Consider the following 71,640-nt stretch of genomic DNA (forward strand, 5'->3'; position numbering starts at 1 on the left):
GTCATAAATTTATGATGACCAACAGAAAATAGCTACAATTGCAAAATGCTGAAAAAGCACAAAAGACGCTAATAACCGATTAGCGATCGCACCTAGTGGCTTCCTACAGTCAGCCTGGCTCTGATACCAAGCTTGTCACGACCGGTTTTTCAATAAAATATTTATTGAGAGACCAATCCCTTTTACGGACCAGTAAAGAAGAATTCCTTCTCACTGGTAGACAATATCTTGGTCACAGAAGAAAAAATACCAGGAGTACTGAATATAATACAAGGTTGAGCGGAGACTGCTCAACAATTTATTACATGAACGCCGATAAAACATAACGGCGGATAGGGTGGCATGACTACTAACTCACGATAACAACGGTGGTGGAAATATCACCGCGAAGTGGGTGATATGACTCCTGAAAACTACAGCTCTTCGAGCGTCGGAGTGAGGCTCGAGGAGACTTATTGCGGGTGGCGGAAGCGTATATAATACAAGTGACCAATATCCGGGATCGCACAGGACTGACTGGGACTCCTCTAGGCGTCGGACGCACTATCAAACTCTTCATCCAAGAGATCGCCTTCGTCAACATCTGGCCAAATCAACAAGCCAGGTGAGTACTATGAAAGTACTCGCAAGACAGTTCGGACATAAGATATAACAAATGTAAACATGAAGCATATGAACAGATTAACAAGTGCGTTCAGACATAGAGATAATAATGCATGGGAAAATAACAGAGAAGTCGGGCGGTAGTCCTCCCGAAATCCCAAAATAAATACTGGGTGCCAAACGAGGGTCTGAATGACTCCTCGAGAGGAAACTGCAAGAATAATAATGCCGCAGTCGGGCGTCAGGGCGACACCACATAAAGGGCTTATAAAAGGAAATAAAAGATAGTGCATGCCACAGTCGGACGTCTGAGCGACATCACATAAAGGGCTTATATCAAAAGTAAATAACCAATATGCCACAGTCGGACGTCTGAGCGACATCACATAAAGGGCTTATACGAAAGTAAATAACAAACATGCCACAGTCGGACGTCTGAGCGACATCACAAAAAGGGCTTCATAACTTAACATCTTATTAGCTCAAGAATTTAAATCATATCCAGAGAATAATCAGGCATGAGATAAACAACAGGGTTAGTCCATCCACAGGAGTAACGTTCAGCTATACTACTCATGCTCACTTACCGGAAGGAAGAACAAACCACGAGGACTTGATATAGATATGGATACACTGATCACGATACTTGACCATGGATACGATGACTCGAAAGGATTTGACTCTGCAGAGTTTGTACTTTAACCACAGCCAACGGATTTCAGTAGTCACGGGGACTAGTTCCGTCTACGGTGTTTTGGAAGAAACACGTCTAACCAGTACACACCCATTCAACATTCCGAAGCCAGGAATCACCCTCGGCAACGTTCAAGAAAAACCTTGAGACGGGGAGGCTACAACCTCGCGTAGCATGGGATCAAAATTTCTATACGCGCGCTCTAAGGGGTGCCCCCCTCTCGGTCCCAACCGGAAACACCCATGCCCCCTGACCGGATGACTGGCTTTAATCCAGGGCCATGGAACCATCATCCCGGCCCCTCTGTTTGGTGTGTACACGGAAAGAGGTTACCAACTTACTAAACCGCATTCTGGCAGAAAACATGTGGTAGCACGGAAGGGGGAAGAACGATAACGTGACTCCGTCCACGTTAACGTCGGAATTTAACGGATGACGTAAGGCTGGCATGCTACAACAGTACCACCTTACTGCCCTTCATGTCACCACATGACTAGGCCATCTCTCATCAGAGATCACCGTAACTTTGGAACACACGGGTAGTTGCCTCACATGCAACGAGGTGCTCACCGATACTCGTATGCCATGCACAACCTTTCACGCAATCATGCAAACACCTATCATATCAAAGGTTCAAACATGCTTGCCTGGTTCGGAGAAGTCGGAGTCTAGCTCGGCGAAGTTCGCGGCTCCGTCACCTCTTCCGGAACCTACGGTATAGCGAAAAAGCATACTAACGTGAAAACCAACGCGTGCATAAAAGTTGTTCCAAAATTTTTTCAAATAAATCCCATAAAAAACTAGACAAAATTTTAAGACTGTCAGAAAAAGAATCACTCAAAAATCACTTTTTATTAAAAAGTTATAAGGGTTTCTGTCCAGGGACTCATCTGTAATGAAACAGAAAAGTTCCAGGGGTTTAACTGAGAAAACAGAAAACGGTTCGAATAGAAACGCGCAAGCCCACAGAGAAAACGTACTCTGCCCGAAGGCGCCAACAGAAAACGGTTCGCGGGGAAAGAAAGAGAGGCTGACGTGGGGGGTCCACATGTCAGGTTTGAAAGACCTCGCCGGCGCCCGAAGGCTGCGGTGGTCGCCGGCGTCGAACCACGGCGAGTCAGGGAGATCGGAGTGTACCAAGAGTATCAGCGTGTCCTTCCGCGTCGGTGGGTGGTGGACTTGGGCGTCGGGGAGCACCACGTCGACGGCGACACTTTCTCCGGCGGACGGCGGCTCGGGCGATGGTGGGGAACTCCGGTGGTGTGCTGCAAACTTCGAATTGAAGCGCGGGTCAGAAGGAGGGATGCACTAGAGAGCTACTGGCAAGAGATGGGAGGCAGAGGTGCACGCACGGGAGCGAATCGAGCTGGATCCCGTGGCGGGTCGCGGCGGCCGGAGTTGAGGAAGGAGACTTCCTCGGGGCTCTTCCAGTGGCTAGGCAGGGTCTTGGTGGAGTGTAGAGGTGGTGTGGGCACTAGCTGGAGCTCGGGGCCTCTATTTATAGGCGGCTCGAGGGGGTGGCCGTGAACGGGGTTGCTCCGGCGAGCAATTACGGCGAGGCAGCGGCTTGGCAAGGAGTTTAGGTGGCCAGGCAGCATCAGTGGGAGTTACTGGTCCCGTTTTACTGCTAAACTCGATCGGGCATGGCGTAATGGCGCTGGTCCTCGTCGGGGTCGCCATACTGGCACGACGGCGGCAGAGAGCACGCTCCGTGCCCAGCGGTTCACGACGAGGGTGGCAGCGCGCACTAGGGAGTGGAAGACCACGCGGCGACCTCCGGTGGATTGGGCGGCGCCGGACGGCGCCGTCTGCGCTGCGCCACTCTTCTGACGGCCGCAAAGCTCCGCTGGCGTCGGTCACGGGGCGGCGCACCTTCTGCTGCTCGTCGCCGATGTCTGCAAGCTTCCAGGCGCTCGTGCGGTGCAGAGGACAAGCGGGAGGGGACAGGAAACACGGCGATGCCGGGCACTGGCGAGATCGACAACACACACTGAAGAAAACGACAGTGATTCAGCCACTGTTAACTGAATTTGACTGAACCTGATATTGACAGTGCTCTGAAGGTGTTCGATGAAATGATTAGGTATGAAGAAAAATTTTCCTGGAGCTGGGGCTTGGTGAGGTGACCACTCAATGCACCCAGAGGCTGCCTGATTTTACCCAGAATTTTTGGAGAAGGATTTGAATGAATTTCATCAAATTTGGCAAATCTGGTCCAAACTTGCAGCAAGTATAGTTTGAAAAATTTGAACTGGAGACCAGTGGATCTTCATGGATCTTGGTTGAGGGTTCAAAGGACTAGGAAGGGAAAAAGGTTTGGGGGCAAAAATCAAAGCAGAAAGAGTAGTTCCTTTGTAAACCTCCAATGATCAAGATATAAGGTAGAAATTGTTTTGATAAGAAATAAGTGGAAAATAAAATATGGAGAGGTTCAACTTGCTGGATTTGAAGTAAATCATGATCCAAAGATAGGGAAAGGTTTATGAGAGTGGATTTGCACTAAGGTCATGGCAAGAGAGATTTGTTGAAAGTGGTAAAGGATCATTCCAAAAGCTATAGAGCATTTTCAAAGAAATTTTCAAAAGACATTTTTCCCAAGTGAAAAGCATTTTGGCTTGAGTCCAAAATAAAAAGCAAGAACCTCCAAGACCAAAAACAAGTCTTGGGTGAATCCAAATAAAACTCTTGCCATAAAAAAAATATTTTGAAAGGGAGGGTTCTTTTGAAAAAAAAAATTAAATCACCTCCCTCAAGTCAAGTAAAAAATTTGAAAAATCCAAATGAAATTTTGGGTGTCACAGGTGCAGGACCCGCTGCAGGAGCAACTCCAGACGTTATGAACGTCTGGCAGAGCAAAGCTGATGACTACTCGATAGTTCAGTGTGCCATGCTTTACGGCTTAGAATCGGGATTTCAAAGACGTTTTGAACGTCATGGAGCATATGAGATGTTCCAGGAGTTGAAGTTAATATTTCAAGCAAATGCCCGAATTGAGAGATATGAAGTCTCCAATAAGTTCAATAGCTGTAAGATGGAGGAGAATAGTTCTGTCAGTGAACATGTACTCAGAATGTCTGGGTACCACAACCACTTGACTCAACTGGGAGTTAATATTCTTGATGATAGTGTCATTGACAGAGTTCTTCAATCTCTGCCACCAAGCTAAAAAGCTTCGTGATGAACTATAATATGCAAGGGATGGATAAGACAATTCTCGAGCTCTTCGCAATGCTAAAGGCTGCGGAGGTAGAAATCAAGAATGAGCATCAAGTGTTGATGGTTCACAAGACCACTAGTTTCAAGAAAAAAGGCAAAGGGAAGAAGGGGAACTTCAAGAAGAATGGCAAGCAAGTTGCTGGTCAAGTGAAGAAGCCCGAGTCTGGACCTAAGCCTGAAACTGAGTGCTTCTACTGCAAAGGGACTGGTCACTGGAAGCGGAACTGCCCTACGTATTTGGTGGATAAGAAGGATGGCAAAGTGAAAGGTATATTTGATATACATGTTATTGATGTGTACCTTACTAATGCTCGTAGTAGTGCCTGGGTATTTGATAATGGTTATGTTGCTCATATTTGCAACTCGAAACAGGGGCTACAGATTAAACGAAGATTGGCTAAGGACGAGATGACGATGCGCGTGGGAAATGGTTCCAATGTCGATGTGATAGCCGTCGGCACGCTACCTCTACATCTACCTTCGGGATTAGTTTTAGACCTGAATAATTTTTATTTGGTGCCAGCGTTGAGCATGAACATTATATCTGGATCTTGTTTAATGCGAGACGGTTATTCATTTAAATCGGAGAATAATAGTTGTTCTATTTATATGAGTAATATCTTTTATGGTCATGCACCCTTGATGAGTGGTCTATTTTTGTTGAATCTTGATTGTAGTGATACACATATTTGTGGCACTTATTTGTAGTGATACACATATTTGGATCTTGTTGAATCTTGAACATAATATTGAAGCCAAAAGATGCAAGGTTAATAATGATAGTGCAACTTATTTGTGGCACTGCCGTTTAGGTCATATTGGTGTAAAGCGCATGAAGAAACTCCATGCTGACGGGCTTTTGGAATCACTTGATTATGAATCACCTGATGCTTGCGAACCATGCCTCATGGGCAAGATGACTAAGACTCCGTTCTCCGGAACAATGGAGCGAACAACTGGCTTGTTGGAAATAATACATACTAATGTGTGCGGTCCGATGAGTGTTGAGGCTCACGGCGGGTATCATTATTTTCTGACCTTCACAGATGATTTGAGCAGATATGGGTATATCTACTTGATGAAACATAAGTCTGAAACATATGAAAAGTTCAAAGAATTTCAGAGTGAAGTGGAAAATCATCGTAACAAGAAAATAAAGTTTCTATGATCTGATCGTGGAGGTGAATATTTGAGTTATGAGTTTGGTCTTCATTTGAAATAATGTGGAATAGTTTCATAACTCACGCCACCTGGAACACCACAACGTAATGGTGTGTCCGAACGTCGTAACCGTACTTTATTAGATGTGGTGCGATCTATGATGTCTCTTACTGATTTACCGCTATCATTTTGGGGTTATGCTTTAGAGACGGCTGCATTCACGTTAAATAGGGCACCATCTAAATCTGTTGAGACGACACCATATGACCTGTGGTTTGGCAAGAAACCTAAATTGTCGTTTCTTAAGGTTTGGGGCTGCGAAGCTTATGTGAAAAAGCTTCAACTTGATAATCTCGAACCCAAATCGGAGAAATGTGTCTTCATAGGATACCCAAAGGAGACTGTTGGGTACACCTTCTATCACAGATCCGAAGGCAAGATATTCGTTGCTGAGAATGGATCCATTCTAGAGAAGGAGTTTCTCTCGAAAGAAGTGAGTGGGAGGAAAGTAGAACTTGATGAGGTAATTGTACCTTCTCCCGAATTGGAAAGTAGTACATCACAGAAATCAGTTCCAGTGATTCCTACACCAACCAGTGAGGAAGCTAATGATGATGATCATGAAACTGCAGATCAAGTTACTACTGAACCTCGTAGGTCAACCATAGTACGATCCACACCGGAGTGGTATGTTCTGGAAGTCATGTTACTAGACCATGACGAACCTATGAACTATGAGGAAGCGATGATAAGCCCAAATTCCGCGAAATGGCTTGAGGCCATGAAATCTGAGATGGGATCCATGTATGGGAACAAAGTATGGACCTTGGTTGACTTGCACGATGATCGGCAAGCCATAGAGAATAAATGGATCTTCAAGAAGAAGACTGACACTGACGGTATTTTATTATCTACAAAGCTCGACTTGTTGCGAAAGGTTTTTGACAAGTTCAAGGAGTTGACTACGATGAGACCTTCTCACCCGTAGCGATGCTTAAGTCTGTCCGAATCATGTTAGCAATTGCCGCATTGTATGATTATGAAATTTGGCAAATGGATGTCAAAACTGCATTCCTTAATGGATATCTTAAAGAAGAGTTGTATATGATGCAACCAGAAGGTTTTGTCGATCCTAAAGGTGCTAACAAAGTGTGCAAGCTCCAGCGATCCATTTATGGACTGGTGCAAGCCTCTCGGAGTTGGAATATACGCGTTGATAGTGTGATCAAAGCATATGGTTTTATACAGACTTCTGGAGAAGCCTATATTTACAAGAAAGTGAGTGGGAGCTCTGTAGCATTTCTAATATTATATGTGGATGACATATTGTTGATTGGAAATAATACCGAATTTCTGGATAGCATAAAAGTATACTTGAATAAGAATTTTTCTATGAAAGACCTCGGTGAAGCTGCTTATATATTGGGCATCAAGATCTATAGAGATAGATCAAGACGCTTAATTGGACTTTCACAAAGCATATACCTTGATAAAGTTTTGAAGAAGTTCAAAATGGATCAGTCAAAGAAAGGGTTTTTGCCTGTGTTACAAGGTGTGAAGTTGAGTCAGACTCAATGCCCGACCACTGCAGAAGATAGAGAGAAAATGAAAGTCATTCCCTATGCCTCAGCCATAGGTTCTATCATGTATGCAATGTTGTGTACCAGACCTGATATGTGCCTTGCTATATGTTTAGCAGGGAGGTACCAACGTAATACACGAGTGGATCACTGGACAGTGGTCAAGAACATCCTGAAATACCTGAAAAGGACTAAGGATATGTTTCTCGTTTATGGAGGTGACAAAGAGCTCGTCGTAAATGGTTACGTCGATGCAAGCTTTGACACTGATCCGGATGACTCTAAGTCACAAACCGGATACATATTTATATTGAATGGTGGAGCTGTCAATTGGTGCAGTTCTAAGCAAAGCGTCGTGGCGGGATCTACGTGTGAAGCGGAGTACATAGCTGCTTCGGAAGTAGCAAATGAAGGAGTCTGGATGAAGGAGTTCATATCCGATCTAGGTGTAATACCTAGTGCATCGGGTCTAATGAAAATCTTTTGTGACAATACTGGAGCAATAGCCTTGGCGAAGGAATCCAAATTTCACAAGAAAACCAAACACATCAAGAGATGCTTAAATTCCATCCGCGATCAAGTCAAGGAGGGAGACATAGAGATTTGCAAAATACATACGGATCTGAATGTTGCAGACCCGTTGACTAAGCCTCTTCCACGAGCAAAACATGATCAGCACCAAGATTCCATGGGTGTTAGAATCATTACTATGTAATCTGGATTATTTACTCTAGTGCAAGTGGGAGACTGAAGGAAATATGCCCTAGAGGCAATAATAAAGTTGTTGTTTATATTTCCTTATATCATGATAAATGTTTACTATTCATGCTAGAATTGTATTAGCCGGAAACTTAGTACATGTGTGAATACATAGACAAACAGAGTGTCCCTAGTATGCCTCTACTTGACTAGCTCGTTAATCAAAGATGGCTAAGTTTCCTAGCCATAGACATGTGTTGTCATTTGATGAACGAGATCACATCATTAGAGAATGATGTGATGGACAAGACCCATCCGTTAGCTTAGCATAATGATCGTTTAGTTTTATTGCTATTGCTTTCTTCATGACTTATACATGTTCCTCTGACTATGAGATTATGCAACTCCTGAATACCGGAAGAACACCTTTTGTGCTATCAAATGTCACAACGTAACTGGGTGATTATAGAGATGCTCTACAGGAGTCTCCGAAGGTGTTTGTTGAGTTGGCATAGATCGAGATTAGGATTTGTTACTCCGTGTATCGGAGAGGTATCTCCGGGCCCTCTCGATAATGCACATCACTATAAGCCTTACAAGCAATGTGACTAATGAGTTAGTTGCAGGATGATGCATTATGGAATGAGTAAAGGGACTTGCTAGTAACGAGATTGAACTAGGTATGATGATACCGATGATGGAATCTCGGGCAAGTAACATACCGATGACAAAGGGAACAACGTATGTTGTTATGCGGTTTGACCGATAAAGATATTCATGGAATATGTTGGAGCCAATATGAGCATCCAGATTTCGCTATTGGTTATTGACCGGAGATGTGTCTCGGTCATGTCTACATAGTTCTCGAACCCATAGGGTCTGCACGCTTAACGTTCGATGACGATTTGTATTATGAGTTATGTGATTTGATGACCGAAGTTTGTTCGGAGTCCTGGATGAGATCACGGACATGACGAGGAGTCTCGAAATGGTCGAGAGGTAAAGATTCATATATTGGAAGGTTATATTCGGACACCGGAATGGTTCCGAGTGGTTCGGGTATTTTTCCGGAGTACCGAGGGGTTACCGGAACCCTCGGGGAAGTTAATGGGTCTTAGTGGGCTTTAGTGGAGAGAGCGAAGAAGGGCCACAAGGTGGCGCGCGCCACCCCCTGCCCAAATCAAATTGGACAAGGGGTGGGGGCGCGACCCCCTCCTTCCTTCTCCTTCTCCCCTCCTTCCTTTCCCTCCGGTGGAAGAAAGGAAAAGGGGGGGGCGAATCCTACTTGGACTAGGAGTCCAAGTAGGACTCCCCCCTTGGCGCGCCCCTCCTGGCCGTCGGCCTGTCTCCCTCCCTCCTTTATATACGTGGGCAGGGGGCACCCCAAAGGCACAACCGACAATCTCTTAGCCGTGTGCGGTGCCCCCTCCACAGTTTAACACCTCGGTCATATCGTCGTAGTACTTAGGCGAAGCCCTGCGCCGGTAACTTCATCATCACCATCGCCACGCCGTAGTGCTGACGAAACTCTCCCTCGTCCTCAACTGGATCAAGAGCTTGAGGGACGTCATCGTGCAGAATGTGTGCTGAACACGGAGGCGTCGTACGTTCGGTACTTGGATCGGTTGGATCGTGAAGACGTTCGCTACATCAACCGCGTTACTAAAGCTTCCGCTTTCGTTCTACGAGGGTACATGGACACACTCTCCCCGCTCGTTGCTATGCTTCTCCTAGATAGATCTTGCGTGATCGTAGGAATTTTTTTGAATTACTACGTTCCCCAACAGACATGTCGACGATGGACGAGCAGGTCAAGGCGTGGTACTTGGCGGAGCGCGGCCTCATCTTGAACCAGATGCCGTCGACCACGGCGCCCCCAACGCTGACGCCCAGCCCGAGTGGTGAAGCCATGCCGGGGCCCAGCACAGAAGCCACGCCGACGCCGAGCAGCCCGAGCACAGAAGCCACGCCAACGCCGAACAGCCCGAGCACAGAAGCCACGCCGACGCCGACGCCGGCCAGTCCCACGCCGGAGGAGCCCGTCGTTTGATGCATTCCTTTGTCTACACGTCCTTCCTTTTGAGCGTTGAACTATCGTTTATGTTTGATCGCCGAACTGTGGCATGGTGATTGCCGAACTTTGTGGCAGATCGCCGTTGATTGCCGAACTTGTGGCGTTTTTTTGGCAGCGGGAAAAGACAAGTTTGAATTTATGTGCGTCTTGGGGCCGAAACCTGGGGGCGCGGCTGGAAACTGCATCGCCCCCAGGGCAAAAAAGCTGCCGGCGCATTGGCCAAACCGCTATCGCCGGGTGCGCTGGGGGGCCGAACGGCTGGAGATGTTGTTATATGTCTAAGTTGCCCGACAGCCCTTAAAGCTAGCCCATATTTGAGGCGAATATGGGGAGGTCCAGGCGCTCCCTGATGCGTCCGCCATGTCGGATCCGACATACCGAACCCATGCCAAATCCCTCCAAGTACCTACTCCACCAAAATCGATCGCCCTCCTCCCATCCTCCAGTTCTTGCCTGTGAACCGTCGTCCACCCTTGTTGCCCCATCTGCACCGCTGCTAGCGTCTGAGTCGTTGTAGATGTCGTCACCGAGTACCCCGCCCCCCATCGTCCGCATGGATGATTCCTCGGCGCCATCCGTGGTGTCCCATCTGTGGGGGTCAGTTGCAAGGTGAAGAACATCGCCCGGAGGGAGCGGCGAAGGAAGTAGCGTGAGTGGGAGGGTGCGACGAAGGAAGCTGTGGACAAGTAGGTGGTCGACGTCGACATTGACTATCCGGTCGTGACTGAGGATTCAAGGATCATGTTGGCCGACGCTTCCCTCTTGGACCCGGAAGAAGAAGAAGAAGAAGAAGAAGAAGAAGAAGAAGAAGAATGCAAGTGTCAAATGATTCGTTCTTGTATCACCTATCTACGAATTGTCATATGTTTCTCTTGGCATGTGTTGAACTGTGCTTTAATTTGTTTTGTTGCACTGTTGAATTTGTTGGATCGTTGATGAAGTTGTGCTATATTATGACGTACATGGATTTGAGGAGATGTTCATGAGGGGCGTTGTGTTGTCGTGGGACGTTCACCACTTGACATTTTATTAGCAAGAAGAGAATATACTAGTGGTAGACTTGATCTGCCGGTGATGGCCTGTGGGCTGGGCTCTAGTGGCACATTGCAAATGTGCTGGCACGTACTCCCTCCGTTCCAAAATAGATGACCCAATTTTATACTAATTTTTACTAAAGTTAGTATAAAGTTGGGTTATCTATTTTAAAACTGAGGGAGCAGTAGTGACAGAATGAGCTCGCAGATGACGACGCATGATGGAGGGACGAGGCCGAGGACCAAGCTATAGCTGTAGCTCTTGTGAGGGAGGTCTCCCTCCCCGTCGCCGGCTCTGATGTTGACCTCGGCATAGCCCGCCCGCTCGCTAGGGTGGTCGCTTTTTGCAGGACTGGCGCGCGCATTCCTCTTTTCAAAAGATAGGCAGGCAGGAACTGGCAGGCGCATGTGTGCTTGCGTCCGGCCCGAGGAACTAGCTAGCGCGATCGACAGCAAAATTAGAGAGGACATACAGGCAGGGAATTCTTTCATAGGGATCATGAGTGTAAAGCGACGACTAAACACTGCCGGCACGCACACCCACGGAGCACACATACGCCCACATAATGCGTCCCGCGTCGCGTCCTTTTCCTCCGCCTCCTCCCTGCATCATTTGCGACAGAGAGGGAGGAGAGGAATCTCTTCGTCCAGATGGCGGGCACGGCTGCAAAACGCAGGCTAGCCGGCGGTAGCTTTTCCTCCTTTTATCACTTTCGTCGCCGGCCAGGCCAGGCCAGGCCAGCCAGCCGGAGATAGATCGACGCATCATCGCCATCCATCTACCTATCGATGATCAGCACATTCATGAACAGCAGCTTTGTCTGCGCAGAGCCAAGGAGCACAACAGTCGCCACGCTGCGCGATGCCGATGCGTGCCACTATTGCTCTCGCTCTTGCCCAGTCCACTCCAGCGCAGGGGCAGCGGCTCCTTTTCTCGCGGCGCATGCATGCGGACGCGGTACGACCTACGCTCCTCTTTTCCCTCCTCTACTGCCGCGCCGCGGCGCTTTTCCAGAAAGAGCCATTTTGCGCCTCAGCTTTCATCTCATCCTCTGCTCCTGCATGCTGCCGGCCCGGCGCTCGCATGTCGTCCCTCCTTTCTGCCTGGCTCGCCCTTGATCACGATTCGCCGTTGATGCGCCGGTGACAGGCATATACCCCTCCTACCCTGCTTGCCGGTCATCCTGACGTCGTCGAAATGTACGTTCTAATCACGCATGTTTCGTCCGTCTGCTCGTACACGAGCAGATAACGTTGGTTGGTTTGTCAACATTTTATTCTAATCAAATCAAGAAAGCTCAAGTGCCATGGATTTAGTGCGTCTTTGGTGACTTGTATCCGAAAGGAATCATCTCGATCGGAGCCGGTAGGCGAGATCGTCGTACCACCATGCGAGCAGTACGTGCTACTAGATTAGTCTAGCGTTGCCGGTAGTGTGTCGTCGTGCTAACCAATATTCTTCCTATTCCTAGGCGCGCAGTAACTGGATTTAGAAGGCTCTAATTGTTTTAAATTAGATTCGGGTGGTCCACGCCGTTTTGATGTTTAGCGAGATGTGATCAAGGAGATATATGTAGATTATTGCGGCCTAACGACAATGACACGGTAGGAGTAGTAGTATCATTTTGCTGACGTAAGCACCTGTTCTTGCCCCAAAAAATGAACTCGACCGGTGTAGCGCTGCATGGTACCCACGCAGGCAGGGGATCAATCTTTTTTTTTTGTTTTTTGTTTTTTGCGGGGAAGCAGGGGATCAATGGAACCGTAATATTATCACAAATCAAGTGGGCAGAGAAATGGACGTCAGAGCTGCTGTACGCATTATACTCCTCATCTAACGAGTGATTTAACTCCTTGAGAAGAAGGAAGACGAGTGAACAGGGCAGGAGCAGCTAACTGCCCCGTGTAAAAACGATGGAGGGGGTGCCCGCGCCAAATCTGAGCACGCATGCCCGTGACGAGCTGAGCAATGATGAATCGCCGGTCATTGTCGCGATCACGGGACGTCGCGGTCGGTCGGATCGGATCGGAGGCCGTCGCCGATCGACCACCGCCAGCGTACGACAGGGACGTCCATTTTTGACAGGAGGTTCCCGGGTCAGACGACCGGCCGGATCACGCGGCGTCTCGCTCGCTGATTCCGCGAGCCAGTCCGTTCCGTAGCTCTTCAGCCGGGAACAACCATGACCGGGTCAACTCGATTTCCCTTCACCAATTGGGCCGCTCTTGGACTACCTACCTTGCGGTCACCGTAGCCTGGGCTGCATGCGTTTAGGCCAGACAGCGACTAAGCTTAATTTGGGCCTCAATAGGTCCACGCGTCACTCTATATAGGCATTTTTGGTAAATAGATTCCAAGGGTGGTCGTGCCGGAGTGGTTATCGGGCATGACTAGAAATCATGTGGGCTTTGCCCGCGCAGGTTCGAATCCTGCCGACCACGTCTCCTTTCTTTCTATTTTTTTACGTGCCTTCCATTTTTGGGTTTCCAAATATTTGGATTGCTTACCATATTTAGTTTCACTAGCAAACATGTCCTTCTTTTTTTTACGTGCCTTCCATTTTTGGGTTTCCAAATATTTGGATTGCTTACCATATTTAGTTTCACTAGCAAACATGTCCTTCTTTTTTTTACGTGCCTTCCATTTTTGGGTTTCCAAATATTTGGATTGCTTACCATATTTAGTTTCACTAGCAAACATGTCCTTCTTTTTTTTACGTGCCTTCCATTTTTGGGTTTCCAAATATTTGGATTGCTTACCATATTTAGTTTCACTAGCAAACATGTCCTTCTTTTTTTTACGTGCCTTCCATTTTTGGGTTTCCAAATATTTGGATTGCTTACCATATTTAGTTTCACTAGCAAACATGTTCGTGCATTGCAACGGGAGAAAATAAATATTGTCCGCACCTAACTTAATAAATATCCCCCCGTTCCGAAATATAAGTCTTTCTAGATATTCTAACAAGTGACTACATACGGAGTAAAATGAGTGAATCTACACCCTTCCATTTTTGGGTTTCCAAATATTTGGATTGCTTACCATATTTCGTTCCACTAGCAAACATGCCCGTACGTTGCAACGGGAGAAAATAAATATTGTCCGCACCTAACTTAATAAGTATTCCCTCCGTTCCAAAATATAAGTATTTCTAGATATTCTAACAAATGACTACATACGGAGTAAAATGAGTGAATCTACACGAGTGAATTGCAGAAAACATCGACATTGAAGGCTAGGGTTGCAGAAACCACGGTTCTACAATTTTGTGCCAAAAATCACTAATTCTGAGGCTAATTTTTTTGCAAAAAACACTAGTCACCGGCTTAGGACGTTTTGAGCACTATTATGACAGGTGGGTCCCACTGGATAGAGTGACGTGGCAAAGGAAAAGGCAAATTACACCCTGATACATTTATGATTTGCAAAAAGACCCCTGAAAAGAAAGCAATCGGGTCCTCCGTGACGTTCACCTCGCACCGGTCCGGTGGTGGACGCCGGCGGCCACTCCCTCTCCGGGAAGCTACCGTTGAGAGCCGGGGGGAAGGTGGCGTGAGGTCGCCCCTGTCGAAAGAGCAAGAAGGGGCGGATCCTACCGGATCCAGTGCCTGGCAGGGACGAGGCGGCTGTCGGGTTCGCTGGCGGCCAGCCCCCAACATTGAAGGTCAACGGGCGGCGGCGGCTCGATTCCCGACCGAATCCCGCCGGTTCCGGTGCAGCACCGACGTTGTGGGTATTCGCGGCCGTGCAGAGCAGCACCCGGCGTGCGGGGAGGAGGTTGAGGCCGGCCCTTAATTCGAACTACAGGCCTTGGGAACTCGCGAGCGAGGTGGCCGGCCGCGGTTTCTCGCGGCTGGGGGCGGAGCTCCGGAGGCAACCCGAGGAGTTGGCCGTGAGCGACACAGGCAGGGGCGAGCAGCTCATGGAGAGAGAGAGAGAGAGAGAGAGGAGAAGGGATGTAGGGGAGGCGGGGTGGGGCGTCCGCCGGACGGCGGGCTCGCCGGCGAACTTGGGCGTCCATGGCCAGGCGGTGGAGTGAGCTCGCCGGCTGGGCAGCGGGAGGCCGAGGCATGACCTTGTCCTCTTTTTTTCACAGCACCAACCTTATCCTCTTAGTTCCTTTTTACAGTTTGGTCCATGCAATTTTGTCTATTTGTGATATGTTATATCGTGTCACCGCCACCCTGTTAAGTGGGACCCATCTGTCATAATCGGACTTAAAACGAGCGAACCGGACGACTAGTGTTTTTGCAAAAAAATTAGCCTTGGAATTAGTGATTTTTGGCACAAAACTGTAGAAGTGTGGTTTCTGCAACTCTAGCCTTCAATGTCGATGTTTTCTGCAATTCACTCGAATCTATACCCTAAAATATGTGTACATACATCCTAGTCCATTTTAAATGTCTAAAAAGACTTATATTTAGGAACGGAGGGAGTATGTCATAAGACACCTCCTGCACATATGTCCACATCTTCTATTTCAATACTATGAAGTCTCACCTCAACATGCAATCATGCATGAAAAAGACCACCATAACATTCAACCATGTATGGAAAAATGTTTTCTTTTCAATTATTCTACTTATGTTCAGTAAATATTATTACAAATATACCTAATCAAATATAATAAGTCATATGTATTTCAAATTTTAATTCTCATGCTATGAACCCAAATTTTCAACCACCAATTGTCGCAATAACATGTGGGGTATTCTCTGGTTATAATAGTTTGTGGCACAGATCACTGAGATAAGAACGATCGGTCAGATAGCAGCAACAAAAGGTCACAGTGTCTAGGATGTACGCTCTCCATGATCTATCCAATATATCTCCTCTTCATAGACAAATAAAGTTTTGTATAGTCCCAGGAAAGCAATGCTTGTATATACAAGTTTTGTATAGTCGCGACGGTGACCGGGACCGCGAGGACGCTGAGCGTCGCGGGCGACACGGCGACCGCCTGGGATCCTGGCGCGAGAGGTTCTTCCGGAGCCCTTCGAGGGCTCCGGAAAGGAGGCCGGACGATGGGCGCCGTAACGGGAGGAGGAGCTCCGGGCGCGACAACGGGCGTCGGCGCGGCCGCGCGGTGGAGGACCAGGGCAGGCGTGTCGACCTCTCCCGCGAGCAGCTGCTGCCTGATGGCACGGTCATCCCTGCCTCGGGGCATCGCCCACGCGCTAAGTCCCCAGTTTCTACACGCCGCCGGAGTTCCAGGACGGTGCCGAGAAGCCCTGAGTTCCAGGATCGTGCTAAATCCCCGCTGGCGGCGCTTGCCTGGCGCATCAAGAAGGCGTCCATGGCCTGCCTGGGTGGCCGACCTGCCACGGCGGTGGTTACCCCGTCGCCTGCTGCTGCGGCCCTACTTTCTGAGCCGCCGAAGACTGCTTCTGCCCTGGCAAACCAAGGGCGGCAGGTGCAGTTGTTGCTGCATGGTGGTGGATCGGAGTGTGCGGCTGCGATCGAGGCGGCGGCTAGGTCGCCTTCCACGCCGGTGTTTGTGCCCTGCTCGCCGGCCCCTTCCATCACACACGAGCCTTCTGACACGACGCCCATCTTGGCCACCCCGTTGGCGACCCCGGCATCTGCTGGAGCTGATTCCACGCCAGCTTTTCTCAAGAGAAGGTCCCCTCTGCTGCCAACACCGGTGACGTCCAGGCCGAAGCCGACCAAGGCGAGACGCAAGACTCTGGCCCCTGGCTTCTCGGTCAACAGGAGGAGTGCGCGCCTACAATCCAAGAACAGGTCCACGCCGGTGGCTCAGATGGCCGAGAAGATCCTTTGTCGTAGAGTCGGCATTGTGCAGGAAGGCGACCAGGTCACTGAAGATGCTATCGCGAAGTTCGCGGAGCTGTGCCGGGGCAAGCTTCCCCCGTTAGCTGTTGGCGCACCTCGGGCCCTCTTCCGCCTCGACTGCGACCTTGCGACGGCCGTTGAAGAGGCGCTGATCGAGCATGGTGGGGCTGCTGGTCTAGACCACGAGGTGGCTGATCAGGTGGACTGCATGGCTGCAGTCTAACGCGTCAAGTTGTTGTGTTCCTGAGTCTGTTTAGTTCCAATGTTAGTTCAGAACTTCTGTTTGCATGTGTGTGCCAGTGTTCCATGTTGGATGGCCGGACCTTGCTGGGTGTGTGGGCTTTGGCACCTGCCACTATCATCTAATACTATGTACTGCGCCTTGTTCCATTGCTGCTGTTGTGCTTTGTTACTTTCTCTGGTGCTGGCGTGACTCGCGTTTCGGCGGCTGCTGCCTGATGACTCATGCTTCTCAATGTTAGACCACAACTTGAACGTCATTAGCTGGTATGTGAGGGGACTCAACTGTCCGGACCGTCGAGCAACCGTGCATGAGGCCATTGCCGCATCCTCTTGCAATCTCCTGTGCATTCAGGAATCCAAACTGGCCGTGCTAGACGACGCTTCTACCGCCTACATTGGTGGTTTCCTCCTGAAGAAATACGCCACACTGCCGGCTGTAGGCACCAGGGGTGGGATCATACTTCTGTGGGATGGAGACTGTCTTGACACCTCGGATATTTCGTTGGGTGAGTTCCACCTCTCAGCTACGATAAGGCTGCTTGAGTCCGAGGTCGTCTTCAAGCTCACTACCGTCTATGGGCCAACAGCTAGCTCTCGCAAGGATGATTTCTTCACCGAGCTAATAGCGCAAAAGCCGGCGGCGGGACTCCTCTGGCTGGTGAATGGCGACTTCAACCAAATCCACAGGGCACGTGACAAGAACAAGCGGAACGCTAACATATCGCGCATAAACCGGTTCCGCAACATACTGAATGTTTGTGAGCTTAAGGAGATCCACTTACAGAATCGCAAATTCACGTGGAGTAACGAGCGCTCTAACCCAACCCTCTGCAAGCTGGATATCTTCTTCTGCAACCCTGAATGGGACCTTCAGTTTGGCTCTCATGTGTTATCTGCTCTGGCAACCTCGCTCTCTGACCATTGCCTGCTGTCTCTTTCGAGTGATCGCGGCCCCAGGCGCCCTCGGAAGTTCAAGTTCGAGAACTATTGGATTAAGCTCCCCGGATTCGGGCAGGTGGTGGCCGACTCCTGGGCCAGGTCCACATCACACACGGAGCCTTGCCGAATTTTGCCTGAGAAGTTGCGGCGCACTGGGATGGCGCGGAGACAATGGAGTAATGGGTTCTTCTCACACGCGAAGCTGCAGCTCGCCATGGCCTCGGAGGTTATCCTTAGATTGGACATGGCCATGGATCTCCGTCCGCTGTCGACGGAAGAGCGTGACCTTAGAATGAGACTCAAGAGACGGGTGATAAGCCGAGCGGTGTTGGAAAGAGCTAGGAAGCGGCAGGCTTCTCGGGTTGCGAATCTAATGGATGGGGACGCGAACACCAGGTTTTTTCACCTCAAGGTTAACGCGAGAAGAAGAAAGAATTTCATCCGCCGCGTACGGAATGGAGCCGGTTGGGCTACGGCCCAGGAGGACAAGGAAAGGGTGGCCCAAGAACATTTCTCGGCCATGCTTCACAAGGACGTACGCCCGTCGAAGGATTTCAACTGGGACAATTTTGCGTTCAGTCAGTGTGATTTGGCTTCCCTTGCTGAGCCTTTTGAGGAGAAAGAGGTGCTGGCACTACTAGGAAAACTAGCATTAACGATGATGTCCCATAAACGCTTGGTCGTTAAACATTAGTATAAGTTGAGTCCCCGCAGGTAAAATCAGCCTCTGCCTAATAGCTACCCAGTAGCACACGCATATCCAACCTTTTTCACAAATATTTGGTGCTCGATTAAAAAGTAAATCGGACTTCCATTGGATAACCCTCTGTAACAGCCAGTTTTTAATCCATTATTATAGGATCCCGTTCATCTCCCTACGCAGCTTTCTTCTCTCCTTCCTTCTTACCTCGAGATCGCATCTCCCTTCTCTTCTCCTATGGCTATCCGCGCTGAAGCCTACACCTCGCCGGTCGCCTTGACCCTGGCGCGTCCGCGCTGCTGCCTGCAAGTAGGCGGCCGCCTCGACCCCGTCGCGTCCTCATTGCTGCCTGCACCTCACCGGTCGCGTCGACCCGTCCACGCTGCTGCCTGCAAGTCGCCGGTCGCCTCGACACATGGCGTCCGCGCTGCAGCCTGCACCTTGCCGGTCGCCTCCACCCCTACGCGTCCGCGCTGCCGCCTGCAAGTCGCCGGTCGCCTCGACCCCGTCGCGTCTGCACTGCCGCCTGCACATGGCCGGTTGCCTCGCCCCAGTGCGCCCGAGCTACCGCCTGCATATCGCCATTCGCCAACGCTACATTGGTTGGTTTCCTCCTTCCCCTGTTTTGTTGTTGTTGTGGGTCCTTCCTGTACGCAGAACAGTGGGGTGGCTATACTTTAAGAAGGGGATCATGATAATACAGTAGTACGATATTATAACATATTGAGAGAGATAGATGAGCTGCAAAATTTAGGTGTAAGGCACTAAGGCGTCTGACATCAAGTTTTCGAACAGATAAGGACAATCTTTTTAAGGGATGTCACACAGTTGTGCAAAATCCATCACGTCATGCTTATAATGTACCACACGGACATTCTGATAATGTACAACCAAAGACGACTTGCTTCAAAATTTGGTTCTGTACTTATGCAAATCTTAATCTCTAGTAAGAGAACAACATGATGCCAGTAGTTTATGTAAGCCTTAATCTGTAGTTATCCATATGCTTCCTATTTCAGCTTTTACCTTATTCATAAACAGTGACACAAGAAGTCTTGTACTTACCTTTTCTTAGCGTTCAGTACATCAAACATTCACTTATTTAATTTAAGTTTACTTCGCACAGACTTTCCACACACTTCAAACTAACACTATAGGTTATCACAATGAGGCTCATATGCGAGAAGAGCAACTATGGAAAAAAAATATGAGTTAGCTACAAAAGGTACTACACAAACCTAAAAATATCATTCAAGATATAATGTGGTTGCTTGCTTTCCTAGATACAAATGATGCGCCGACAAATACTCTTGTTCAGTGCAAATTGGGATGCAGATGATTCCAAAAGTGAGTTTCTTACTAGTTTGTACTGTATGGAGAATTTGTTTCTACATTTAATTGTTTTCAAGTTACTCATAATATATTGTAGCTATGAAAGATGAAGTTGATGCTAACAATGACAGTGACATAGGAAATGATATGTGTGAATTTGATGCTATGTAAAAATGTCATTTTTTTCCCTAGCAAGTGAAACTTGTACTTGAAGAAAAGTCCAATGGCGTGGTACAAGAAGTGTCAGAAATTAAGTGGCTTATGTTTGGTACATCTCTAAGTGATAGTTCTCATGAAAGCCAGCATGAACAAGTAAGTAGTTCTTATACATATATTTTATATGCCATGCGTTCTGTCAATTTATTTACATGGATTGACTTTCATAAAGTACTCAACGTTTTGTAGGACTGATGGTCCATCGTAAATATTTAGAAGCATTCGAAGGAATTGTAACCGCCAATGAAGAATGATATCCATTCAAGCAACACGATGGTGTCCCTCGATTGAAGATTATTAAATATTATCTTTTCTAGTTTCTCGTTTTCCAGTTAGACATGAGAAAGTACATTGGTCATATAAGCAATGCTTTTGACTCAGATATTGTATATTTTAATTCCAGAATCGCATGTCAGAATTTTGTTAATTTACCTGATTTCTATTAAGAAAAGTGGTTATCTTTCAATTCATATACTTATGTTTCTATGTTAATGTGGATGTTACTATTCAAATGTCGAAAGATTCATAAAGTGATCACTGAACGAAAAGTTATTACTGAATATAAGTTATTCGAAGGATATCATAATAGTGAAGAGAGTGGATGTTGATACTATAAAGAGGTTGTTAAGGATACTTTGGTAACCATAGGAATATTATTAGCGATGAAAAAGGTGGTCGTTAATACTGAGTGTGGTCGTTATTTCCACGGGATTGACGACAACACACTACCCCGTCGTTACATTAGTAACGACCACAAGATGTGGTCGTTATACTTTTAACGAGGGAGCCTATTACGACCAGCAAATTGTGGTCGTTAATGACCATTAACAACCACAATCCAAGTTTTAGCGACCACATATACCGTCGTTAAAAACCGTTTTCCTAGTAGTGTGGATGCCATTGGGGAGATGCCAAAGGACAAGGCTCCGGGTCCGGACGGGTTTACTGGAGCCTTTTTTAAGGCCTGCTGGGAGGTTATCAAGGAAGACATGATGGCCGTTGTTAACGGCTTCTCCAACCTTCGCGGAGATCATTTCCAGTGGGTCAACATGGCTAATATAGTGCTTATACCCAAGAAAGATGGTGCAGAGTACATCTCAGATTTCAGGCCCATTAGCCTCATACATGCAATGGCTAAGATTGTGGCGAAAATGATGGCTTCACGCCTTGCTCCTTTCATGCATGTGCTAGTTTCCCGCTCCCAGAGTGCCTTCATAAGGACTAGAAGCATCCATGATAACTTCATGTATGTGCGCAACATGGCTAGGCGGATGCACCGGTTGAGGAAGCCTACTCTCTTGTTTAAACTGGACATCAAAAAGGCTTTTGACTCAGTGCGGTGGGACTATCTGTTGGAGCTTCTCCGTCGCCGCGGTTTCCCAACCAGATTCAGAGATATGGTTGCTGTCCTATTGCGCTCCTCATCCTCCAGAGTTCAAATCAACGGTGTTCCATGTGGGCCTTTTTGGCATGGCAAGGGCCTTCGACAGGGAGATCCGTTCTCACCTCTCCTGTTTGTCCTAGCAATTGACCCCATCCAAAGCATCCTTGACACTGCCACACGCAAGGGCAAGCTTCACCAGATAGGCGGGAGGAGCACCCGCATGTGCACCTCCCTGTACGCAGACGACGTCGTAATCTTTGTGGCTCCCTTCAAGGAGGACGTTCAACAGTTTACCTCCCTGCTGGAGGGCTTTGGTGAGGTCACGGGCCTTGTGACAAATTTGGAGAAAAGCTTGGTGGCCCCTATTCGTTGTGATGGCCTCAATCTTGACGACATCCTTGAGTGCTTCCCGGCTACTCGCGTTGCCTTCCCGCTGAGATATCTTGGGCTGTCTCTTTCGGTCCATCGTTTGTGGAAGGTCGATCTCCAACACCTCGTGGACAAGGCTGCTGGGAAGCTGGTGCCTTGGCAGGGTCGGCTCATCACGACTGTGGGAAGGGCTGAGCTCGTCAAGTCCGTGCTTTCCTCCCTGGCCACCTTCCCTGCCACGACGCTCAAACTTTCGGAGGGTACTATCTCCGACTTTGTGGGCATTGAGAGAGCTTTCCTCTGGGCTGGTTCGGATAAGGTCTCCGGCGGCCAGTGCAAAGTCAGCTGGAAACTCGTGTGTAGACCAAAGAGGCTTGGTGGGCTGGGTATCCTTGATATTCGTATGTATGCCCGGGCTCTGAGGCTGCAATGGCTTTGGTATGAGTGGAAGGAGCCGCACAGGGCATGGGTGGGCATCGAAAACCCATGCGACACCACTGACAGAGATCTATTCTATGCTGCCACGATGATCTATGTCGGCGACGGTAGGATGCACGCTTCTGGCTCTCCCCCTGGCTAGATGGAATGAAGCCCAAGGACATTGCACCGGCCATTTTTGCGATCTCTGCCAACAAGAACAAGTCTGTGCGAGAAGCCTTGCTTGAAAACCATTGGATCCAAGGGATCAACATGTCCGGAGGTCTCTCGGTGGAACACATTGAACAGTTCTGCGCCCTTTGGGGGAAGCTCACTACGGTACACCTACAGGATGACATACCCGATGATATCAAGTGGAACCTCACCGCCGACGGTATCTATTGCTCGGCCTCGGCCTATAGGGCCCAATTCGAAGGTGCGATCGCCTCCAACATGACCACGGTGGTATGGAAGAACTGGGCACTGCCCAAGTGCAAGTTCTTTGCGTGGTTAGTTATCAAGGATAGAATTTGGACGGCCAACAGACTGCAAAGAAGAGGGTGGCCCAACTGCAATTTGTGTCAACTTTGCAAGAGGGAGCCAGAGACCGCAGCTCATCTTCTCTTCCAATGCAGGTTCTCTGCCCGCATTTGGAATGCAATCAGAGTTTGGGTGGATGCCCCCGAACTGGATGTGGCGGCCTGGAACGGGATCCCCACGGTCAAAGAGTGGTGGTCGGCAGTGGTCCTTAGGCGTGGACATAGGAGGAAGGCGATTTCATCACGCATCATGCTTGTTACTTGGGAAGTGTGGAAAGAGAGAAACGCAAGGGTGTTCCAGCATGTATGTAGGTTGCCAAGCGTGTTGGTCGAGGCTATTAAAGCGGAGGCGAGGCTCTGGATTATCGCAGGGGCGAAGCATTTGGGTTCTTTGATGCCGCGAGAGTAGAATTGTATTTTCTTTACATTTGTGTGAGGTGTAATGGCCCTCTGCAGACTTTGTTATTCCCCTTCTTTTTAATGAGATGAGGCAAAGCTTTTGCCTCCGTTTCAAAAAAAAGACCACACTCATGCAAGTTAGCCACCGCCAGAAGTGGTGCTGGCGATGCCATAAGACCCAACAGTCCCGTGTTCACCCATCGGCAGGCCTCGGCCTTGACCGTGTCGATTAGACTAGTAGTGTTGGTTTGTGAACCATCAAAGATGACTACATTGCGTGCTTTCGCACCATGGAGGACCCCTCTTCGTGGTGGTGGAGGTGATGTCCTATTGCGAAGTGTCTATAAAATACTCACCGGCAGCAGGGACCATCCTAGTTGGCCTGATCCTGAAGAGCACCTGGTGGCACAAGGCGCACAAGAAAAGGAAGCCCGCCAGGATGTGTGCCATGGTCTCTTCTAGTTGGTATTGCGGCGAGCCTCTGGGTAATGCAATAATGATCCTGGCCTGCTAACCAAATGGAGAACTTCACCTTGGAGGCACCAAGACTTTTGGTTCAACTTAAATGATTCTGATGATACCGTCCCCCAAAAACGGGTGTCGTAACAGGTCTTGGAGGCATATTAGCTTTCCTTTGTGTCATGCTACCACTATAGCAAGGCATCCACCGAGGTTGTCAGTTGCACGCTACAAAAGGCTCTCCATACTAAAAAAATATCGCCACATAGCAAGGAAGTAGAGGGCACCCCCGAGTGTTTGTCATCCAACATCTAGCAATGAAAGCCTCACAAATGGTGTGACACTTTCGAATTCAACCTGAGACTAAAAGTACTTTGGGTGTAATCTCAAAGATAGCCCTACCATTGAGCCAACGATCCTCCCAAAAGAGCGTAGATGATTTATATATTGCAAGTGCCAACGTCCATTTATGCATTATAATGACATGACATTCCATGCAACATCAAATTTTTGTAGTACTATTAAATCACCTCACCACACACTTAACTGTCATTCTTTCCATACATGTTTTGCTTTTCTTACCCTTTTTTCATAGCAGTCAATGCTTGCAAAACCAAGGGTTTCTAACATTGTTTTGGGAAGTGAAACACACAATCAAAACCACTTTGTTTCTCACATTTTGGATTGTTAATTTATGTTCAGAATCCATTGCATTCATCGAGTTGTCCTCATTTTGAATGACACTCCTGTTTTTCACCGACCTAAGAGCAATATTCTTTAGTTGGTGGGATGCCAGCTACCCAACGCATAGTACTTGCCATTTCTCTTTGAGTCTCTTCCATATTGGGCGGATAGTCCACCCATCAAGAAGTTCTTGAAGGCCTATACTATTATTTTATGTTTATACTATGTTCATCAACATTTTGCATCAAAGATAGATAATTGCAGTCTAGGAACAAATGTTAAGATCTTTTTGTTGGGTATTTACGCTCTGGAGCTCTCCAAAGATACTTCAAAATATCAAAACAGGCATAAATATGTACAAATATACTAAATTCATCTAAGTGGAACAAAATTACCTAGTTATTTTGTCCTTCTATTTTACTTATCATTACTAGGGATTAAATTAAACGAGTGATTTGCTGAACACGCAATGTCTCAAAGTAAGATAAAAAAAACAAAACACTAGCATAACTCTCATATTAGTCGGGGATTCAAACTTAAAATTAGCACAATCATTACAATGAAAGACATTAGAATTGTTACCAAAAACAAATATTAATATTCAACATATTATCAGAAAACTATTAGCAACATTATTATGTCATTAATTTTGGTAAGTGTAATAAAAAAATTAATTCTTTCGTTCATTATTTAACTTGCACTTCACACCCAAAATTAATTAAAAACTAGCTTGGAAATGTTGATCACAAATGATTTTTCTCAATTAAGAGAATATAGCACATCTTGGTTGTGGAGTAAATGACAAGGAGCCATGTACCACTTATGGGCGTTGTTAGGGATAGGGAACTTATAGCCTTTGACGGTGTTGAAAGCCTGAAAGAAATCATTGTTGGTGATTGCCCTCACCACCACCTTAACGCCAATAAACAAAAGCATGAACAATGCCGAAATATTCCAAAAAAAGCAAGGAAATGATATCAATTGAGGAATTGGGTTTTTTCAAAAGTATGAGCCATGGGGATGAATTACCGGCGCCGGTAGGGGGCGGGAGGGCCTTTCTGCCACTGCTGTGCCATCCTTAGGTGTTTGGACCTTCCGGGAGAAGCGATGGCGGCGACACTCGGTGCGCTAGGATTGGGTGTGGAGCACGGGAGAAGACGAGGAAATTGGGCTGGAGACTTGAGGAGGGAGGAAGGAAGGCATGCATGGGTCTGTTTAACCCTGTTGTTGGGTCCGAGGAATCATTTCTCACGGGCCATTACCAATGTGAGTAGGTGAGCGATGGTCCTACATTGAAAGTATAACCAAGATCAATACTTTGTAGTAAAAATATTCTCTTTTAATCCATGTATAATACAAAAAGGAATAAACTATAATAAGTAGTTTAAAAGCTTCTATATGGTATAAATATTATATTCCTCGCCAAATTTTTTTACAGTTTGTGTGGGCGAAGGCAACACAGTTGAAAGAACTAGATATACACATGGGCTACAAATAAGCAAAAGATGAGATAAAATCATATTTTCAGTGTAAGTCATCTCGAATGTACGACAATGACTACATATTAGCGAGAGATGAGATAAAATCATATTTGTATTGTGGGACATGACTATAAATCATGTGGGCTTCGCCCGCGCAGGTTCGAGTCCTGCCGACCATGTCTTCTTTCTTAATGTTTTACGTGCCTCCATTTCTGGGTTTTCAAATATTTGAATTGCTTACCATATTTGGTTCCATCTTTGAGTCCTTTTTTTGTTAGTGTCAAAAAAGAAAAACGTGAGGTTGCGGGTTCAAGGATCCGGTTTCCCAATATAAATACTCTTGATCCTTAAAAAACACGCAAAAGGCTACCTCAGTCAATCCAGATCTATTACTAAACGTCAAACATAATAAAAATTACATTAGGTCTCTAGAATCTTTGCTCTCACTGGTTCCGCTGAGTGAACACATGTTCCAAACCTCCAAGTTGTAAGTTACACACTTAGATAAATTACTAAGAAACCAAAAGTAATCCTAGAGTCCATGTATAGTTCTGACCCTCCAGAATGGTGAGTAGTCATAGCCTCCAAGCTAGAACTAGTGAACTTTTCAACTTTTAGAAAAAATAGATTCATGAATCACATGAAGTTTTGAACCCCTGTTGCGAAACACACGTTAAAAGTAGTAAAAAGCACTTATAGTGTTGCCTTGTAGTGGAGGTGGAATGGTGAGTGTTCATAGCCTCCAAGCTAGAACTACTGAGCTTTTCAACTTTTAGAAAAAATAGATTCACGAATCACATGAAGTTTTGAAACCCGTTTGTGAAACACACATTAAAAGTAGTAAAAAAGAACTTATAGTGTCGCCTTGTAGTGGAGTTGGCTGACCATGGCGGAGATCTTGGCGGGTGTGCATAGTGATACCTCATCCTTGTCTAGGGAGTTGTGAAGAAAATTTAAGGGAAGATAAAAGGGGACCTCCACGCGCTACGATGTGACGACGCCCGAAACTAGTGCATCATGAGCGCAAGACAAACATGTACAGCACATGGCTTACCACAAGAGGTGATATGGTGATTTTTTCGTGTGATGCTTGAAACTTTACAAGATGAGAGGACATGTTTTTTTTCTTAGAACAAGATGAGAGGACAAGCACAAGGAATGATAATGAGAAAGAGTTATGGGAAAGCACCACAAAAGGGCCCAATCCACTGAGTTGTGATTGGGTGGGGGGGGCGCACTTTGCGAAGAAATTAAGATGGGTAGTGATGTAGGGTGTCTTCCATTTTATCAGCAATTAACCCTTTGCTAGGAGTGGAAGGGAGATGTCGTAAGGAAGATAGCTATAGGACACCTCCAAGAAATTGAGCAAATAAATTTTGAGATTGAAAAGTGACCATAACGTCGTCACTGACTGAACATCACAAGAAATCTGAAATAATTGAGGAAAATGCAAGCACCCGTGCTAAATCTAAGACTTAAATCCGAGTGTGTTGGTTCCACCACACGGAAGCTAATCATCCGAGCTATGCTAAGTTCGCATATATGAATTTTTGATGGTCTTATCCCTTTGATTCAAACCGTTATTTTGCAGGAAAATTTCCTACTGACTGAAATCATCAATTTTCTAATTAAAATAATTTTAGCTTTTTGTCTTGTACATTTACTAACTCACATAACCAACAAACCTTTAAAAAAAGTCAAATGGTATAATAATATATATCGATGGTCGCAGTGAAGTCTAAACCGGGAAAATTTATATCATCATATTGGAAATTGTACGGATGCCAAAGACCAAAAGAAAAAATGGAAATGTGCATTGTTTTTTCTAGGGCAAGGAAATGTTTTTTAGATAAACTCACAAACTTTATTATGTCGACACAACGTTTACAAGAAGAAGAGAAAGTTATCGGGTTGGCCTAAACAATATGACAATGAAATCCTAATGTAAGACATGCTTTACGAGATTGTGAGTCTCAACATTCGAGATCCTAAATTCGTGACTAATAATGATATAAGGAAATGTGCATGCGTGTATGAAAAATCCCGGGGAAAACCGAACTCTTACGGAGGCCGACTATCCGGCCCATTAGATGTTTCGGCCCAACCAAAATAATCGCTCGATTCCCTAGAGAAAAACATGTCACTCTAGTCAACGCCCATGGCATTCACCGAGAATTCCCCATCCCCACCCATGGCGTCCACCTCCACGTCCTCGTCCGTCGTCACCCTCAACGTCGGCGGCGAGCTCTTCCAGACCACCGCAGCCACCCTCTCCCGCGCAGGCGCTTCCTCCCCTCTCGCCTCCCTCGGCCCCTCGCCCGCCGACGCGCCACACTTCCTCGACGGCGACCCTCGCCTGTTCGCCGCCATCCTCTCCTTCCTCCGCAGTGGCCGCCTCGCGTCCCCTCCTCCCTCCCCCGCTCTCCTCGCCGAGGCTCGGCACTTCTCGCTCGACGGCCTCCTCCTCGCATCCCTCTCCCCCGCGTCCGCCTTCTCCCCCCTCTCTCTGCGCCCCACCGCCCTCCTCCCCCTCACCGGCCGCGTCGCTCCCTCCGCGGTGGCCATATACCCATCCCCGCACACGGCCTCCCTCGTCGCCGCTCACGGCGGGGTCGTCACCAGCTTTGACGCCGCGCTCGCCTCCCGCACCAGCGTCCTAACGCCGCTCCCCACCATCGACTCGCTCGTCGCGGTGTCCCCCGCTCTCGCCCTCGCTGGCGCCCGCGACTTTCCTGGCGTCCAGCTCTGCCGGTTCCCGGGCGACGCCCCTGCCGCAGCTTCGGAGGCTCTATATTGGCCAGACTCGCCGTCTTCTTCCGTGCTGTCTATGGCCGCCTCAGAAGCTGCATCACACTGGCTCTTTGCCAGCTTCGAGTCAGCGAGACGGAATTCGAGCGCCGTGGTGGCGTTCGATCTGAATTCGCTGTCACCTGTGGTGGAAATTGGGCGGAAGGAGGTGTTCGGTGCAGACGTTGAGGCAGCAATACCACCGACTAAGCTCGGCTGGCTTGCTGGGCACAATCTCTTGCTTGCGGCCGGATCACACTCTGGACCGGCTGGAATGGTGGGGGACATACGCCTGTGGGACGTCCGGGCAAGCTCGACGGTGCCAGTGTGGGAGATGAGGGAGGAGGAGGATTGCTTTGCAGATGTTGCTGCATCAGACTCGCTGTCGGCATTGTTTAAGGTGGGGGCTGCCTCAGGTGAGGTTTTCATGGCTGACTTGAGGAGACTTAGTGGTGATGGCACCAGTGTTGATCCTTGGGTGTGCATCGGAGACCGACAAAGGGCAGGAGCTGCCACAGCATCTCGCAGGAAGGATGGGAATAACTGTAGAATTGAGTGCTACCGTAGTTGGGTGTTTGTTGCACGGGACGCATATGTTGAGGTGTGGACACAGGTGGAAATTACATCAGAGGCTGGGGAGAAGAAGGTGATGAGGAAGAACTGGGTAGGGAATGGGCCATCGATGGTCACTGCAGACGACGATGAGAAGACCAAGATCGTGAGCTGGGCCTTCGGAGGCAGCAGGATGGCATTGGCTAGAGTTGATCAGCGGTCTATTGAGGTGTGGGATAGTGCTTCTGGGGCAATATCAGGTAACCTCTGAGCAGAGGAACAAGATTAAACATGTAAGAAATCTCAAATTTGATTCTGTTCTTGTTCATCTCTATCAATGTAGTTTCGGTATTTGTTTTGTGATGTTACATTAAGGTTAAGAACGAGTTCACCTTGTTTTTCCTTTTTATTAGGTCAAAGAACAGTCTACACTTTAATTGTATAATCTGCCTAATTTTTTTATTACCCAAAGAAAAGATCAACAGGATCATAGACCACATTTCTGTAAGCAAAAATCAAGTAGAATTGATTGCTAATCAGAATTCCTTGGTTCTTTTGTGTAACTGAGGCATTCCTTTTGGTCACTGTAAATAAAAATTCACAAAAGTAGCATGTGAATTAATCTAATCATTAATCTCCTTACCTGGAAATTAGATTAACATCTTCTAGTAGCTCATGCTTGAGGAGAAAACCTTTTAGAATCTCATCACATTTCCAGCATAACATGCAAATGTGTCGCAACACGCTTTTCCAGTTGTCTGTTTCATCAGAAGTTATGGTCGATTCTTGTTGCTCTGGGCCTGTGTTGGTAATGAGCACATCTTATATGATGCAAAGTTGCAAATTAATATGTGTTCTAAATTCTGATTGCAAACTAATATTGACATCATCCTGGCAATTTATTCAATCTAATCATACAAAGTCAGTTTTTGTACCTGCACAGCTGCACTCAATCTTATTAGCTTAACTCGCGTCTTCACCAGAGTGCACATTAAGGATTCAGTTTGAGTAACATGTGTAAGATGAGTTTTATGGTTAGGAATTATAGAAGTTCATAAGATTAGGAATATCAAACTCGACAATGATTATTGTTTGTTTTTACGGCATTTGATTAGGAGGCTGATCGGATAGATGCTGGAATTTCAAATTGGGCGCTGGTTCTGACTTCTGTCTGAAACTTTCACATTTCATCATGATCCATCATAAATTGGACATTGCAATTAACCAGTTATGCAAATATATGAAATATGAACTCAATGGATTTGATTACACAGCTCAACAAGTAAAACCCACTAACATCTTTCAGTTGACCTAAACTACCAATAAATATCTGGAGTTGCGTGCATTAGGTTTCTATATATTTACCTCACTATTTCGCAATCAAATCATTTGATAGCTTTGAACCTTTTACCTTTTGCCAATGATATATCACATGTAGTAGGAGGGGAGACTGTTTCTTCCTATAATTAAAGCAAAAATCTTTCTAGTTTATGTTTTTCTTAAAACTGCAATACCCAATATCTTTACAGGAGTTTGGGCATACCTTGCTTCTGTGGGTCTGCTTGTGCACAAGCAGCTCTACACCCTGCCTGTGCAGATCTGCAGACTCTAGTTCTGGATTCAATTCCGTAATCCCATACCACACAGAAGATTATTTGTTCACAATCTCGAGCATAGGCTTTAGAAGTGTCTAATGGGTATTGTGAAAAGAGAATTTTTTTGACCAATACATACTGCAATATCTAAGGAAATCCTAACTGGTAGTACCGCGTACCTAGTAGCTTAACTCAAGTCTCCGGGAAAAGCCAAGTTGGAGACCATGGACCGTAGCCGGCTGCGGGCACCGCCACCGTCGCCGGAAGCAACGGCGCCACTGTCTGGTCTCTCATGTTGTACGCGCCGGAGTCTGGAAAGGGATTCTCACAAGTTTCGTCGTTCAGGAAGTAGATGCAGTCTTCTCGAACTCCGACGCCGCTAGATTGACCCCCGGCTGGGAGAGACTCTGAGCAGCCTTCGCTGACAAAGAGCGCGCGCCCCGTCAACCTATCGACCTCGGTCCATTGTCCACAGCCGCTGCTCAGGCCCGTTGCTTCGAAGACCTTGAAGAGTCGGGTCCGCTTCTCGATCCCTGAGTCGATCGGAAATATTGGCGGCAGGTTGATCCATCGTTGCACCATCAGCAGCCGATCGCCGGAGACGACGAGGTAGTGCCGCTGCCCGTACGCGTCGGTCTCGTAAGGATCAAAATCGTCCTCAAACCCGGCGACTGGGGTGCCCTGGATGGTTGCCTGCTCGTGGCCATCGTCCAGGACACGAAGCTCATGCACCTGTCCATATTCCTCGTCTTCTGTGTCGAAGAGGACTGTGTCGAGGAGGACGTAGAGCTTTGCTTTGAAGAGCGCAATATCTATGACGCAGCTGTCTTCAGGCGCCGCCCACTCCGTCGTGGAGCACCTCGTGATGTCCCATGGCTGCCCACGGGTGGAGATGATGACCTTGGTGGTCTTGGAACCGTAGATGTCTTTGGACTTCACCAGGGCGGCGACGAGGTGATCGGACATTAACACCTTCCGGACGGCCGGGTTTTCTCGGAACCAGCCGGCGGCCTCAGGGAGAGGGGTCGTCGTTACCGGGGAAGGGTTCATCAGGGAGCAATTGTGGTCGTCGACGTGCACGAGGAAGAGCGTGCTGCCGGTGGAGACTCGTACGGAGACGCCGTGGCCCGCCACGGGCAGGCGGTGCACGGCGCCGTCGGGGAGGCTGAGGAAGGTGCCATCGCAGAGGGCGAGCCACGGGAGTAGCGGGGGTAGCGGACGCAGCAGCCGCGCGCTGGAGCGCCATGGGCGGCAGACGGCGGCGAGGCGGACGCGGTCGGCGTGCGACGGCAGCCGCGAGAGCACGACGCCCAATATCTCCGGCTGGAGGTCCGGCCATGTGCACCCGCCGGACCAGCCTCCCGACGCGGCCATCGTCGTGGGATACGTGCGGCTGCGTCCTCTTTGAACAGAGCGATCGATCTGAGGACGAGTCCGTTCCAATACATGACCAGTTTTGTCTAATTCACATCTAGATGTTTTTTTAAGGATGTCACATCTAAGCTCTCATAAGTATATAATGTAACAATAAGAAAGAAAAATTAGGACAAAAAAATAGATCACAAATAGAGCGGACATCAGTTTAGATGTGACAACTATGTCACATCTAGATGTGTCCTAGACAGACCCATAATATGAAAAGATATCTTTCCTTCCGGATCCGATCGATCCCGTTTTTCCGTTGGCTTTTCTGTTGAGTCCAGGCTATATACGAAAGAATCAGGGCTAGCCTCTTCTTTTCTTTTCTTTTTGCGAGGGCTAGCCTCTTTTTCTCCAGGACATAAACCACGTTCTCCACGCGACTTCCAGGGAGGCTTCAGGCCAGGCATGTTCGGGCCAGGACACAAACAAAACACGCCCTCAAATAACAAGATCCAAGCATCAGCTTCACCTCACCCTTTGTCAATAGACTCCCTTGGGTATCTTTTTTATGTTTTCCTCAAGAAGCCAAAACGATCATATTTGTGAGCACGTGAATATGACTTAATCAATCGAAACTACTCCATGGATTTCATATTGATCCATAAATTTGGACATTCCATTTAACCAGCTGCAAACACATCAAATATGAACTCAATGGATTTGATGACAGCTCAGCAAGTAAAACCCCACTAATTTTTTTAGTTCAAATGTTATTTTTAGAATCGGAGGGAGTACATAGTAAGAGTAGATATATTTTAGAATCATAATCCAGAATTATTATTACTACCACCCTCAGTAATAATCAAAGCAACTTCAAAGATTAAAATGAATTTTATAATGTGAGTGCAAATGAAGTATTATGAAAAAATATTGCTATTAGAGCTTAAGTTAACCATATTATATTATTCATTTTACAGAAATTTAATGATGGTAATGAATTTATGTTTTTCTGTCAAACTTATACTCCCTCCGTCACGGTTTAGAAGGCGCGCTTGGAAATTCTCTGGGACCTAGGTGGTTATCTATTGGTTGTGAGATGAGCTAAAAAATAGCATTCACACTAGGCATGCATATAGAAATAGTATATCGAAGTACTAATTAGCTACTAGAAATAAATGCAATGCGCCCTAAACCTTGTCTATTATGGAAACGCACGCAAAATTAACTGTGCCTTCTAAACTGTGACGGAGGGAGTACTTGACTTGCCTCTTACAATCAATTGATCCTTAAATATATCATACACGTGGTTTCAATCTAAGCTAAAACCTATGATCGGGATTTTATAATTCAATTCGCTTTATAGTTGACTGAGCTATATGGATTTAATTAAGTAAGTTTACATATAAAAATTTGAGACTATGCTTGTTAATATTAAATAAAAAATGCACATTTGACCTTAATGTATGTTGCAAATTATGGACGCGGACCCCCCCCCCCTCAGTAATAATCAAAGCAACTTCAAAGATTAAAATGAATTTTATAATGTGAGTGCAAATGAAGTATTATGAAAAAATATTGCTATTAGAGCTTAAGTTAACCATATTATATTATTCATTTTACAGAAATTTAATGATGGTAATGAATTTATGTTTTTCTGTCAAACTTATACTCCCTCCGTCACGGTTTAGAAGGCGCGCTTGGAAATTCTCTGGGACCTAGGTGGTTATCTATTGGTTGTGAGATGAGCTAAAAAATAGCATTCACACTAGGCATGCATATAGAAATAGTATATCGAAGTACTAATTAGCTACTAGAAATAAATGCAATGCGCCCTAAACCTTGTCTATTATGGAAACGCACGCAAAATTAACTGTGCCTTCTAAACTGTGACGGAGGGAGTACTTGACTTGCCTCTTACAATCAATTGATCCTTAAATATATCATACACGTGGTTTCAATCTAAGCTAAAACCTATGATCGGGATTTTATAATTCAATTCTCTTTATAGTTGACTGAGCTATATGGATTTAATTAAGTAAGTTTACATATAAAAATTTGAGACTATGCTTGTTAATATTAAATAAAAAATGCACATTTGACCTTAATGTATGTTGCAAATTATGGACGCGGACCCCCCCCCCCCCCCCCCCCCTCAGTAATAATCAAAGCAACTTCAAAGATTAAAATGAATTTTATAATGTGAGTGCAAATGAAGTATTATGAAAAAATATTGCTATTAGAGCTTAAGTTAACCATATTATATTATTCATTTTACAGAAATTTAATGATGGTAATGAATTTATGTTTTTCTGTCAAACTTATACTCCCTCCGTCACGGTTTAGAAGGCGCGCTTGGAAATTCTCTGGGACCTAGGTGGTTATCTATTGGTTGTGAGATGAGCTAAAAAATAGCATTCACACTAGGCATGCATATAGAAATAGTATATCGAAGTACTAATTAGCTACTAGAAATAAATGCAATGCGCCCTAAACCTTGTCTATTATGGAAACACACGCAAAATTAACTGTGCCTTCTAAACTGTGACGGAGGGAGTACTTGACTTGCCTCTTACAATCAATTGATCCTTAAATATATCATACACGTGGTTTCAATCTAAGCTAAAACCTATGATCGGGATTTTATAATTCAATTCGCTTTATAGTTGACTGAGCTATATGGATTTAATTATGTAAGTTTACATATAAAAATTTGAGACTATGCTTGTTAATATTAAATAAAAAATGCACATTTGACCTTAATGTATGTTGCAAATTATGGACGCGGACCCCCCCCCCCCTCAGTAATAATCAAAGCAACTTCAAAGATTAAAATGAATTTTATAATGTGAGTGCAAATGAAGTATTATGAAAAAATATTGCTATTAGAGCTTAAGTTAACCATATTATATTATTCATTTTACAGAAATTTAATGATGGTAATGAATTTATGTTTTTCTGTCAAACTTATACTCCCTCCGTCATGGTTTAGAAGGCGCGCTTGGAAATTCTCTGGGACCTAGGTGGTTATCTATTGGTTGTGAGATGAGCTAAAAAATAGCATTCACACTAGGCATGCATATAGAAATAGTATATCGAAGTACTAATTAGCTACTAGAAATAAATGCAATGCGCCCTAAACCTTGTCTATTATGGAAACGCACGCAAAATTAACTGTGCCTTCTAAACTGTGACGGAGGGAGTACTTGACTTGCCTCTTACAAGCAATTGATCCTTAAATATATCATACACGTGGTTTCAATCTAAGCTAAAACCTATGATCGGGATTTTATAATTCAATTCGCTTTATAGTTGACTGAGCTATATGGATTTAATTATGTAAGTTTACATATAAAAATTTGAGACTATGCTTGTTAATATTAAATAAAAAATGCACATTTGACCTTAATGTATGTTGCAAATTATGGACGCGGACCCCCCCCCCCCCCCCCCCCCCGACCTTCACATGGGTATGCTAGTGTTACCATTGCTTACACTGTTAAGTCATGACCAAAAGGTCATTTTCGTTTAAAATTGTACTCACGTTGATGTCTCCATACCACTTCGTATCCTACATAGGGCACTAAAATCGTTCTTGATGGCTCGTATTCAACATGCGCAATTTGCATCGATGCCTTCCATGTCGGAGAAGATGCTCTGTCTAAGGCATAGTCTTCACATGCTTTGTCTCCATACCATGTCATATCTTTCACGCGACACTAACATCGATCCTTGAACGGGCACCATATGCATAGAAAATTCATGGTAGGGAACATTGTGCTTCTGTCTACCAACTACTTTCATCAGCATTGCATGCGATAGATGGTGGCCCGAAACCTTCTCCGTTGCCAGTTGTGCAAACAATTACCAGGGTAGTAATGTTATAAACATTGGATGTTGGACCGTGGTCACATGTTGCAAGGGGTAGTCAATAGTTTAGGTTGAAGCATTCTGCCGTATCATCTGTAGACATTATCATGGAAACTTTGTACAGTGTATTTTCTTTTCATATGACTATAAAAGAAACCGATGGTTGCATTAACCACATAATCTTTGATCTACAACTAAATTATAACTATAACTTTGTAATCGATCATGCTGCTTATTTGCCACAACAAACAAATTTGCATAGCTAGTTTAATTAGATTAATCTATTCCAGATCTTATATGTCCCCCGTATTTGGTAATGAACACATCTTATATGATGCTAAGTTGCAAACTAATATGTGTTCTAAATTTTGTTTGCCAACTAAGATTGATATCATCCTGGCAATTTAATCTGATCATGCAAAGTCAGTTCTTATGCACATTCGGATCGAGTTTGAGTAACATGTGTAAGATAAGTTTCATGATTAGGAACCCCAAACTTGACAATGATTACAACATTTTGCGGCATTTGATTACTGATGTTGATCTTAGAGATGCTGGAATTTCAAATTGGTCGCTGGTTATGACTTCTGACAGAAACTAACAAATTTCACCATGATCCATCATAAATTGGGCATCAATAAACCAGCTATGCAAACATACCAATATGAACTCCATGGATTTGATGACATAGCTCAGCGAGTAAAACTCCACTAAAATCTTTCAATTGACCTCCTGAACTACCAATAAATATGTACAACGCCCCATATCTGTAAATGATTTTTGCCTAACTCAGGTCTCTGGAAAAAGCCAAGTCGGAGACCATGGACCGTCGCCGGCAGCGGGCGCCGCAACAGCCTCCGACGGCAACGGCGTCATTGTGTGATCTCCCATGTTGTACACGCCAGAGTCTAGAAAGGGATTCTCACAGATTTCCTCCTCGAAGTCGGAGATGTCTGTATCTGCGTGATCCTCGTTTACAAAGTAGATGCAATCTTCTCGAGCTCCGACGCCGCTAGATTGACCCCCGGCAGGGAGAGACTGCGAGCAGCCTCCGCTGACAAAGAGCGCGCGCCCCATCAACGTATCGACCTCGGTCCAGAGCCCACGGCCGATGCTCAGGTCCGTTGCCTCGAAGACCTTGAAGAGACGAGTCCGCTTCTCAATCCCCGAGTCTACCGGGAGCATCGGCGGCTGGTAGATCCTTCGTTCCACCATTAGCAGCCGGTCGCCGGAGACGACGAGATAGTTCCGCTGCACGTACATGTCAGTCGCGTAAGCGTTAAACGATTCGTGCCCGTGGATTCGGGTGCCGGGGATGGCTGTCTGCTCGCGGCCGTCGTCCAGGACACGAAGCTCATGCTGCTGTCCGTATTCCCCGTCTTGTGTGTCGAGGAGGACGTAGAGCTTTCCTTTGAATAGCGCGATGTCGCTGACGCAGCTGTCTTCAGGCGCCGCCCACTCCGTCGTGGAGCACCTCATGGTGTCCAATGCCTGCCCACGGTTAACATTTGAGAAAGCATAGGCTTTCATACACCCCCTTATATAGTCACTCATTTTTGCATCGCGATTCGTGCGAGTACATTTGTCTTTTTTGTTTCTCCCATATAGAACAACATATGAACTTGGCAGCTCAACAAAACATTCTTACAAGAATGTGGGAAAAAACTTTTAGAATTTTTCGTGCAATATAAATACTAAAAGGTACATTTTTTAATATAAAAAAATCTAATTTCGTATATTTATGTTTAACAAAAAAATCTGAAAGTTTTTTCTCACATTCTAGTTAGAACGTTTTGGTGTCTTGCAAAGTTTGAAGTTCATATGTTGTTTTATTTTAAAGAAACAAAAAAGAGAAAATCTGATGTATAAAGTTAGTTGTCGCACGGATCTTAAAGCAATGTTGGAGGGTAAGGATAAGGGGTGTCCAGAAATCTGAGCTGTAAAAATCCGCGTCCGGCTGCCCACGAGTGGAGATGATGATTTTCGTGGTCGTGGAGCTGTTGATCTTGCGCTCATTGGACTTCACCAGGGCGGCGACGAGGTGGTCGGACATTAACACCTTCCGGACGGTCGGGTTTTCTCGGAACCAGTCGGCGGCCTCGGGGACGGGGCTCGTCGTCACGGGGGAAGGGTTCATCAGGCAGCACCTGCCGTCGCCGTGCACGAGGAAGAGCGCGCTGCCGGTGGAGACTCGGCTCGAGGCGTCATCCGCGACGGGCAGGCGGTGCACGGCGCCGTCGGGGAGGCTGAGGAAGGTGCCATCGCAGAGGGCGAGCCACGGGAGCAGCGGGGGTAGCAGCTCCCCCGCGAGAGCCTGCCGTCGCCGTGCACGAGGAAGAGGACGCAGCAGCCGCGCGGTGGAACGCCATGGGCGGCAGACGGCGGCGAGGCGGACGCGGTCGGCGTGCGACGGCACCCGCGAGAGCACGACGCCCAACATCTCCGGCTGGAGGTCCGGCCACGCGCACCCGCCGCAAGAGCCTCCCGATGCGGCCATCGTCGTGGCCTCGTGGGATACGTCCTCTTTAAACGGAGCAATCGATCTGAGGGCGAGTCCGTCCCAATATACCTACCATACTATGTGAAAGAAGATCTCGTAACTCGTTCCGGATCGATCCCGTTTTTTTCGTTGGTTTTCTTGTTGAGACCAGCCTATGCACGAAAGAATCAAAGAAGAAATTGTACGGATCTTGATGTTAAGTTCTTTATGAACACAAGTCTTTCAGTCGACTGAGACGTAGTAAGACTGATCAAAGAACGAGATCCAAGCGTTAGCTTCACCTTACCGTCGTAGTCTTCAGCAAAGGTTGATGCGGCGGTGGTGCCAAGAAATCGCTCCTGTACCTGTATGCTAACAGTACAGTACCAAATTCTTCTAACTTTTCAGAACAGAAACGCGGTAAATCATTATATCTTCGTGGCCTATCATCAACACGGTGCTTTCCTCACAGTGAACATGATCTAGGAGACTCCTTGAGTTTTTTCACCAGAGGAAAAAAGTTTGTTCATGTAAAGGTAAGAGTTAATTACATTTTTGATACATAAACTTGCACTCGATGTACAGATTCATACATAAACTACATAAACTTGAAAATGACACAAACCGACCCTATAACTTGTGTTTTGGGTACATTTCAGTACATTTTCTGTTAACTCTCCGTTAAACACTGTATGTCAGCTGGCCCACGCTCCTACCTACGTATGGGTACCACAAGTCAGTTCAAGGAAATAAACTGAAACATACCATAATAAAAATTAACATGGCCAGCCAGAATCTAACCTCGGAAAGAAATTTTTTGGAAGCTCCGTTGTGGGATTATAAACCATTTGCTAGCCACTACACCACCTCGTAGCTTGTGTTAATTGTAGAGATCGATTCTTATTTATACCTTTGAGAATATTAATTGATTAGATGCCAAAATACGCGTTGCACAGTGGTTTGAGCAAGGTTTTTTCGTTATTTTCCGTTTGATTAAAAAATTATATTGTTTAGCATAATAATTGATTAGAAGCCAAAATACGTACCGCACAGGGGGTTTGAAATAAGGTTTTTTTTCCTTGATTTTGGTTTTTTTATGAAGGGGCCAAAAACCCGGTTTCCGGAAAATCTCGATTTTTTGGGTATTTTTTCAGTTGAAATTCCAAACGAATTTGAATATAAAATTTTAGTTCAAAAATATATTTTATTTAATCACCTACCTGACAAACTGTGTCGCCCGTTCTAGCAATCATATTGCCATGTTTTTATGAGAAGGGTGCGGTTTGAGACGTCGCTAACGCACCTTGTCCATGTTTTAAAAAAGTGTTACACAACGCTAAAAAAGTCCAGTTTTCGTATATGAGCTGTTATGGTTCGCACCTTATCACTTGGACGAAAGCTGTTATGCGAAAACATGTGCATATGAGCATCTGGCCATTTGAATTCTACTTTCTTTAACGATGTCAAAAGCATTCACGGCTCACGGAAATTTCAGATAGCCGACCAACCGGGAAAAATAGTGTTGAGAGACCCACTCACACAGTAAACCCTGTGCAACACACATTTTAGATTCAAATCAATTTTCCTGATAAAAAATATAAATAACTATATATCTCTAACATTAACAACAAGTAGCAGGTTGCAGTGACTACTGTCTGACGCGTGCGACACAACGTCTCGAGTTTGATTCCTAAAAAATTTATCACTTAATTTTTTGAATCAAGGGAAGAGATACCGACATTGAGAAGAAAACAAAACTTGTTCAAACGCAAGCACATAACATAAACATATAAATAATATATGTCTCTAACATAAACATATAAGAACAGGTGGTGTAGTGGCTAGTGTAGTGGCTAGCACATGTACGTGCAGCTCACGTGTCATGTTTAACAGAGAGTTAACCAAAATGTACTGAAACGTACTCGGAATGCAAGTTATAGGCTCGATTTATGTCATTTTTCAAGTTTATGTATGGATTTGTACCTCGAGTGCAAGTTTATATATATCAATAGTGTAATTAACTCTAAAGGTAATATCCACTCAGACAATAGACCAAGTTGCTATAATAAAAGACTTGAACGTTCGAATATTTCCCATTATTAAGATTATACATAGGATTGAACGTACACACAAACATACCAACTAAGATCACAGGTCACTAGGATAAACATAAGCAGAATTGGTTGGTCCCAAAGTTGTAGCAGAGCAAGTTGGGAGTACGCATGAGGATTCCAAGAAAGCAGAACAAACATTGCTTCGTTGATCACATGGCTACCGAAGGGAAAACCCATGCCGGACGCCACTGCCCAACACGCTCTAGCGGCGCAGCTGCTGCCTCTGACATCAACGGTGTGATCCTCCCATTCCTGACGTTGTATACACCGGAGTCGCGAAGAGGATTTGCAGAAGAGCTCGGCCAGGGATAGTCGCACATGAAGTAGATGCAATCCTCTTGGTATCCACTGCATTCTCCAGCGGGCAGGGTCTTGGAGCCATGCTGGCCAAGAAAGAGCGCATGGCCACCCAAATCATGGACCCTTCTCCATCGACGACGGGGCCTGCTCTGCAAATCTGCCTCAAAGACCTCAAGTGTAGCCGTGCGTCTATCTTCAAAGACATCGTCACTTGCAGAAATATTCACCCAATGAATCCTTCGTGTCACCATCAACAGTCTACCACCACATTCAACTAGATACTCCCTTGTAATAAACGGCTTCTCTGAGGCCAAGGGTTGAGGCACTCCACCTAAATCGCCCAAAGAGTCAATTATCTTCCCGATGGATGAAATAACAAGGTCCTTGTCCAACTCAAATATCGAAAGCTTGCCAAATCCGCCCAATGTGTACAACTTTCCATCAAAGAATGCAATATCTGAAAGGCTAGTTAATGGATACCTGTCACCTCTGAGTGAGTCAGTAGCAATCGGGGGCTGGCTAATGCAAAGTGTGCTGCAATTAGAATTATCCGTGATTAGTGCAGCGACCAAGGAATTGGGAGATGAGTCCAGCGCTGAGGGCACCGCCAACTTATAAAAAACTGGCTCAAATCTGGAGCAGGGACCTATCACACGCTTCCATTCTCTGGCTAGCTTAGGAAGCTCCAGCGTGGTATTGGAGAAAGGGTTCATCAATGAGCATACATCATCATTGTGCGTGAGAAATAGCCAGTTGTCAATGGAGCCTTGGAAACAAGCGGGCATGCGGTGAATTTCACCACCGGGAATGTTGAGGAAGGTACCATCAGGGAGAGTGAGCCATGGGAATGGGAGGGGAAGGTGCTGCTCCAAACTATTAGAGCGCCATGGTTGACATACTGCTCTCAGACGAACACGATCAGCCAGGACGGGGAGGCGCTTGAGGATAAGGCCCAGGAGTTCCGGCTGAAGATCTGACCAAGGCCAAGACTGTGGAGCCTCCATGATGCAGTCTACAGAAATGCCATCAGATTCATAGTAAAATGCCATCAGATTCATAGTAAAAACACAGTAAAAAAATGCAACTAGCAATACATATGCTTGCACTATTTCTCTATCAAAGGCTATCAGCTCAACTTATTAGAAAGCTCAGGAAGTTCAACGTATTCCTTTGCTGGCACTATCAATTCATTTGATTCAAATGGATGGAGCAAAACAAAAATGCAGGAACCCGTTGAGATAGGACATTTTCCTTTGGTGGCACTATTCATTCATTTGATGAAATGAACGGAGCAAAACAGAAATAGAGGAAAATTTCATCTGATACCAGTTTTAAGTTAAACTCGGTAATATTACAATCCACACAGATTTCTTTGCTACAATTTCTATGATCTGACTGAGTGTATTATGTTTCTGTTTTTTCTATTCCCGTGAACGTGTGAATCAAACACCCAAGTTCAGAAAACTGCAGTGTTTCCCAATCCTCTATTTTGTGCACACATTCCTGTCAATTCATATGTAGTAGTTCCTATCTCCACATGTGCAGAATTATGTCAATCAAAGAGGCTATAACTAGTACAACTACATTCGACGTACCATGTAGTCATGCACTCGGCGTAGTACACAGTACAACAGCTGCACGATCGCTTATTTGTCATGGTAAAGTAACAACTGCGGCTATGCTTATGCTTGTTTTAGAACTGAAGGTGTATGAATATTTTTTTAATGGATAAAGTGGTGCATGACTAAAACTGAAAGAAGATGTGGTTCCTTTCCTCTAACTAGAAATTCCAAGAGCAGCAGCATGAGTATGTGGAATTGTGAAGGAATTGTGCTGTCAGTTTATCATGTGAAATGGCCAATGTAAATCACCTAGTGATAGCACGCAGTCCACTCTAATTATCTTGTTTAGATGAAAGGCCAGAGGGCATTCTATTAAGTACAAGATGTGTAGAAAAAGAAGTGCCATGCCATCTTATTCAAGGAATACAGGCTGAAACAATGGCTGCACGCCAGAGATAAGTTTATTACTGAGTATCTGCTGTTCCACATCAGACCGAAACTCCAGGAACAAGCTTAGATCGATTGGTCCATTTTCTTCCCGAAGGACATGCAGAAACAGTGAAAAGTGCGCATCTGAACCAAGCATATATGCCTAATCTTTTGTGCCAATCATAGATCTACTAAAATAAACAATTTTGTTAGGTAAAATAGCAATCTTCGAAAGAGTGCCATTTAAGAACTTGTAGTTTACACCAGGTGAATACTCCATTACCAAGCATAGATTAGTAGATCTACTAAAAGAAACAGTGTTGGTCAACCAACCATAGCCGTAACAATACATAGGCATTAGGAAGATAGAGGCAAGGAGAAAGGGCCTCACTCTTGACTCTTCAGGGTCTAGTGGCCCGGTCGTCGATGGGGGAGGATGGCGACCCGATTCGGTCGCTTGCAGTTGAAGAGGACAGTCTCCGGCGGTTTGGGGATCTCCGGCGACGCTCACATTGGCGGGGAGCTAGGGTTTGGAACCTGGTCGGAAGGGGAAGAAGATGAGATGGCAGAATGTTTTTTTTTGTGTGTGAGAATAATGAGATGGCAGAATGGAAATGGAAAGTAGCGTGATGTGGCTGCTAACACAACTGGGCCGAGAAGCCCGCTGCAACTTTGCCACTCTAGAAAAATGCCATCACACTCAAAAATAAATAAAAATGCCATTACAAAATTTCGTCTTCAAAAGTTCTAAAGAAAAGTATCATCTTCAAAAAAATCACTCAAAAATAAAAACGAATGAAATCATTGCAACTTCCCCATTGTTTTATGTATGCCATTGTTCCTCTTTTCCGGCTAGTTCATATTTTGTATTTCACATCGTATTTTCATATGTGACCGAATAGCCCCACCCGATGCAAAAGGGAGAAATGCGTGTTAGGAAAAACTGAAAACTATTTTATAAAATACGTCTAAATTAATCTGATAGTGGGCGATGTCTAAACTAGACATGGGCATATGGTCCAGCCCGACCCAAAGCTCAGCATCTGGGTTGGGCTCGACTTAAGCTTTTTCACCACAAGTTCGGCCGGAAAGCATGGAAAACCCTGGAAGGGCTAAAAATATAGTGCTTTATCTTAAAATTAGGTATAAATTTATTTTATATGCCAAAAATAATTAAATTAATTTGAAAAAGGCGTTGTTTATGTGCTCACCCCGCTCAGGCATGGTATTCCAGGCTAGGCTTTGTTAAGCGGGCCCAACCCGGGGTACGATCAGGTCTAGTATAAAACATAATAGTTTGACAAACATGTGGGCTCCACCGGTCAGCAACACGAGCAACGCATAAAGTTGGTTTCACATTGTTCTATCTTTGGATGTCGTAGGAGATAGGACCAATCACATGAATCTCGTCGGAATTGGCATTGTCAACGATCTAGAGGGTCTCTGTAGGAGTGGATGGTAGAGTCGTGACCGGGAGCTTGCTTGGTTGGTGAGATGTTGTGTGGTGGGGAGCTGGGGAGGGGTCCCCTCGGTTTATATACGGTTGTGACCGATGATGTGGTAGAGCAGTGGCCAACATTCAAGCACACCAATCGATGATCAACCAGAGGAGGAACTCAGGTGAGTCTTCTGGTTGTCGGTGGTGAGATGCATGCGCGAAGCAGAGCTTGGAAGAGGTCCCCGCGAGGTGTGCCGCCATGCACTAGCTCAAGCTTGGACCTGCCTTGAGCAAGACAAGTGGGGAGTAGAGAGGTGGGTGGTAGCTTGAGGGAGTTTCATGGCGTTTGGCTAGGTCCATGTCACACATAAGGAGGTGGTCAAGCACAGAAGAGTGAGTCGATCACAGCGAGGTCATGTCCTCACAAGAAAGAGGTGTAGAGGCCACTCTATAACTTAGCTTTTTTGTGTGTCAATGAAGACTCACGAGAAGCAACCATCGTGTGCCTCCAATGGACCTTACCGGGCGGTTGTCAGTCACTGCCAATACAGTCATTGTCATCATTCCATCTATGGTCGCACCAATCCTCATCGCAGGCCCGTCTTACCGCCGCTATGGTCGAGACACCCGAGCTCATGTCGCCCCACACCTAGCTTGCTCCACCATCTCTCCTTCCTTCTATAGGTGGCCATCTGGTCACGTCGCTCATTCGTCACTGTCGCCTCCTCCCTCCCCCATGGCTTCCCGCCGCCCACACAGTCTACCGTGCCAGCCCGCCCCTGCTTTGGCTCCTAGGAGACCACAACCATCCTCCTTTGCTTGTAGTTATCCTCCATAGCCTGTTGTCCCCAAAGCATCAACAGCCGGCATGGCCTCCTCGCAGTTGTGCACTTGAGTTCGACATGAGCGTAGGGAAAGAAAAAAAATTGACTAACGAGTGGGTCTTGCATGAAAGAAGAAATACAGAGTTCGTTGTTTTGGGGAATCTGGTCTGGATAGCAGAGTCGTCATATGGGCAATTGCCATATCGCATATGGAGCATGCTCCATACATATATGGAAGTTGCAGCGACTATGCGCAAACAAATAATCGTCATATCTCAGCCTTCATAACTTCCCAGTAATTATGATCCACTTGTCATTGGCTCCTATCTTATTCCCCAATCTTCATGTCCTCCACCCGAACCCACCACAGATGAGCCTACAAAGCACGAACATGAACACAAGCACATCACATACCACACAAGCACAATCACAAACAGAGATTCAACCACCACATCACATACCACACAAGCACATCACACACAGAGATTTACGTTCGAATGAGATATTTATGTTCGCAAGAGACATTTACATTCTTTAGATATATTTATGTTCTCTAGAGATATTTATGTTCTATGGAGATATTTACGTTAACACCTCCTTCTCCGAGGTAGCCAAGGTACCGAGGGAGGATGCAAAAAGTCAGCGAGAGAGCCGCGGGGGACGCCCCGTCCCCGGCAGTGTCCCTGAGCCAATGCCATCATCAAGGCAGCGATTCTGACTGGGTATCGATTCCTGGCGGCTGGGCAGCGATTTCGGTGCACGGTGCTAATTCTGGTGGGCAGGAGGTAGATGAAAGGAGGAGAGGAGATGGCCCGCACAGGAGGTTGAGGGGGGAGGTGAAACTTCCCTTCCGCGTGAGCGGTTGGCGGATGAAGCGCGCTCCAAATCAACACCCACACCCTCCAGATATGGAGACTTGCAGGCTTGATATGAAGCGTCTGCCATAAATTATGGCGATCCAGAGCCAGATGACGACTCTGCTAGAGTGATCTTTTCAGACAAAACTGCAATATTGACGGTTATTTTGCCGATCGGGCCCATATGACTACTCTATTAGAATTGCTCTAAAGGATCTAAAAAGTTTTAGAAGGCCCTCTAAACCATTAGAAAGACTGTCCTCTTAAAACCCGCTAGTGTTGCTCTTACCTTGTAGAGCCGGAGGAGACATCTCTTCCACGCTAAAATCTATCTTTTTGTTAATCAGCACAGCTCTTAAAAAAATGTTAGCCAAATACAACTAGTACTCTCTTCGTCTCAAAATAAGTGTCTCAAACTTAGTACAATTTCGTACTAAAGCTAGTACAAAGTTGAGACACTTATTTTGAGACGGAGGGAGTATCACTGAATTCTAGTGTGTTAACTTACACAGGTTCTTTAGAAAGCAGGAACCATTTTCATGCATTGATGTAAATATTTTTCACGTATGTGATTTTTTTTCATTATGTACTACACAATCACAGTTTTGGCACAAGACTAACACGGGGCACATCTACGTGTTTTTTCAGATTTTGTTGTTGTTGCGGAAACAGATGCTCTTTTTTCATGGTGCACTTGTGTGTGTTTCATACTGCTCAGTATTGCACCCAAATATTTGTAAATATGCATCGATAGCAAGACTCCAGAAATGTTCACTCACGTACACCTAAAACAGCACTCTTTTGTGACTGAACGGTACACTTGAGAACAACAGGGAACCAGATTTGTTATTATTCTCCAACAAGCAACCTGAAATAGCAAAAGAATACTGAATGCACATGGCACCCATTTGACTAAGCACATGCGTGCAGTTATTCAAACATAAAAATATCATAGATACACATGCCCGCAGTAGAAACTGCTGTGTGTGCCCTGAAGTAGTTTGGAGGCTGCCTTTTCCTGTGGGTTCTCTGCTTCTTTTAGGTCACCTCTGTGTGCTCATGGCTTGCCAAATGCTAGCCTTGCAGACAAACAGAACCACGTTCTTTCAGGCTGGCACTGTCCATCAGACAGCCTGGTCCATACAGAAATTAACAACAGCTCCTTTTAAAATCTAAAAGAGCCCAAGCATCAGGAATCAGCATTAGTCAGAGAGACAATGTCCATGACAGCACAGAGAAGCTTTAAGAATGTGAGGGCCAACGCAACACACTGATGCATAATGTATGTGATGCTAATAATAATACCAGCTCACTTTGGCCATCATCAGCATGAGGCTCACACACAACCCACATGAGCAAATCAGAGTGGATCATCTTTACACAGTGTTTTATTTGCTATACCTTGGTACACAACGGCATTCCAGCAGGATGCTTTATCTATATGGACAGGAAAAGAATTCTACAACACAAATGTAGTTAGAAAAGATCAGGTAGAGCATTCTTCACCGGGCAAGTGTTGACCGGGAGAAAGCGAACTGCTTAGTCAGACTTGCTCTGCGCTGCGAGGCCAAGATTAACAGGGCGCGCCTCCAAACCTCCTCCCTTGCGTTCCTCCAGAGTGTATGGCATGTAGGTCCCAAGGATCTTGTCCCACATGACGAAGAACGGCTGCGAGAAGTTGTACTTGTTGCCGTAGAGCTGGTGGTGGATGTCATGGTAAGCGCTGTTGTTGCTGAACAGCATGTGGAGGATATTCCCAGGAAGCCACAGGCCGCAGTGATCGTCGACGGTCTTGATGGTTGCGAATGAGAAGAAGAATATGGACGTCCTAGGAGTCATTCCGGCGACGAGGAACGAGAGGGCGCCACCAATCGTGTCCAAAATGAGGCCCTCGAGGGGATGGTTGTAAAGAGCGCCAAACGCGTATGGAACCACAAGAGTGTGATGCTTCGAGTGGATATGCTTGTACAAGAACTTGTTGATGTGCATGTATCTGTGCATGAAGTACTGCCATGTGTCCATAACAAACATTGCGATGATAAATTGCAGTGCTATCACCAGGGCGGGAGGCTGCTTTCTCACGGTACCACTGTCATCACCAATTATCTGCATTTTAGCACATTGCAGACTTAGTTCAGTACCCGCGTATGAAATTTCATCAGGTAATTCTAAAATCAGTGTTAAAAGCCAGACTTTGTTCAAAGAGAGAAAAATAACTTCCACTGATAATGGAGATATATCCGTACTATTTAAGACTCAATTTCCTTTTGGAAAGCACGACCAGAAGTTCTGGAATTCATTAAATGAAGAACTAAAATGTTTGAAACAAGCCAGGCCTAGGTGCATAGTTCACTAATCCATCTACAAAACAAACAGCAAAATGACCGGAAAATAAATCTAAGCCTCAGTTTTAAATCAACAACATACACTGGTTTCAAGTCTTCCAAGATCTACTTCAACCAATAAAATCGCGGGAAGCCACTTTACTGCCTTCAAATAAATTCCCCAATGTGAATACGACCATTGTGACTCTTGACAAGAGAGCTAACAGTTAATACATATTCAATCGACAAAAACAGCACTACATCCTCGTGGTCCATAATTAATCTAAGACTCTCTTTCAATCTCCATGTCAACACTAGACTGTTTGCTACTCAGCTATTTTTCATGCTAAAACTGCCAACAGCAAGCTATTCCGTAGAAGGGTCTGAACTTGCTTGTTATTTTCAACAGAAAGGTTTGAACACGCTGGTTTAACCATCATTCAGAAACTGTCAAAGACTTGATCAAAGCCTATGTTTCAAAATTGTTCACTGTGTCATGTCATTTAAACTGAATTTTAACCCAAATAGATCAATAATCTTTCTAACCACCCTATATGTGGACATCCTATGAAGCTAAACCGGCACATCGAATCAGTCTACCATGGCTTCAACAACATCAACAAGCTTTCCATGGTAAGATGATAATGTCAAGAGGATTATTTACCGTGAACAGTAGTAGTGAGACGGCAATCTGAAACCCCTGCTGCACGAGGACACCCTTGACGACCGTCCACTTGGAGACGACGTTCTTCACCTCATCCTCCCCTTTGGGGTGGAGCCGGTAGTCGTCAATCTCCATCCTGTCCATCACGATGTACAGCCCCGAATAGAGCCAGTACACCGCAATCGGCACGAATGTGCCCAGCAGCTCGTCGGAGACCGCAAACGCCATCCCTGTGTGCTCCCCCAGCTCTCCAAATCTTTGCTGCCGTAGCCCGTCCACTGTTTGAATCTTTCCGCTGCAAACACCCGGACAGTTAAAACTAGTACCAAATCGGGGACGGAGATAAAACGGGTGAAAAAAACCCAAATCTTGAGCCCAAACGCAGCATAAATCCAAAGGGGAGGGCACCAGCGCCAGCGCCGCCGCCAAGAACCGCAAATGCGCAGTCCTGGATGCGGTTCCGAAAAGCTGGAGCCACAAGAACGCGTTTTTATCTGCAGAATCTGACAAAACAAGTCGGATCTTACCAGGCCGGAGGTGGGAAAGCTCCAGCAGCTCGCCGTCCAAGTGGCAGCGGACGAAAGGGGAGGACTTCCTCGTGCTGCCCCTGCTTGGAGGATGGCAGGAGATGCTGCAGACGGCAGCTTATTAGGGGGCTAGTTTAAAGCGGGGGCGGCAATGCGCTGGGTCCGCGAAGGCCGGCGAGACCGGCGGCTGGCTTAGGGGGGATACCAGCCTGACCCGAGCGGCGACCGCGAGGGGGAGACCGCGTGGGAGAGGAGAGGAGAAGATAATTTGCGGCCGCCCACCCCTCCTATCGGTTCCTGTTTTGACTGATCTGAAATGCCATGGGCTCTGACCAGCTGACTGACGGAGGCGGTAGCTGAGCTGGGCAATCTTTTAACCCTAACGCCCGAGAAAATAATGGCGGCCGGCACGCGCACGGGATTCTCTGCGGCGCGGCCACGAGGGCGGAAGATCGCCGCGGCGAGATCGTGCGCCTTGCTTGCTTGGTGGAGTAAAGGATCCGTGGTGGCAAGACGATGAAATCCGCCGTCTCTTCTGAAGTTTTCAGGAGGTTCCAGATCTATTAGTAGAAAAAATAAAATTCAATAGAAGCATAATCATCTTAGAATAATATAAAAAATACTACTCCCACCACGTAACTTTATACAGTACATTGGTCCGGAAATACTTATCGGAGTAATGGATATTTGCAGACGAAGGGAGTATAAACGACGTCAATTATTATGGATTGAAGGGAATACATCGAGTTTTCTGGGTCATCAAACAAGCATTATTTTACAAATAAATTTTTTAACTTTGACGAACGACTGTACAACATATAAAAATTAAACCATAACTTTTACATGTGAATACTTTAAGATTGTACATATTGACCTGGTTTTAGATCGTATCGGATCTAATATAATCACTCAGACTCAATTTAAATTTGCAAATCTGGAGCAACCAGATTTGTATGTCATAACTAATATGAGTGCATTTCGCTTGTTTAAGAAAAAGAAAAACAACATATGCGAGCAATCAGGTCCGTACACAAATTGTACTCCCTTTGTTCGGGTATCTAAGACTGGACGGCTAATTTGTCGTAACCAGGGAGCGAACATGAGATTAGAGGGGAGTTTTGAAATAGGGCAACCTCAAGTCGTTACATACCCTTTACTCGCAATTACTCCGGAAAATCTCTTGCAAATATCGCTCGGATACCGCTCCCGCTCTCCCACATGCATGGGAATTAATAGATCGATTTAGTGTGCCCTGCATTTTATCTGTCCACCTCCCTTGCATGGATGGCAATCGTACAACCATTAAACATGTGATCCCCTCCTCATGCACTGGCAATTAAGCTCTCATGGATCACCAATTCTTTTCACTAGGAATTGGATTCCTGGCGCCATTACAGAAATTTTCATCCATGGCGTCGGGCTTGCAAAATTTCCAAATCTTTATAAGTATCCCTCTTTTTGCGGTTCATATTTTGTATTCTTTTACTTCCAGTTCCATCAGCAATGCCTTCTTTCGATCTAAATCAACCATCATATTGTCAATTAGACGACGCATGCAATGGGCATGTGGCGGTGTCTGACGTGGTATTGGCAATGAGCCAAAGGAGACGCCCCCCAGAGTAGATGTGGTCGGACTTGGGCGAGGGCGACTAGGTTTAGCTGGTGTCGCTCATGGCGGATGGTGGCCCATCGACGATATAGTCTGATCGACCGCAGAGGTGGATATCTTTCCCATATCGGTCTGGCTAGTCGTGGATGTGGTTCCTTCGATTGCATGCCAAAGCGAGTAGCTCATGTAGCATAGAATGCGGCAACCACAACCTTCTTGTCCTAGCTGGGTGCGGTTGCGGATCATTCGTCCATGGGGCAACTGTGAGCTCGTCTGGTGGCAGCGGAGGTGTAGCGCATGGCCCTCTCGGTCCAATCGGCCATGGCCACCAACTGTTCGATGTTTCTTGTTTTGATGATTGACGAATGCATTTTACACTCAAAATTATAAAATTTAATCTTGATATAACTAAGGTCTCTCTTAGAAATATCACTACAAGATGCATACTAATCATTATTTAAATGCAAGATGGGTAAATCCCCTTGGTTTGGCATATGTTGCTGATCTAGTGGGCAAAAGGAAAAAATGGACACAAATCCATGACCCATTCTGAAAATGGAGCATTTTCCATATGTGGATCGTCACTAGCATCCAATCCATCACACAAGTTGAGCATCGGTACGACTGCACTCGGTTGTACCAGCGATCGCACGAGACGGGGTCCATTCCCTTGAGACAAACGGAGGAGCTTTCATTAGGAAGAAGATTGTTTGTTCCACTTCATCAGGAAGGAGGTTGTTTGTTCCACTTCATCAGGAAGGAGGTCTTCATTTCCATAGCCACTCTATGCATAAGATCCATTTTCTAACCCATGATTGTAATCGCAATTGGCAATATTATAAGATGATTTTAAATCATTCTGTCGACGGTACATTGCAAGGTAACCGAACAGCAGCCCAGTTACATCAGTGGATTTTTGTGACAACGGTACATACCATCAAGTCATCAGCGTACATAGAGAAGATTTTACCCAGGTTCATGCATCTATGATGCGAGTAACAACCCTAATCCCTCTTGTCTGAAATTATAAATATCAACGAGTACAATGTGGGGGTCCAGTGACTTTTACACAAAGTCGCTTGGATATTTGGTGGCCGATATCGACGAGGTGTATAAGATCATACCTAATCTAGGTATAGACCTAGGTCATTGTCTTCGGCATCCTCGATCTCGGGGTAAAAGTTTTCCCCTGTCAATATTGATGTGTAGGTACTTATACTCAGCTTTAGTCGGTGTGGCGCCTTCCTTTCCAGGTCTCCTGGTCGTGGACGGTTTGACCTCCCTTTGTCGTGGTTCCTCCTGTCTCCTTTTAGGGGTCTGAGTCATGCCTGTTTTGTGCCTTTCCTTTTTGGTTGCGGACTCTTATTGAGGTCAGCCTTGAAGCCTCCAGAAGATTCCTTCGGACTCACCCGTGATCAGATGTGGGCCTAACACCACTTCTCACCGACACTGTCAGGGCTTACCCTATCCTGTAACGGACGTTCATTTGTTTCTATGTATTTGTCCCATCTAGGAGCAGTTCCTTATGATGAATTACGGGTGGTGATAAATTTTTAGAAGTCGCACGCCCCTCTTGAAATTCTCTAAACATCGTTTGACTTTCCTAGTCGCTCTTCCCAATACTTATACTGACACCCTGTTCCGCTGCACCTCGCCATGAGCACCCCCCGCGTCTCCCGCCACCTGCGCCATGCCACCCCCAAAATTTCACGCCGGATTTGCGCCCCCGTCTCGTGTCTGCCACCAGAACGAGTGCGCCGCCGAATAAGAAAGTTGTTTTGGTCAGGTCACGTAGCGGTGCGACGATGCAACCGCCGCATGACCCTGTCCCGGCCGAAGAAGACGAAGGCAACCGCGATTGCTTCTGCTGATTCGTTGCCGCCATCACCCACGGCCACTGTCTCCAACATGCTCAACGAAATGTCCCAAAGTAAAAAAAATCATAAACTTTTCTATTGTTCTTTTCTCATGTTCATATGAATAGAATGTGAGATCGTGTGTATGGAACTTGTAGTCTTGATGATGGTACATTTATGTGCATGAAAAATGTTGCCAATGAAGATTTTCTCTCTCAAGATTTTCCATCGCCAGAATATGATTTGCCATATGATGGTGAGAACCTTGACATGGAAGAGGAGGGTTTCGTTGAGAATGCAGAGGGAAGAGCCGCAAAATATTCCAACACCGAAGATGTGTTGATCTGTACCGCTTGGAACCGAGTCTCTCTTGATGCATCCATGGAAAGTGACTGATGTATAGTACGCAACTTTATTCTTGTAGACTTTGTTGGGCCTCCAAGCAATGAGTTCTGTAGGACAACAACAAATTTCCCTTAATTGGATGACCTAAGGTTTATCAATCTGCGAGACGTGTAGGATGGAGGTGGTTCTCTCTTAAACAACCATACAATCAAAGACAAATAATCTCTTGTGTCCCCAACACACCTAATACAATTGTCACTTGTATAGGTCCACTAGTTCGACGAAGAGGTGATGATAGATGTGCAATAAGGATGGTAGAAATAGCTTTATATAATCTGAACACATAAAAACAGCAAGGTAGCAAGTAACAAAACTAGGCAAAACGGCCTCTCAATGCTTGAAAACAAGGCCTAGGGTTCATACTTTCACTAGTGTAATCTCTCAACATCATTAACATAATTCAACCCCATGATAATCCCTCAAAGTGCAACAAAGAATCACTCCAAAGTTCCTACTTTATAGGATAAAGTAGGATGAAATCATGTAGGTATCAAAACCACCTCAAAGTTTTCTTTCCAATCAATGTTGTGAACCACCCCCAAAGTGTCATGAATAGTCCTAGAGATCGTACTACGACGACACCATATGATACATACCGTTCAACTTTTATGTCACCTAGAGACCCCCAGTATCAGCATGGGACCCCTCAATTTAATACTAAACATGCATCATGCAATCTCAAATCCCAGTATTCAATCCAACAAGAAGAAACCTCAAAGAGCAAGATTCAATTCTCCACAAAAAGAGATAGAGGGAGATGAACATCATAAGATTCAACTATATTAATAAATCCCATGATACATCAAGATCAAAACCCATCAAGAACATGAGATAGAGAGATCAAACACATAGCTACTAGTACAAACCCTCAGGCCCGGGGATGAACTACTCATGCATCACCATGGAGGCAACAAGGATGATGAAGATGGCCTCCCCAATGATTCCCCCCTCCGGCATGGTGCCGGAAAAGGGCTCCAGATGAGATCGCTTGGGAAAAGAGGCTTGCGACGACGATAAAATTGTTTCGGGTCTCGCTCTGAGGGTTTCGGGAAATCACAGACTATATAGACTTGGAATTAGGTCAAATGGAGCCTCAAGGGCCCCACAAGCCTGGGGCGGAGCCTAGGCGGCGCCCCTGGGCTTGTATTCCTCTCAGACCTCTTTTGGCTGCCTCCCGAAGCTTTTGGTGTTTCTTATTTTCCACAAAAAATCCCCATAAATTTTCATTGTGTTTGGACCTTCATAGTTATGGATTTTCTGCAAAACCAAAAAATGCAAAAAATAGGAACTGTCACTGGGCACTGGATTAATATGTTAGCCCATAAAAATAATATAAAAGTGCACCAAAACCATATATAATTATTGTAAATATAGCATAAATACTTCATAAATTATAGATGCGTTGGAGACGTATCAGCATCCCCAAGCTTAATTCCTCGTCCTCGAGTAGGTGAATGATAAAAGAAATAATTTATGAAGTTTGAATGCTAGAATAGAACATAACTTTGATCACTTAGGCAATGATAATTCTAATAACAAGTAACATCATTCCAATAAGTTCAACAAATCATAAAGTGGTATGAAGTATCTCGCAATCTTTCGAGATTATATTGCAAACATAAAGCAATCGATGAATTAACAACCAGGTATCCCAATTTGAAGATAACCACCATACTTATACAATGCTCAACAAATTTCTATTAGAAGAATGCATTCAAAGCTAAGAGTGCCCCCCATGCTCAATACATGGTGACAAAAGAGAGAGAGAGAAAGATGGAATTGAACCAACACATAAAGTAAATAGATAGCCCCTTCACGGAAGGAAGCATGGATTAACATATGTCAGAGCTCATTTGGTTTAAAACAAAGATAAATTTATTTTGAGAGGTGTACTTTTCATGTCAATGGTTTAACGACAAAGGTTTCTGATATCTTCCATGCTAAACACATCAATGGTGGTTCCCATGATTTTACACCCCCTCCACCATACGAACACAAACCATGGCTAGCCAAATCCATGGGTGGTTGCCAACTTTCAACTTTTTCAGGGAAGTGTCCTTTATTTTTTTTGCTTGGGATGGTGATGACCTGCAAGGGCACAGGGCTATTGCTTTTCATGATAAGTAAGTGTCTAATCCCACAAGGAGTGAATAGGAAGACAGTACCAACCCCGCAACTACGTTGTCTGCGTAGCGCGTTCACACCCAACCCGTAGTTTGGAAATAGTCTATTCTACCGGTTGCTAGGAAAGAGAGAATAAAAGTTTTTTTTACTATACTACAAGTTAGAGTGTGAAAATAAACTAAGTTAGAACATAAAGTAAAAAATGGGTTTTTGTAACTATATGATTGAATAGAGAGAAAGCGGTGTCTAGGCTTTGGTCTCACTAGTACTAGAAGGGCATCTTAGTGGCAGTGGACTAATACAAGGATACGCGTAGGTGATAACAAGATCACAAGACAGGGCGTCTCCCAACATTACGTGCAACGCGAGTAAATACTAGATCATGCCACAAAGACTAATTTTGCGTACGAGGTCATACCTCATCCTAGAACCGGATCAGTCACTCAAACATAGATGAATAGACACACAAAGAGGAACGATTCATTAATGTCATCAACATGTTCAATCTTACAAATTACAAGTGTGAATATGGAGACGGAGAGGGAGATGGATACCGGCGCACACGGCCTAGCAAGGACCTGCGCCAGATGATGGTGGTGGTGATGAGGCGTGGTGGAGCTATGTAGGGAGAGGCCTCCCCCAACGGGGAGAGCCTCCCGGCGGCTCCCCAAAGTTGTGGTAGATGATGATGGCTTAATATGGTGTCTAGGGTTGGAGATGTTTATATAAGAGGCCTCCTCAAGTCTCCACCGTTGATGTGGATCCTCCTCCTCCATCCAAGGGCCCTAGATGAGCTTTATCCTCTCTCAAATGCTTCTTTATTTTTAGAGGATCTCATGAGAACAAACGGGGACAAAATCGGTGAACAATCCCGTCTGGAGAGGCAACTTTTGGGCTTGATTTCCTTCCATACGACTAGCCACGGTCGTATGGTACATCGTCTTTTACTATGGTCCTCTTCGGTAAATATGTTGCCATTTCTTCATATCTCGGAATTTGATGTTCTTCGGCTCGTTAGATTTGTACGAACGACGACGATCCATTTCTAGTATTAGATCTTGGTTTTGAGCACTTTGGAAAAATGACTTTTTTCACTCTCTGAAATGGCTAAGTGTGGTACTGTAAGCCCTCCGTATTGAACCCGTCCTTGGTCCTTTCATCGTGCTTGATCCTAGGTTGCTCGAATACACTTGTAGACACAAGAAAACAAAGAAAACTAACAAAAACCAAATAAAATACTAAATGTACAATGCTCACAAGGAAAATAATAAAAATCGGTAAACATGCATAATGGACAACTATTTGGTTCAATATTTGGTTCAATGGGACCTACTATATGAAGAGAACATGCAACAGATGAGCTCTAAAAATGAGTAAAATATAGAGTCGCGTCAACCTCCCCATGCTTAAACCTTGCTCGAGCTCATGGCTACCAACTCTAAAGCTTACATTGATCCAAATCCCAAAAAAGATATCCGTGTTTATCGTGCAAGCATGCAAAATTTAACCAGCAAGGGAGTAATACAAGTTATCCTCTTAGTTCCATTTCCATGGAGATTAGGAAAGAGGAAAATATTTTTGTGGATCACAAATTCCCATTGCCAAAGGTTTAGAGAGAAGTTCAATATTATGTTAGGAACACAACAATAACTATCATAGACAAAAGAAACCAATCATTAGGGATCGCTTCAAGAACACCAACCCGAGGCATAGCAGGTACAATATCAAGATTATCTGTCTGAGTTATTCAATAGCTCGACTACAAGTATATGCCTCACACTTAAGGGAAAAAAGAAAAATGGTTGGGGTTTTGAGAAATAAAAAATAAAGAAAGTCTTGCATCAACGCAGCTGACCATTAGGCAATGAAGAAGGCCTTATGATCGATGTTAACACAAGGAATAGGGATCGCCATGCAACTAGGATGCACATAGAGCTATGAATATGTGAGAGATCTCCTATGGACTAAGTGGGGGGTGCAACCAACTTGCTTTCTCATGAAGACCTCGAGCTTTTAAGGATGCCCGTCATCGAAATATACAAGCCAAGTTCTAGAATGTGGGTTTGCCACTTGTATATATCAAACATGAAGCTCATGAAACTTTCTACTTTATAATGCATGAAGTGGTGTGTAGGATCGAAAGTATGTCTAGAGGGGGGTGATTAGACTACTTGACCAAATAAAAATCTATCCTTTCCCAATTTTAGTTGTGGGCAGATTTTAGCTATTAGCACAAGTCAAGCAATCAACCTACATATGCAATTCTAAGAGTATATCAGCGGAAAGTAAAACATTGCATATGAAGGTAAAGGGAAGGGTTTGGAGAAGGCAAGCGCAATGGAGACACGGAGATTTTTGGCGTGGTTCCGATAGGTGGTGCTATCGTACGTCCATGTTGATGGACACTTCAACCCATGAAGGGTAACTGCTACCACTACTGCAGGATGACGCTAACGTGACACTACGATCAGAGGCCCTTCGACGAAACTGTGTGCGATGCAATAATCGCAAACGGTGGTGTAAAAGAACCGTCAAAAAGGTGCAAAACATTTGCGATGCCGGAGCCATCAAACACGGTTCAGGTTTTAGTTGCGTGTGTGATGCAGGCCATACGGTTCAGTTCAATGAACTGTTTGCGATGAGGAGGAACAAAAGAAACGGGCAGCCAGATGAAGGCGTGTGCGATATACAGCATACGGTTCGGTGAACTGTTTTTGATGAGGAGGAACAATAGAAAGGGGCAGCTAGGTAAAGGTGTGTGCGATTGAGGGCATACGCTTCAGAAGGATTAACTGTTTGCGATTAGGTAACATAACAGAAACGGGTCAGCCAGATCAAAGTGTCTGCAATTATTAGCAAAAAAAAGTGTCTGCGATTGATGGCATACACTTCACACGGATGAACTGTTTGCGATTAGCCACAACAAACTGAAACAATTAGATAGATCAACGTGTGTGCGCTAGACGAGCACACACATTCTAATTAAAAGAAGCGTGCATGATGGTAACAACGAGCGCGCACGGTTGTTGGAACAAGACGTGTGCTGACATTGCCTATTGCGGTGCATCCTATGGTGCAAGCGCCACGTACGCGGCCGAGAAGGCGTACGTGCCCACGTTACGCCTTCCGGGAATAGTGCTGCATTTATAACCATCAGTAAATTTTGAGCCTGCGTCCCGTCACATTCCAAATTGCAAACCTGTTCACACCGATCAAAACCTAAACGGTTTCCCACTTAGGAGCGTATTAGTACTCGGTTACAAATACTATTACTCCAAGATGACTGCACATTCCTCCTCAACTCCTCATCCACAAAAACATACAAGTCATTCATCATCGTTCCCTTGTGTCTGCTATGGCCAGCGTGAGTTCTGGGTCGAGAGATTGCCACCAGGGAGATGCGAGCATGAAAGCGGAAGCACGTGAGATGTCCCGCCTCGCCGCGAACGCAGCCCGCATGTCCCGGCGCGTGACCGTAGCATCACAGAGGTCCCGCCGCGCCACCGAAGCAGCACGGAGGTCCCGCCGCGCCAATGATGCAGCAGACTGGTCCGGCCGCGCCGCGGAAGCAGAAGAGATGCCCCACCGCGCCGCGAATGCAGCAGAGATGTCCTCACGCGCCGCGGCGGCCTGGGAAAATGTCTCACGGGCAAGCGAGGACTCTTACAGGCGCATGCATGTGATCGTCCATAGCCAGATGGATCAGATCTCCGGCTGGGTGAGGTTGCAGGACGACATGAAAGCCTCTTTTGAACAGTCTACCGGCGTCATCCGGCAACTAAATGAGAGCAATGTGAAGCTTCGGGCCGAGCGCGACCTGCTGAGGGCGAAGATCGTCGGAAGTGCGGAGCAGCAGGAGGAGACCACTGCGTTGTTGAAGAGGACCGGCGTCATCGTCGAGAAACTTATGGACGAGAATGCCATGTTGCGCATCGAGCGCAGAAGGCTAGTGGAGGAATCCGTGGATGCTCTCAAGCAGCATCTTGAGGACAAGAAAGAGCTCATCGCCGCTTGCCGCGGAGACTAGTTCCCGCGGCCTGCAGCAACACATCAAGAAAGTAGAGATCAGCGAGCCAGATCGTTGTCTTCCTTCTTCTTTTGCCCTTGTGTATTTCGGGTGTTTCCGCATGTGGCTTTTTAAATTATGTTCCTAAATATGTAAGACAATTATTATCCACTGTCATCGTCCTTAAATTCATCATGCTTGCTATAAGTCGCAGTCGATGCTATATAGGTCCGTCGGATCTTATATCAAGATCCGTGCAAAACTTTCTTTTCATATTTTCATTTTTCTCTCTTAAATCTCAGTCCAGTGAGACATATAGCCATGCCGTAGAACAGGGGCTTGGGCGCCATTAATGGAGACGTTGGGAGGGAGGTGCGCGACGGGTAGCGGTCAAAGGGCTCTCCTCCCGATGAGCACGCGCAGGGGTCTGATCGCATGCCTCCCATACTCAAATAGCTACCCCACACGGCACCTCCTAGCCAATAAAAAAGGGGACGCGTGGCCGCACGTAATTGGTAAGTAGAACGCCCACGGTTTCAATAATACTTGTGTTTCCGATTGGTAACGTGACAACACTTGTTCCAAAATGACTTTGTTGATTGTTAATGTGTGCGCCTTCGCAAATCGGACAGAAAAATTACCACAGCATGTTGGTGCCATGTCATGACACCATGCCAAGTTTCAGGATTTTCAGGCGTGTTTTGGATTTACAGGAATTAAAAAACCAAGTTTCTCAATCTTTCCGGCCGAGCCACGACGCCCAGATGTTTTAATTTCATTCCCATCTCTTGCATGGGACCTAGAAATTCACCCAAGGACACACATGTGATTTTTCAACCAACTTTGGTGCACTAGAGCATGTGCTTGTAGTTCAAATTTGAATTATGCACATCAAATGCCTAGAAACTCAATTATAAAAAAGGCCAAACGAACCCCGAAAAATTTAAAAATTAAACACAACACTCCTGTTGTTCTACGTTGACACTAGAAATTTTTTGAAAGCAATAAGAGGCAACGGATATCGTTTCGTCCCCAAAGGTAGCACGTTCCCTACCGAAACCATCACGCTTGTTATGAGAAGCTCTAGTTTGTGAGAAGCTTATACCCAAACCTGCCCCAAGTGGGACAAAATTTTTACCACGACATGTTGATGCCGCTCCATGATAGCATGCCAAGTTTCATGAATTTCAGACGAGTTTTGGATTTACTAGAATTTAAAAACCAGGTATCTTAACATTTTGCCGGCAATCAATAGTGCCCTGGTGTTTGAATCTCATTCCCATCTCTTGCATGGGACCTAAAATGCACCCAAGGACACACATGTGATTTTTCAACCAACTTTGGTGCACTGGAGCATGTGCTTGCAGTTCAAATTTGAATTATGCACATTAAATGCCCAGAAACTCAATTAATGTATAAAAAAGGCCAAACGAACCCCAAAAATTCCAAAATTAAACACAACACTCCTGTTGTTCTATGTTGACACTAGAAATTTTTTGAAAGCAATAAGAGGCAACGGATACCGTTCCGTCCCCAAAGGTGGCACGTTCCGTACCGAAACCATCACGCTTGTTGTGAGAAGCTCTGGTTTGTGAGAAGCTTATACCCAAACCTACCCCAAATGGGACAAATTTTTTAGCACGGCATGTTGATGCCGCTCCATGATAGCATGCCAAGTTTCATGAATTTCAGACGAGTTTTGGATTTACTAGAATTTAAAAACCAGGTATCCTAACATTTTGCCGGCAATCAACAGTGCCCTAGTGTTTGAATTTCATTCCCATTTCTTGCATGGGGCCTAAGCATGCACCCAAGGACACAGATTTGATTTTTCAACCAATTTATATGCACCGGAGCATGTGCATGTAGTTTAATTTTGAATTGTGCACCTAAAATGGCTAGAAAACCAGTTTAATGTATAAAATGTCCAAACGAACCCTGAATAATTCAAATTCTTTTACGACACACATATAGTTGCATGTTCACTGACGATAAAAGGTCTAGCAATTCAAACACCGTCCATTGCCGTTGTGACCCCATTATGTAATTCAAATCAAGATGAAAAATCAAGTATATCCCACACAATTTATTATCACTAACCATGTGAGATGTAGTACAAAATATCCTCGAGCACCGTCGGTGTATAGTACGCCTATGTCTTACGCGAGAAGGTGCATCGGCTATAGTCCATAGCCGGCGTGTCAAGCACACTAGCTCGCTCCCTAAATACTCCCGCCTCTGCATCCCTCGCAATCTCGAAAATATTACTGCCTCATAATCTCAAAAATATCTACCGCCTGGAAGGTTTTAATGTTTGATAGCACACGATTAGTATGTGCGGACCGTGTGCGATGTCTGTTACTCCCGCTCTGCTTTAGTCCCTTGATTCAAATATTCAGTAGCCTGTGCATCCCTCACAATATCAAAAATATCTGCTCGCCCTTGATCCAAATTTTCAGTAGCCCCGCCTTGTTACTCCCGCCTAGTAAAATTTTCAGTTGCCGCAGTATTTCCTCAAACACCACCTTGCCCCCCGCCCCCACACACATCACACACTCCCAAAAACCTCCGCTCACATAGACACACAACCCTCGAAACCATTGGTAGGTCGCCACCATCGCCGGTGCCTCCATCCTCAACCTCTGCTTGTGTGCCGGGGAGCTCGAGGATTCAATGGCCAAAAAGAGGTTTATCGCGGCCTTTTCGCCCGACGCCGGCAAGGTGGCCGCCGAGGTGTCAACGTCGTCCTCCGCGGGCTCGATCCGCCGTCGCCGGTCCCCCGATCCGCCCGCCGCCGCGCCCCTACGCCGGTTCGAGGACTTCCCCGTCCTCCCTCGGACCCGGCAGCCGACGAGGTCCTACCCTGGGGTCCGACAGCGGTGGTGGGGGACGTGGGTCGCCGAGATTACAGATCGGGAGACCCACACCCGCCAGTGGCTCGGTAGCTTCCACACAGCTGAGCTTGCGGCCATGGAGTATGACCGCTGGCAGGTCCGCTACCACGGCGCGGCGGCTAGGCTCAATTTCCCCTTTAGCACACGTCCGGTCGACCTCGTTCCGCCGGAGCCAGGGGTGGTGAGCTCGGCTATGGCGCGGGAGGACCACGAGGCCGCCGACGAGGCCTACATGCAAGAGCTCCGCCAGCAACATCCGGAGCTCGTGGAGGCGGAGCGGGCGATCTTTGTCGGTGCGGAGGGTGGCGAGGTTATCGCGCTCTCCTCTGATGATGAGGTCGAAGGCAGTGAGGATGGCGGCGAGGTTATCGCGCTCTCCTCTAATGACGAGGTCGAAGGCGGCGGTGACGGCGGCGCGGAGGGCATCGAGGTGGGCCCCAAGGACGAGGAGATCGACATCGACGAGTGGAGGAGTGCCTTCCCCAACGACCCTGACGACGGCACGGGCCCGGACCTGGCTCGCGGCACACCGTACATGACGAGGAAGGATTGGCTCGACCTCTACTTCGACCGAAAGTAGTTTAGCTTAGTTTAGATTTATGTTTTATGTTCGGTTATGCAAAACTATCTATGTTTATGTTTGAATGCATGCTACTTTCGGTTGAACCTGCTTTGAACTTGATCAAATTGAAGCTTACAACGTTAAGTTTAGGGGATCGACTAGAAAAGGCCAAAAATTGCTGGAGTATATATATATATCCACTAAGGGTTTTAGTCCTTTAACTTTTAAAGGATCGGCTAGAGATGGCCTTATGACTTGTTTATTTCTGTTCTTCACAATGTGATACTCTATATGTGCAACTATTTGCCGTGTAGTTCAATTTCATCAATAACAATTTCAACAATACCACTATGAATTACGATATTTGGTTGCTGTTAAGGATATTGCAGTTAACATGCCTTTTCATTTTTTCAACAATAACTAGTGTACTTTAGACCTGCACAATACCAGTTTGAATGACTATTTGCTTGTTTTTAAATGTTATGCCTGATGCAGTTAACACACCTTTCCACTTCTTGTTTTGCTTAACTAGCGTGCTTAAGCCTGCACACTGAAGCTATCATTTGTAGATTATGTTGTCTACCATGGATATATTTGGTTGATGTTTAGCCTGTTGTGCTTAACATGCCTTTATATGTACTCATGCAGGACAATATTGAGAACAATGTTGTTTTCCATCAAGGTTATTTTCATCGCATTGCTTATATGTACTCACTGTTCAGGATATCGGTAGCTGGTACCATATAGCCTGGGGCTGATAAGGGATTAATCATCGAATCAGACATTTCACTGAATATATCTATAACCCATTTATCAATAGGTTAACTAGGGCCATATTTAATATATCTGAGGCTACATAGCAACATACATTGTACTGAATGACTAAATATGCAATCCCAGGCTACATAGCAACAAGGAAGAGTGTTACCTTAATGTTCTGATGATGTCTAGATATACATGTAATAAAATCTTATATAATGGGAAGGAGGGAGTGTTGTACTACATCATTTTTCAATTGTTGTTTAGCTTCTAATATTAACTTGGTGCTTTTAGTTACATATATCATTGCCAAAGTCCCACACTTCGACCCTTTCTGGGGCAATGAGATATTCATGAACGAGCATCAAGTGAGGAAACTGATAAAGATTGTTATTAAAATGGGTCCAAAGACGTCAATCGAACTATTTGTTTACACTTTATGCAAGACAACAGTGAACTGCAGGATGGTAAGTAAGAACCCTGTAGCCTTCTTTTTACTGCCCGTAATTAGTTGTGTTAGATGACAATGTCTGAATCTTTTTTCCTTTGCAGTGGGTCCTGAAGCAGTTTACTCAAGATTACCTCTAAAACTACGTGATTGGCGGCCGGCCATCACAAGGGTTTGGACTAGGGTCCTGCATGCCTTTTGCTTCCAGGAGAGCACAATAGGGCAATTGCGCTTCACCTTCTTCAGCAACCGGAATGTCTGTCACCTCTTTCTTTACCATCTATAATACTACAAGTATAGAACCCTGGTTCATCATTCTTTATTTGGTGCTTATGTAATTCTTAAACATATGTACCTGTGAACCGAATAATGCATTGTTTGTTTGAACCTGATGGATATGAATAAAGCTAAAGCCTACTTCCAAGTTTAAATTAGGTACAATTTTAAATAGTAGCAATTAAATTAGGGTGTGCAGGTCATTACGGCGCACACGGTTAATAAAGCACAGCGTGTGTGATATACATCATAATCCGACACTGTTCACGAAGAGGAAACATGTGTAACAATGCACACAGTTGCCATTTGCAAAGTGTGTGTGATGTCAGACACTATCGCATACGGTACGGGAAAACTAAATGTGTGTGATTGTCTACCTATCGTACACGGTTTATAATCATGAACTATTTGTGATGTGCCAGGCATCGTAAATCTCCCGTGCTTGGAATCTGCCTGGAAAACTCCCGTGCCTGGAATCTGCCTGGATTTAGGTAAAACCACAAAACTCCGATTGCGATGGCAATGTGAGCACAAACGAGTAGCCAGGATGAAGCGTTTGGGATAGTCGAGATATCGCAAACGGTTATATAGGGACAACTGTATGCATCAAGGCTCCCTATCCCGACGGTTTCTGGGTCGTGTGGGAAGGACCCCCCTATCGCCCACACTCACTAGGCGACGGTTCCAAATGCCGTCGCAGAAAGGGTTTAAAAACCGTTTGTATAGCACCGACGCATACTAGTGTACTTCTTGAGCTTGCGTTGATTTTTCCCTTGAAGAGGAAAGGGTGATGCAGCAAAGTAGAGATAAGTATTTCCCTCAGTTACGAACCAAGGTATCAATCCAGTAGGAGGCACAAGCAAGTCTCCAATATATGCACCTGCCACAAACTAACAAAAACTTGCACACAACGCGAAAAAGGGGTTGTCAATCCCTTCACGGTCACGAACAAGAGTGAGATCTAATAGAGATAGGTATAAAAGATAAATAAAAGAGCAAACTAAAGTATAAATAAATTGCAGCAAGGTATTTTTGGGGTTTTTGGTTTATAGATCTGAAAATATATGATGAAAAATAGACCCGGGGCCATAGGTTTCACTAGAGGCTTCTCTCTTGAAGAAAACATATGGCGGGTAGACAAATTACTGTTGAGCAATTGATAGAAAAGCACATAATTATGAAGACATCTAAGGTAATGATCATGAATATAGGCATCAAGTCCGTGACAAGTAGATCGAAACGATTCTGCATCTACTACTATTACTCCACACATCGGCCGACTCCTGCCTTGATCTAGAGTATTAAGTTCATAAGAACAGAGCAACGCTTTAAGTAAGATGACATGTGAAAGTTGTCGGCGTTCTGGGAACGGGGGTCCCCAGACTTGCCTGCCTGCGGCCCACAGCGTGGCTATGCTAGCGGGCCTTTACGGCCCATCTTCACCAACTAAGCATTCAAGACCCTCGGGAGGGGCCAAGCCTCATGAGGCGGACGACGCAAGACCTCCTCAGGAGCGACCTCTCCAGGCAGGCTCGCGAGGAGCGGAGATATCAAGGCGGGGCAAACCTCACGAGGCTCTCGTGACGTGAGCCATGACGACCGGCACCAGGCGGGCGCCAGGCACGCGCAGCGTCCTTGTTTCCTCTTTGGTGCTAAGGAGGCAGGCGCAGGCGCGGAGTACCGACGCATCAGGCAAAGGTTGCCATATCGGTGCAACGAGACCAAGACCAGCAGGACGGCGAGATGGAGGTCACCGTGGAGCCCAAGACGGCGTCACCGCCAGAGCCTTTTGCAGGCGAAGACCACTTTTGTCAGGATAGCTTGTACTAGCTGTCCCCTTTCAAATTTGCCCGCCTTTGTTGGCTCCCTTCCCGCTCAATATTTGGGGAGAGGACCAGGGCTTATATAAGTAGAGCTGGCCACCACAGAAGGGGGGGGGACGGATCGAGTTCTCATCCACAAGTCCACAGAGCACAAGAACACCTCAACCTCACGAAGCTGTTCTTCCCCTTGTACTGCTCTTCATCAGCCCAGGAGGCAATCCACCACCACACACATTGGAGTAGGGTATTACACCACAACGGTGGCCCGAACCATTATAAATCTCGTGTCTTTCCGTGTTGTGAGTTTGTCGAGTTCGTTTGCGAGATCTTAGCGAGCTAGGGCGTAGATCGGTAGGAGGGAAAGAACTTCGCGCGCACCCCAGAGTTCGAACCTTAAGGGTTTTGCCGGAACCCCACATCCGACATTTGGCGCGCCAGGTAGGGGTGCGCCGGAGCTTCCCTTCCATCGATTCGTCGCTCCATCGCTCCGTCGTCTCCATGGCGGACGCTCGCCGCGCTCGAGCTGAGCGCCGGGCTGCCCTCACCGTCTGTGTCGCTCAGACGACTCCCGTCGGTGGGCCACCTCGTCATTCTCCGTCTCCTGCCGCCAACGCCGCCACCGGCCCGGCGGGGAACGAGCAGCAAGCGTCCTCGCTGCACCCATCGGTGCGGCAGGACGGCCGCACCGCCACTCCATCACTGACCCCGGCCGGTTCCTCATCCCATGCACGTCGCGCACCCATGGACGCGCAGGCCGCGCTCCTCATGGCGAACGAGCTCCTGCGCTATCGCCCAATCGACGACCTCTATGAGGACTGGCTCGACGCGTCGCCGAACTCGTCCGCGCCGCAGGGGGCTCCCCGGCGCCGTCCCACTCTCTGCCTCGCCCTCCGTCAGCCACGGGCGGCGTGGATCATGGAGCGCCTCCACCACCGCTACCCCAAGACTGTGCCTTGGCGCCAAGGCGCGCGGCCCCAGGGCATGATCCACCACGCCCGGTGCCCGCGCGCGAAGAGAGAAGCTGCCAAGAAATTCCTCGGCCACGGGAAGCTGCACCTGCGCTCCCCGCGCCACCTCGCCAAGACTGCGCGGTACCTACGGTAGCGGCACGCGGGCCTCACCAAGACCAAGCTCCACATCCGAAACGGGCCCTGGCAACCACGGCTGGCTGCCGCGCCTTCACCCCTGAGCTGCGTAGCGTCACCTGGCCAGGCAAGTTCAAGCCGGACCTGCCTCCTCGCTACGACGGCACCGCCGACCCCGCGGAGTTCCTGCAGCTCTACGAGCTGAGCATCGAAGCAGCCAACGGCGACGAGAAAGTCATGGCGAACTGGTTTCCCATGGCTCTCAAGGATGGTGCCCGCTCCTGGCTCCTGAACCTGCAGCATGGCTCGATCTCCTCCTGGATGAGATGCGCGACCGCTTCGTCGCCAACTTCCAGGGCACCCGCGACCGCCGGCCGACCGCGGGTGACCTGTGCCGCATCAAGCAACAACCAGGAGAGACCCTTAGAAGTACATCTAGCGCTTCAACAACACTCGCCTCAAGATCCCCAAGGTCACGGACGAGGCCATTATCTCCGCGTTTTCTGATGGCGTCCGCGACATCAAGATGAAGGAGGAGCTCGCTATCCACGAGGAGCTGTGCACATCTCAGGAGCTGTTCAACCTGGCCACCAAGTGCGCAAGAGCTGAGGAGGGGCGCCTTTCCCTCCTCGAGCTGCCAGCTGCGGGTGCAGAGGAGAAGAAGGCCAAGGCCAAGGACGTGAAGCGCAAGGAAGCAGCTGTGCTCGCAGCGGAGCCGGACACCAAGCGGGGCAGAGACCAGCCTGAGTCATCCAAGGGCAGCCGACCGTTCTGCTCCTTCCACAACCTGAACACCCACAACATGAGCGACTGTCAAGAGCTCAGAGCCATTCGCGAAGGACGCTTCGGTCGATGCCCCGAGCGCAGCGACCGGGGCTACGGCCGAGGAGGAGGACGTGGAGGCGGACGCTGGGACGACCATGGCCCGCGCCAGGAGTGGCGCGACAGGCCTCGTGAGGACCGCTGGCAGGACCATCCTCGCGAGGGCGCCTGGAGGGACCAGCCTCGTGAGGATCGTCCTCAGGGCAATGCCGGTCTTCCCCCGCTGCCGCCACCACCAAGAAGGAACGACGATCACCATCAGGACGAGGGGCTGGGGGCTTCCAGGAGCCGCGTGCCATCGCCTGCATCTTGGGCGGCGCTCAGGCCCCAGCCTCCCAGCGCATCTTCAAATAGTTCGCTCGTGAGGTGAATGCAGTCCTCCCCAAGCTCGAGGCCACGCGCCCGCTCAGGTGGTCCCAGTGCGCCATCACCTTCAACTCGGCAGATCAGCTCAAGTGCGCAGCCACCGCTTGCGCCCTCCTGATGCTTTGTTCACTAGTCATCAGCAATGTGCAAGTTACCAAGACCCTCATCGACGGCGGCGCAGGGCTCAATGTCCTATCCGTCGACACGTTCGACAACCTCCAAGTCCCGTATGAACAGCTTCAGCCTACCAAGCCTTTCTCAGGAGTGATCGACGGTTCCACCACAGCGATAGGGTAGGTCCGCCTGCCTGTCACCTTCGGGGAGCGCAAGAACTACCGCACCGAGCTCATCGACTTCGACGTCGCGCACATCCGCCTGCCATACAATGCCATCCTCGGGTATCCGGCCCTGGCCAAGTTCATGGCGGTCACCCACCATGGCTACAACATCCTCAAGATGCCGGGAAGCGGCGGAATCATCACGGTCCCATGTGAAGAGAAAGATGCGGTGTGCTCCCTCGAGCGCTTTTCAAGCTGCAGCAATCGACGACCCCGACAGCAAAGGCGAGGGCCCTCCTGAGGCCCTCCCCAAGAAGAAGAAGCAGCTGGAGCCTCGTCAGGATCAGTGCCCGCTCTAGGGGCGCCTCCCTCCATCGCATAGGAAGGCGCGCCCGGCGCCCTCCTCGGGCAGGGCTCAGGGGCTCTCTTCTAGAGGGCCTCGGACCTTGCCAACCTCACGAGGGAGGCGCTTGGGCACCACTTGGAGGCGTGCTTCGCGGCACGTTTCCCTCAGGAGAACACAGGGCAAGGATTGCCCACCACTCAGGAGTTCACCACCAAGACCACTCAGGAACTGCAAGACGCAAGGGCCATGCACGGCGACCGCCGCTCACGAGGCGCATCCCCCCATCCAGGTGAGGATGCCGGGCTGCGCGTCTGCATCGACGTTCCAGGGCTCAACAGGGCCGCATCTCAGGAGCTTTTCTGGCCTTCGCGCGTGGGCCGTTGCGAGGGTCCTCCACACAGCTACGTTCGGATGCCCTTCGGCTTGCCGAGCGTGGCGTCAGCCTATCAGCGCAACATGCGGCGTGTCCTGGCGGCTTAGGAGGCCAGGTACCACGCTGTCCTGACAGAGATGGAGACGGTCTTCTGGGAACCACCCGATCCCCCAGAGCCTCCCGAGGCTCAGGGCCCCGGTGGCTCATGAGGAGCCATTCCTTCGCCGTGTACCTTCAGCTGCCCCAACTCTCCTTCGTCAACAGAACCAGGTGACATTTTCCAAGTTCGTTTAGCTGGGAGCGCCCCTCGGGCTGCATTATTCCCAGGCCGTGTGGGTCCATCCCTGTGGCATGTATCCCTTTTCCTTATGTCTTTAGCTTACCTTGTTGGGGGCTGATAACCCACAAGTATAGGGGATCGCAACAGTTTTCGAGGGTAGAGTATTCAACCCAAATTTATTGATTCGACACAAGGGGGGCCAAAGAATATTCTCAAGTATTAGCAGTTGAGTAGTCAATTCAACCACACCTGGATAACTTAGTATCTGCAGCAAAGTATTTAGTAGCAAAGTAATATGGAAGTAACGACAACGGTAGCAAAAGTAATATTTTTGGGTTTTGTAGTGATTGTAACAGTAGCAACGGAAAAGTAAATAAACGAAGAACAATATGTGAAAAGCTCGTAGGCATTGGATCGGTGATGGAGAATTATGCCGGATGCGGTTCATCATGTAACAATCATAACATAGGGTGACACAGAACTAGCTCCAATTCATCAATGTAATGTAGGCATGTATTCCGAATATAGTCATACGTGCTTATGGAAAAGAACTTGCATGACATCTTTTGTCCTACCCTCCCGTGGCAGCGGGGTCCTAATGGAAACTAAGGGATATTAAGGCCTCCTTTTAATAGAGTACCGGACCAAAGCATTAACACATAGTGAATACATGGACTCCTCAAACTATGGTCATCACTGGGAGTGGTCCCGATTATTGTCACTTCGGGGTTGCCGGATCATAACACATAGTAGGTGACTATAGACTTGCAAGATAGGATCAAGAACTCACATATATTGATGAAAACATAATAGGTTCAGATCTGAAATCATGGCACTCGGGCCCTAGTGACAAGCATTAAGCATAGCAAAGTCATAGCAACATCAATCTCAGAACATAGTGGATACTAGGGATCAAACCCTAACAAAACTAACTCGATTACATGAGAAATCTTATCCAACCCATCACCGTCCAGCAAGCCTATGATGGAATTACTCACGCACGGCGGTGGGCATCATGAAATTGGTGATGGAGGATGGTTGATGATGACGATGGCGATGGATTCCCCTCTCCGATGCCCCGAACGGACTCCAGATCAGCCCTCCCGAGAGGTTTTAGGGCTTGGCGGCGGCTCCGTATCGTAAAACACGATGAATCCTTCTCCTTGATTTTTTCTCCCCGGACACGAATATATGGAGTTGGAGTTGAGGTCGGTGGAGCGTCAGGGGGCCCACGAGGCAGGGGGCACGCCCGGGGGGGGGGGGGGGGGCAGGCGCGCCCCCACCCTCGTGGACAGGTGGAGGCCCCCCTGACGTGGATTCTTCTTCCAGTATTTTTAATATTTTCCAAAAATATGTTTCGTGGAGTTTCAGGTCATTCCGAGAACTTTTGTTTCTGCACATAAATAACACCATGGAAAGTCTGCTGAAAACAGCGTCGGTCCGGGTTAGTTCCATTCAAATCATGCAAGTTAGAGTCCAAAACAAGGGCAAAAGTGTTTGGAAAAGTAGATACGACGGAGATGTATCAACTCCCCCAAGCTTAAACCTTTGCTTATCCTCAAGCAATTCAGTTGATAAACTGAAAGTGATAAAGAAAAACTTTTACAAACTCTGTTTGCTCTTGTTGTTG

General features: G+C 46.6%; 5 protein-coding genes and 1 non-coding gene across 6 annotated transcripts; 2 read left to right on the plus strand and 4 right to left on the minus strand.

Moving 5' to 3' along the window:
- The first annotated feature begins 13,421 nt into the window (after nt 1-13,421).
- TRNAS-AGA (transfer RNA serine (anticodon AGA)) lies at nt 13,422-13,503 on the plus strand. The gene has a single exon. It is a non-coding gene; the product is annotated as a tRNA-Ser (tRNA).
- A 14,675-nt stretch (nt 13,504-28,178) lies between these two features.
- Nucleotides 28,179-29,798, plus strand: LOC123168588 (BTB/POZ domain-containing protein At5g41330). The gene has a single exon (XM_044586476.1). The coding sequence runs from the start codon at nt 28,209-28,211 to the stop codon at nt 29,625-29,627; it is 1,419 nt and encodes a 472-aa protein (XP_044442411.1). The 5' UTR covers nt 28,179-28,208; the 3' UTR covers nt 29,628-29,798.
- Nucleotides 29,799-30,118: 320 nt separating this feature from the next.
- Nucleotides 30,119-32,536, minus strand: LOC123168589 (uncharacterized). Its single transcript, XM_044586477.1, has one exon. It carries the CDS (start codon nt 32,323-32,325, stop codon nt 31,144-31,146), a length of 1,182 nt encoding a protein of 393 aa, XP_044442412.1. The 5' UTR covers nt 32,326-32,536; the 3' UTR covers nt 30,119-31,143.
- A 4,433-nt stretch (nt 32,537-36,969) lies between these two features.
- On the minus strand, nt 36,970-38,744 carry LOC123170974 (uncharacterized). Its single transcript, XM_044588663.1, has 3 exons — nt 38,063-38,744; nt 37,971-37,980; nt 36,970-37,823 (listed from the first exon to the last, which is right to left on the minus strand). Exons 1-3 carry the CDS (start codon nt 38,675-38,677, stop codon nt 36,970-36,972), a joined length of 1,479 nt encoding a protein of 492 aa, XP_044444598.1. The 5' UTR covers nt 38,678-38,744.
- A 1,986-nt stretch (nt 38,745-40,730) lies between these two features.
- On the minus strand, nt 40,731-43,663 carry LOC123164208 (uncharacterized). The gene is made up of 2 exons (XM_044581624.1): nt 43,456-43,663; nt 40,731-42,085 (listed from the first exon to the last, which is right to left on the minus strand). The coding sequence occupies exon 2, from the start codon at nt 42,075-42,077 to the stop codon at nt 40,923-40,925; it is 1,155 nt and encodes a 384-aa protein (XP_044437559.1). The 5' UTR covers nt 42,078-42,085; nt 43,456-43,663; the 3' UTR covers nt 40,731-40,922.
- Nucleotides 43,664-47,407: 3,744 nt separating this feature from the next.
- On the minus strand, nt 47,408-50,049 carry LOC123164209 (sphinganine C4-monooxygenase 1). Its single transcript, XM_044581625.1, has 3 exons — nt 49,699-50,049; nt 49,172-49,466; nt 47,408-48,289 (listed from the first exon to the last, which is right to left on the minus strand). The coding sequence occupies exons 2-3, from the start codon at nt 49,397-49,399 to the stop codon at nt 47,723-47,725; spliced, it is 795 nt and encodes a 264-aa protein (XP_044437560.1). The 5' UTR covers nt 49,400-49,466; nt 49,699-50,049; the 3' UTR covers nt 47,408-47,722.
- Between the last annotated feature and the right edge of the window lie 21,591 nt (nt 50,050-71,640).

The sequence above is a fragment of the Triticum aestivum genome, chromosome 7D, assembly GCF_018294505.1.
Source record: "Triticum aestivum cultivar Chinese Spring chromosome 7D, IWGSC CS RefSeq v2.1, whole genome shotgun sequence".
Lineage (NCBI taxonomy): Eukaryota > Viridiplantae > Streptophyta > Magnoliopsida > Poales > Poaceae > Triticum > Triticum aestivum.

Excerpts from the sequence above, each read along its gene's own strand:
- LOC123168589 (XM_044586477.1), bottom strand. The coding sequence starts at position 32,325 with ATGGCCGCGTCGGGAGGCTGGTCCGGCGGGTGCACATGGCCGGACCTC.
- LOC123164208 (XM_044581624.1), bottom strand. The coding sequence starts at position 42,077 with ATGGAGGCTCCACAGTCTTGGCCTTGGTCAGATCTTCAGCCGGAACTC.
- LOC123168588 (XM_044586476.1), top strand. The coding sequence starts at position 28,209 with ATGGCGTCCACCTCCACGTCCTCGTCCGTCGTCACCCTCAACGTCGGC.
- LOC123170974 (XM_044588663.1), bottom strand. The coding sequence starts at position 38,677 with ATGGCCGCATCGGGAGGCTCTTGCGGCGGGTGCGCGTGGCCGGACCTC.
- LOC123164209 (XM_044581625.1), bottom strand. The coding sequence starts at position 49,399 with ATGGCGTTTGCGGTCTCCGACGAGCTGCTGGGCACATTCGTGCCGATT. Across the intron at positions 48,290-49,171 it reads TCTCACTACTACTGTTCACG|ATAATTGGTGATGACAGTGG; the intron begins GTAAATAATCCT and ends GCTAAAATGCAG.